The sequence below is a fragment of the Chenopodium album genome, chromosome 27 (genome assembly GCF_948465745.1).
Source record: "Chenopodium album chromosome 27, dcCheAlbu1.1, whole genome shotgun sequence".
Classification (NCBI taxonomy): Eukaryota; Viridiplantae; Streptophyta; class Magnoliopsida; order Caryophyllales; family Amaranthaceae; genus Chenopodium; species Chenopodium album.
Window position 1 is genome coordinate 6,261,263 of NC_137860.1, and position 72,089 is coordinate 6,333,351.

The following is a 72,089-nucleotide window of genomic DNA, read 5'->3' on the forward strand; positions in this document are numbered from 1 at the left end:
GGAAACACGAGAAGGGAAAAGAAAAGGCAAAACTAAGGTAAACATGCATAGAAAAGGCTCAAACAAGTGCAAATGAAGGGAGAATCCTTAGAGAAAAAGGATAAAAGAGTGGCATAAATGCCACTCATCAATTGGGCTACTAAACTTAAAAGAGGATTATGATTTAGACTAAAATCTTAATAGTTTCAGCTTTCTAATAATGAAAATTTTATTACTTTTACATCAAAATAATCCATACTATAAAATCGAAATAAAAATATTTGTATAAATAATAAATAAACATATTATAATTAAGTTGAAAATATGGGGGATTATACTCACCCTCCACCATTACATCAATGTAGTTCTAAGAGAAAGATATCACCGCAATCTTCACATTGCTTTGCCATAACAAAGCTAGGCCTCCACTTCGCTTCCTTCCCTCCCCATTATAGTCCACTTCCAGCAAACAATCAAACCTCATTTGAGGATTTTATGTTAAGACCAACCGCCCAAAGCATTCACTACAAAGGGACTCCCTAACCCTCTGTAGTTCCATGTAACACCCCAGAAATTCCTTTCCTTTAAAATACACTTTACTCTTTTTTAAAATACGATTTAGGAATATCTAAGACATTACCGCCACCGTGAAAACGGCTAAGGCAACAATCAAAGATACACAGCGGAAGACTTAAATTAAAACCATTCAAAATGAGTCAACTTAAAAGTCTACCAAACAAAAATAAAGTTAAAACCAAAGTCAATGAAGTCAAATAAAATCAACCTACAACTTGGAACTATTGAAGGCCCTTATCAAAACCAATTAAATTACGAAAACCTTTGCGTTAGTCTCATAAGCATAACATAATATAATATTTGAAAGCAGTAAACCACATCTCAATTAATAGAAACTAGCATGATTCGCTCTTCACTCACGCCCCATCATGAATATGCTTCAACACCTGAAAAGATTATCTCCACTTGCCCCCACTACTCTCCATTAAAATGGATCATCGTAGGGCCAAGATAAAGACATAGCCAGACACAAACAACACACACAATCAGCAAAGCTGAGTACATAAGCATATTTAAACACACTAACATGCAACTCCTACCACCACACATACTTGCCTCATTGCACCTGTTTACAAGCACATACAACAAACAACAAGACTCTTTAACTGGACACTAGATAATTCATTTAGCGTTGATTACGCATCCAACGGGTTTCCAACTAAACCTACCTCAATAAATTGAGGCCCACTGACACGGGAGCTAACCGTGCCAGCATCACCTATGCCACACATTGGTGGCGGAATTCCAGCGTATAATAATAAAAGGGAATATACAGCGTCCTGTACTCCATTAGAAGTTATGATCAAATATAAATTCACATAACTCCCCCCCATATGTTCATACTCAAGGTATATACGTTCCAAGAGTTTTGGTGCGTAATCTCTTTCACTTTACGTTATTTACATATTATTAGACTTGGTGATGACTCTCAAAGCATAACAATTCAATCATCAATAATTATGCAATCAACAATCATACCAATTTAATTCTTGAATATTTAGTGACCACATATAATTTAATGTTGAACCCTTTTTAAATCTACCTCAGTGTCAAAGACACCTTAAACGCATAAAGCGCCAACAATCCTATCCCTCGGTGTTAAAAACACCTTAAGTGCACAAGGGCACCAACATACTATTTATTCCTTGTGTACATAGACACTTATATAGCTCCTTCCTCATGCTTAATGCATCAATAAAAATTTTATGGACTATAATAAAATTCCTTTTCAATATTCTAAACATAATTAAACAATTAGTTTAATTAAACATGCTCTCTATCATGCCATAAATAAATATGTAGTCCATATACTCATGCCAAAAATATAATTTCCAATCCATAGATTATCACAAATAAATTCATGCTTCATAATTCAATCACTAATACCAATAATTCACAACTCAATACATAAACCTTAGCATGATACTACTTGTAATTGATTGAAACCAAACCTAGCATGATTCTACATCATCAAAATATGCTAAGTACGCGAACGTACCTCAATTAAGCCCATAAAGTGGCCGAAAATACTACAACAATTCCCGAATCAAGTCTCCTACAATAAGGGACAATAATACTAAATTAATTACTCTTGTATACATAATTTTCAGCAACTTAAACTCACTTTAAACTATTTAGAATAATCTGAAAATTATTTAAAAACCCCTAATTAAACTCCTTTTTAATAGGTTATCACACCCTTTTATTAAAATCACAATTATACTACTTTAAATAAAATTCCAGCATTTTAAACTAATCAAAAACCCCTTTAAAACTTCATCAAAATATATTTTCATACTTAAATTATCCATAGAAAAATTAAATTATCTCTTACCCTTTAAACTCAAGGATAAAATTAAAAAAAAACTTCGTTAAAAATCAAAAACTGCCCGAAAATCATACTTAGAGGCTGAATTTGGCCACGAGAGGGTGGTGATCACTACTTTTTTGTCAAAATCGGATGAGTTTAGAACCTGATCGGGATTAAAACGAGATTAATATTAACGAACGGGAATCTATAAATTAAAACACGAATTTATGTGTTCAAAATAATCTGGAATTAAGTTAAACTAATTAGTAGTTATAATCACCAAAATTTCCAAAATATCATTACTATAAAAGCCCTAAATCAATTGTTCATAAAAACCCTAAAAATCAAGTCTTTAATAATTTTAAAACCCTAACTTATAATTTTATGAAATCTGAAAATAAAACACTTTATTATTTAAAATTTACAATCTTTAATCATCAAAACATAATTATGATACTAATCAAACATACTTTGAATAATTAAAACCAAAACCCATAAATAAAATCATCAAAATAGCTAGAATGAAAAGAGGAGAGAAAAAGGAAGAAAATAAGACTAACCTTTTTGTGTGGGAAATTTTGGAGATCTAGTAGATATATATAGTGTAGGGTAATTAGTGTAGGTTTGGGCTTCATATAGTCATGGACTTTAAATGTTGAAATAGGTGGCCCAAAAGTAAAAATAGGGTGATTGGGTTCATAAGAAAGATGGGCTATATTTGGATTAAATACTTGTTGACCCAAATATAAATACTTGATTAATCAATAATCCAATAATTAAAATAGTTTGACCCAAAATATACTTCATAAATAAATAAATAAAATATAAAATACGTTAAAAATACGGGGTATTACATTCCATGACAAAATGTACCTCATTGCTCCCAGAGAGTCCTATAAGTGGGTCCTGCCACATTATCGTCATGCATTACAGAAATCGGTTTGTTGGTGTCAAAAGGTTCCACATCCATCCTATTTATACCATCATCCACCTCACCCTCTTTCATACGGCTTTTCCCTTGGTCACCTATCTTCAACTTTTTAACTATATTACTAGACATATCACCAACTTCTATTTCCATCATCATAGACTCCTTCCTTTTCCCACTACTTACAACTTCACTTTTTGCATTTTCACCTACTGCAGGCTTCTTCGTGGCTCTATTTTTAACCACTATTTTATTTCTTTTTGTTTTTTTTTTTTCATTTGTAGCTCCCCCAATATTTAACTGAGTTGGCTAGAATGTTTGGTCTAGAGAAACTCTATCTACACATAGTCCAAAAGAACCTTCATTTATCAAGTTTGAAGATCCATCACTACTCCCCTCTATATTCTCTTCACCAACCTTGCTAGAAGCACCTCATGAACACCATTATAGTCATTGACATTCACATCTTCTAATTAGTGGGCTACATTCTGTATGTCCTTTTGTAACTGTTTTGAGATACCGATCTTTATCGCCATGTCCCATCATACCGCAGACATAACTGAACATAGGTAGTTTTTCATATGCAATTCTGAAAAACTCCTTAACCCCTCCACGCATTTTCAACTCCATTCCTTACTTCAACGGCTTTCGCAGGTCTATCATTACTTTGATGCATAATGACTTATATTATTAACTCCTTCTCCCTAAGACTTGTCCAATTTTACAAAGGCACGACCTAATTTGTTTCCAATAATGTTCTTCTCCAAGACATGCCGTAAGAGCATGCTAAGCTGATGACATGACGCATAGCTATAAAATTATTTTACGTGGCCAGCCAGCCACACAGAATTCACGACATAATTTTTTTTTTTGAAAACCGTCGTGGGAAACTTATATTAAATCAAGGTCCGCCAAAGTTTGTAGGCTTTGGGGAAAAGAGTTTGTACAAATGAATTCACCACTTTCACCCGTATCCCACTTGGCCATAAGATGAGCAACTGTGTTTCCCACCCGACGAACATGAGCACACTCAAAAGAACTAAAAGCATTACATATACGAGATATATCCTCATAGAAATGGAAAATAGGTGCCACTCCCTCCTGTTTCAATCTGATTGCCTTCGTAACGCTCAAAGAATCGCACTCCAACATAACTCTGTCATAGCCCATCCTGCTGGCAAGCTCAATCCCATATCTGGATGCTGCTGCTTCTGCATACTCAGGAGACCAATTGAAGCTCGTTGTCTAGGCTGCTGCAATCAGGAGCCTCCCCTGTTCGTCCCTGACCACTGCCCCCAAACAAATACAAGAACCTCTAGGCACATGCGCGTCGACGTTCACCTTAACCCAGCCACGCTTAGGACACACCCAGCGTACATTAGAGTAGCTAGGCGAAGCAGGCACACATCCCCCCACCCTTGCATTATAAGTAATATACTCCTCACACCATTTCACGAAGCCAACAGCCACACTCACCGCATCCACCGCACCATCCCCATTAAAAATAGCTTTATTCCTACAATGCCACGCCACCCACGCAAGACATAAGAATTTCATAAGTTGAGATCCTACAATTTTGCTTACCAACCAGCTAAAGAGAGCCTGAAAAGATGAAGAAGGCCCTTCGTTTATGCTGCCAGATACTCTGAGCGTGAGTACAATGAAACAAAGCATGATTTATCGTCTCTCTTGCGGCTCCACAAATAGAACATAAGCTTGATGGACGAATGTGGCGAGCATATAATACATCCATCACCCAAAGAGATCCTTTGCAATTCACGACATAATTAAAATTGTTTTTCATCGCAAAGAATATACCTCGACACACACTCTAGTCCTAAGTAAAACACAAGCAAATGAAACAATCTCTTGAATCCATCCCAATTCCAAAACAAAAGTGAGAAACCTAAAAACATCAAAACCAAGCATGGAACCCATACCAAACCCAGAACAAGAAGCTGCTGCAACAATCTCATCAATGGCGTCCCACCAAAACTCCATTAACACTTTCATGGAGATCACCTCCTCCACTCTCGAAGAAGCCCAATTCTTCCTCGAAAGCCACAACTTCGACGTCGACGCCGCCGTCTCCACCTTCTTCGAGTCCTCCTCCGCCCCTCCTCCCGCCGCCACCGACGACGCTGGTGCTGCTGATGCCGATTTCGTCCCACCTTCTTCTCCCTCCGCTTCGCTCTCTCCTTCTCCTTCTCGCTCTCGCTCGCATTCTCCTCCCGCCGGAGCTCGATCGCAGTACAGTCTCCGATCTCGGAGAACTTCCGATAACAACGATGGTAACAATGCAAGAAGTTCTGATTCCAGGACTCGTCGTCGTGTTGGAGGTGTTCGTACTTTTGCTGATCTGAATCGGAATTCGGGTGCTGATGGTTCTGATAGTGATTCTGATGGTGATCGTCCTGCTCAATTCTTTACTGGTGGTCAGAAAAGGTACGCCCTAATTGATTTTGAATTGATTGATTTGATTGTTAGGGTTTTAATTTTGTTACTCTCTCTAGTTTGAATGTGATTAATTGGGGATGGAGGGAGTAAGTATTTGATTTACGATGAAGAATGATGAAAATTGAAGGTCTATTATAATAATTTTGATGAATCTTGAATGAATTGTTGCAATATAATTGTGTCAATTTACTCAAGTAAGACTGTTTTGCAACTTAATTGTCAAGTTTATAGAAGTTCTTTGAATTTTTGTACACATTTTGATGGTATTGTGGGTTATATCGATGCGATTTTAGGATACATTGAGAAATGTTTTGTAGATTCTCAAAGAGTTTGGAAGACCGATAATTCTATTCTGATTAGCCTCTTGTTGATAAGATTTCTGTGTGAGTATAGTCTTCAATTCGAGCCGTGATTTTGTTTAAGTTAAATTTGTCTTACCTAATGCCAAGCTTGAAATATAGCTTGCTACGGAGTAACTAATTGTGTTTAGGTATACGATATACATTTGGAATTTTGGATACAGGGTTAATCATAGAGAGCCAGTTGAATCTTTGGATTTATGGCTTTATGCTAACCCAAGTGTCATTTTGTTACCCCTGTATTTCGTGGGGATAGATGGTCAAAACTGTTACTTTTTTAATTAGAATTTACAAGTTCTTTAATGGATAATGTTTATAATAAGACTATTTCATGTTTGATGAAAAGGTCATGAAACTTGGTATTTTCCTGTCTGACACAAGTATACCATATGGAACAGTGTATGCTGTTTTTATTTGAACTTCAGATCTCTTTCATGGAGTTGTGCACTTGTGCTTTTGCCTCCGTTCCCCTTTCATTCATTCACTTGTTAAATGGTGCTTTATGCATGATGCAAGTTTAGAACTTAAATTGATTATGTTTAGACAACAACACGACCTAGTACTCCAATTCTTCTAAAGAAGGTCCCATTCTAGATGGGCAAGGGAGATGGTGTATGAAAATTCACCCCTAAGATAACGAAGTGGCTGACCATCCTAATATGTTATTTTCATGTCTCTAAACACAGGTAGTTTAATGGACCCCTTTGTCTTGGTCCACTGTAACCCAAAAGTCAAAGAACATTGATTTGTTTGACTCATTGGCCTTTTTATGCTTTGGTAAATTCAGATTGTCACGGGCTTGTCCTGTTTGATGTGTGTTATACTGTTGTGTCAATGCTGGAGAGAGGTCATTATTCTTTATTGGAATATAATGGTTTCAGATTCTTTCACTTATGGTGCAAAATCTTTGTTTGACATAAAATTGTTCATTTTCTAGTGTAAGATCAAATAAAAGCATACAGCCATACAGGGCTAGGCTGTGTTGGAATGAAGTTACTAGCTCATGTAAATTTCAGATTCTTGGTTAAGATCTAAATCTGTATGCTTCCCCTGCAGTGGCATGGTCGTGCAAGATCCTTCCAAGGATATTAATGCTGAAGCGATTTTTGAGCAAGCTAGACGTGTGGGAAGTATCGAGGCACCAGTTGATGTTCAACAACCATCTTCAAGCTCAAGAAGCTTTACTGGAACAGCTAGGTTGCTCTCAGGAGAGACGGTGTCATCTTCTCCTTCCGAGCAGGCTCCTGAAACTATCACTCATACTATCACCTTATGGCGTAATGGTTTCACAGTGGATGATGGGCCTTTGAGGAGATTTGATGATGTAGAAAATGCTCCATTTTTGCAGGTAACCTCCAAATTTTGTCTGTATTTTACAATGGTCATCGGATGATTTGATTCCTTTTTTGTTTCCTACTTTTTTTTTTCTTTTGTTTTTTTTTTTACTATTTATTTGACGGATGAAGAGCTGTGTTATTTTTTCTTGGCATTCATCATCAATCTTTTTATTCTGTTAGATGAGTGTGAGGGATTTCTATAGGTCAATAGGGTTTCAGTGTCATTAAAAAATTATAACAAATTTGGTCCCAGCAATTAATATGTAAGAGACTAGCAGACTACAATAGGTTAGCGGAAAATATGTATGTTTATGCCGAAACCTTTGAAAACACCATTTAGGGGAAGGTCCTAAATATATTTTGTTGTAAATAGAAGGTTTAATATTATCTGAATGGGTAAACATGTACTACCTTTGTGTGAGTTTAGTTGTCACGTCTTATATCTATATAACTTGCAATAATTTGACTTTCAAGTATGCCGATGCTTAACTTCAATCATCAATATCATTAATTATGATTAAGTAAAACTTATATAATGTTGATATTATGATAATATAGATTGAGATGAATCTAACAAGATCACGAATTCCTGACTATACTTTAACTTACATTTCAAATTTTCAATCACTAAAGATGGTCAAACACTAATACGGAGTGCGCGAATAATGGCAAATGTTAAATTGTTGTGAGTTAAATGGAATTATGGAATGGAGGAAGTATTTATATAGAAGGCATAGTCTTTCACTAGACTTCACTACATGACACATGACAGTTGACACTTGGTGATGATTTGTCATCTGACAAGCATGATTTGGCATAAGTTTGATTTGTAATATATTCTTTTCATAAATTTTATGTGGAAGTGAACTTAAAAATTATGGAATCTGACCAAGACTCTCATTTTACGTGTTGCATATGTTGTGCTTCAATCATTAAGACAATCGATCTCCCATCAGGGATTTTTTTTTCTTTTTTATTTTTTTTAAATATTAAATTTTTACAAGTGCGATGTAATTATAAGAGGAAAAGGACAAAACACACTCAATTATTACACCCACAACAGATTTAATGCCACAATTTCTTCTTATAAGTTGTCGACTTGTTGGTTGGGACTGAAATTTGTTTTTTGAACCTAGAAAACCATTATTAACTTATAAATGTTTTATACACACCTCTCCTTCATATGCTAACAGCTTGGTATGGGAAAGACAATGTTTCCAGTATTATAGTATGATTGTTTTATTTTTAATTCAGTTGATGGTTTTTTGTGAGTGATTTTGTTGTAAGTATCTATCTTGAAGTTAATAATTTGGCATTGTGTATGCTTGCTTATGTAAAAAAATAATAATAAAAATAAATAAATCTTGTGCAGAGCATCACAAATTCTGAGTGCCCGAAAGAACTAGAGCCAGCAGACAGGAAGACTGCAGTCCATTGTAATCTTGTGAGGAGGAATGAGAACTGCCCTGTATGTTTTTTCGTTCACTTGCATTATTCTTTTGGCCATATTGATTTTGTGTTGTAAAGTTCAATAACTTATACTTCATGCAGGAACCACAAAAACAAAAAGTTTCATTCCAGGGCGTTGGAAGAACGTTGGGTACTAGCCACTCGACCCCGTCTGACTCTTCTGCTGCTGTAACTGCTCGCAGCTCTGCTCCCCCCCCTGTGATGGGCCTAGTCGTGGATGATAAACTACCATCAACCTCTATCCAGCTTAGGTTAGCTGATGGGACTCGTATGGTCTCACGTTTCAATTATCATCACACTATAAGAGATATCCATGCCTTCATTGATGCATCAAGGCCAGCTAGAACAGGAGTTTATACATTGCAGATGATGGGGTTTCCTCCCAGGCAACTAACTGATCTTGAGCAGACTATAGAGCAGGCTGGTCTTGCAAACTCTGTTGTCATCCAGAAATTCTAGCCGAACTTTACTTGATACTGGATTAGTTGCCTTGGCTTCTTTGTCTGCTGCTACATTGGCTAAGAGGCCAGAAGTCTACTCGTTTAGCAAAAAATAACAAATGATTGCTATGGCTGTAAATTTCATGGAGCACATTGCATCATAGTTTTCATCATAGTTTTTCAACATAACTGGTTGCAATTTTTTTTTACGGCATATCATTTCTGAATTGCTATTCGATGGAGCACATGGCATGGTTGTGTCTTGTGTAAGATCCTTCCAAGGATAACCAGAGTCGCCAGCCCGCCACTTCTGCCTCCTTTCCACCCACCACCCCCATCAGATTGAATTCTCATGTCTATTCTCCACAGCCTCCAAGACCACCACTTTCTAGTCGCCACCTACACAGCCCTACCAAAACCTTTACCCCCTCTACCCATTTACCACCACCACCTCCCTCAACCACGCACGGACAGTTTTGACCGCCTAATCACCAAATCCACATCTCTGCCATTTGGTATTTCTTTGGTTGTTGCGTAGGTGTGTAGATCATGTAAGGTCAGCGGTGCCAATTGAGATGGGGTTGACTCGTTGAGGTGTGGTGTTGGTTTGGTTGGGTGTTTCATGTTTGTATGGTGGATTGGAGAGGGGAGAAGAAGAGGGCTAACAAGGGTTTGAATGTTTGATCACTATGTAAGGTCTTGTAAGTTGAAATGCAGGAGCGTTGAGGTGTCAAAGAGCATATACTGGATACTTGGGGAAGTTTTTGGGGTTATAATTGATTAGTATTAACCTTACATTCTATCAATTGTCCACTTAAATAATTCCTTCTACCATAATTATTCAGCTTATGTTAATTACTGTGCTCACCTTCGTTCTATTTTACTTTTCAAAATTTTCATTTTATGCTATCCAAATTTTGTCATGTTGTAATAGCATCGTTAACTCAAATTTTGTCAAAATTTTCAGTTTATGCTATCCAAATTTTTGTTAACTCATTAGAAGTTTTCCTAATTACCCTGTTAAAACATTGTATTTTGGCAGCAATCAGAGTCTACGTATACAAGCATTAATTGTCTTTTAGTCACCAAACATTATGCGTTCTTATTTTTTGCTTATTGACAAAGGATTACCAATACAATGCGTTCTAATGTTTAGCCTAGTCAATTGATTATCTTACCCCGCCCCAAAAAAACGGCCCATTTGAGTTGATTACGCAGGTATTAAGAAAGTTAAATAAAAAGAAGTAAAAGTTTATTGAACAGATATATTTACACGGGGTTTGTAAAAAAATAGAGAGAGAAAGTAATAAAAATAAATAGAAAATCAAATTTTTATATGGAAAAGCTAATTTTGCGCAAATATTGTTGCAAATTGGTGGGTGTTTTAATACAAATGGGTCATTCCTTTTTGGGACTGAAATTAGGCCAAATGGGTTGTTCTTTCGGAAATGAAGGTAGTATTAAAAAAAAATAATAATAATAAGTTGAACCCCACAGCAATAATTTGTATAAACATTCGCCCAAATTCAAAAATCCCAATTACCAATATATAACTTTGCCGTTGAATGGTCATATTTCCAGCAATAAATTGATCCAAAAATTATATTAGGGTTTAATTGCACAATTGAGAACTATTAGGGCTTAATCGCTTTATCTAAAAATAAAGAGTACAATTTTTTGGTTTTCTACTTTGTATGCCAACATTTACATCCTACCATAAGAGTTCAAGAAAGTCACCAGAATTTACAAACTTCAGTATCAATTAGAACATGAACATATGGAAGCAAGAACAGATATTCTTCAATAATAAGAGTACTGCGAAACTCAAACAATGTCCTACCAAAATTTTCACCTAGTACTCAACATCACTACATCTATTAGCCGCAAATGCACAAATCAATTACAAAGGCTCAAGGGACACCAGAAAGAACTACACTAAAAAAAATCCACTTCGCCTACTATAACAACAGGGGGGTCAATTTCAATACGAGATGCCTTCCCCTGTGCCACCAACTGAGGTAAAGTATTTGCTTCTTTGGCAGCAATTCCTGGTGCTGTCCACAAGGTAACATGAGGCCATTCGTTCTTGGATTCAATCTTTTCACCATCCACTGAGCCAATGTGTGCCTCCAAGGCAGCCATATTATCAGACATCAGTAAAGCAGTCAACTTGACATCTACTTTTCGGTTGAGGAATTGACCAAAGTTAGCCACTGCTATGACACCTTGACTTCTCTTATGAGCAAGAGTAACATGAGCCTTCTGGAGGTTGACTTCCAAATTCTTGTCACTAAAAAAAGGTTCAACCTTGGAGTTGTAATCAGCAATCTGCAGATGAGGCAAAAACAAATTGCAAAAATCAATATAAAAGTACAAGATAAAGCCAGAAATGAGTTTCCAAATATTGATGAAATATTAGGGTCATATACATGATGACTACAAATTCAGAAAAATACAAGTAAGCCCCTCCAATTTAGGCAGATAGGTAAATAAGGACACTCCCTACCTTTGAATTACCGCTAACCACTTTTGGTACCAAAATTATGGAGGATCAACAGGTTTGGGTTATAAAGTTGCTGGTTATACGGTCAAGGACATGAAAATATTATCTAAAAAATTTAACAATCAATGAACTGAATCCATTGTAAGATGGGAACATGTCAGTAGCATCTTCAAAAAAACATTAGATTCCCAAAATTAAATGCAGAAAACAGGATCAACTATACCGAAGAAAGGAGGTTGACAGATTCGTGAGACAGGACTAACAGTATGAGCACCAAGAATCAAATCTTAGAAATGTTGTCATAGGTAATACAAGAGCAAATTCCAGCGTGGGTTCTGAAATAAACTCCACATCAATTAACTACCCATAAAGCTTTAGTAGGAATAAAGGGAGGAAACAAAAAGGCGTAGTCCCATGACATCTTTCTCATTGGATTTAAGTTCCTCAATACTGATTCAAGGACTTTATAGAAAAGGCAAATATGTTTGAAACGGCTGTAAGAAACCTAACTAGTCAATAGATAGCAAATGTAATAATTGAAGTTGAGATTAATATGCAATGCAAGCATCAGATCCATAATAAATATTGAATAATTTGAAAACACTTACATAACTGAGAAGATGACGTATTTCAGTAACAGGCAAACTGACACCAGCATAGACAATTGCTCCAAGCCTTCTCTTTTCAGAACTAGGAGTTATATAATCACCTTTTGCAATTGTTTTTAATTGCTCCAACACACTGTTCACAGCACTCTCGAATGGAACCTGTAAAATTCAAATACAGTCCTCAGCCAATTTGGAATTTGTACATGCAAATAATAGTGACCACAGAAATTAATCTTCAACTGCAATTCAGCACCTAATATTTCAGAATATTCTGCTGTTATTTGAAAAAAAAAAAATCTTAATCAAATGACATAATAATTTATTCCAGACTTAAAGTATATATATCATGAATGTTTCCGTTCATAGAATTTGCGAAAAAAGAGGCAATGTCAGCCTTACTAGAGAGTGAGGGACTACTGGAAAATACTATATAGTGAGTTGTTAATCTTACAGTTACTAACCTTTGTAATCATCAAAACACACTGACTCGAACCCCTCCACCTTTGTGGTCATCAAAAGTTCAAAACACACTCACTCGAACCCCTCCACGCACCCACTGCATGGTCCAAACCCTGAACCAAACCCCACCGCACCCCATCTTTGAAACGGTAAAACCCCACCCCTTCATCCCAACTTCCCACCATGAAACCTCACTGTATGCCCTCATCCCCCCCCCCCCCCCCCCAACACACACACACACACACCCACAAAGATATAATTTTGTTTGTTAACAATTTCAGGAACCACTATACTTTGACTCAAAAATTCTCTAACAGCACTCTACAGGTATTTATAATATATTATAACTATTCCCTCAGTTTCTCTCAATTACAACTCTTTAGAATAGTTGTTTAAACAGCATGTTATGCACTAATCTATGTCCTTCAACAGGTGATATCAAAATTCAGTGGCCTAATTTATCAATCAATACTTCAGTAAAAGGCAATGTAAACCCAGAGAGAAGCCTAGAATGATGAAAACTTAAGATGATGTTAATAATAATTATAATTTCTTAAAACAAATAGCAACCAATAATAAAAGAAAAAGTTTACCTGAATAGAGTTAAGGTATTCAGAATTGCACAATAAAGTCTCTCGCATATGCCTTTCCCAATTTGCCCAATCTTTTGCATAGGAGCCTTTAGTCGAGTCCATTCTGCATTTTAATAACAGCTCAAAATCTAAGACATCTCAACTAAAAAGGGAAAAACTAAATAGAGCTTTATGAGTTCAAGAGACCAATTAATCGCTTTTCTTTCATTTATTTTTTCATAAATGAAGTCTGTAGCAAAAAGTTCAATTTCCGTTATTCGATGACATAGAGCATTTAATCCCTTACTAAAGTGTAAAGAAACTGTCAAAGAACAAAAATTTCATTTAAATATGATCACAAAAATCCTATTTACCGATAAGATTTTGTACTTACAAAAATCATAATTCAAATAAGACATCACATGGCAAGCCATGGTCTGATTTGAATATTGCGAGCACAAAACAATATAACATATCATATCAAACACAAACCTTTTATGCCGCTTTGTATGTAGCTTGTATAGGTTGATCCCTTCCTCCAGCACGGATTTCACAGGATCAGGTAGAGAAGCCCTAAGTAATAAAAAATTCACAAATAGTCATATACTATGCCCCTAAAAAAATTCATACCATAAAACAAATCAACAGACAACACCAGCTTCATGAATGTTATACACTTATACCATTAAAAATTCATATTGGTTTGTGTTAAATGGAGCATTTGTTGATAGCCTTATTTATTTTGAGTTGTGAGAGGTTAGGAAGCCAACAAGATTCCAACTAAGTTCACCTTTGATATGGGGATTTGCCTAGGAATTTGATGAGGCCTCAAGAAAGGTTGTTTCATGCTTGAAAATGCGGTGACATGGGTATGCAGCACTGGAAGACAAGTAAATCTTTTAGAATATCCTTCGCACAAAAAATCTTAGCTTGAACTTTCTTCATACTTTTTTAGTCAGTGTGTTTCTTTTCTGAAGTTTTTAACTCCGTAATTTGTAAATTCAATCGTTTATAGAAGCTTTTGGTTCTTGAATATTTAAAGGAAAACAAGTCAACCCTTTTGATTAACTAGGAGTTAAAAAGTAAGTTTATATTTTCAAATTAAGCCATGACCTGTTAATGTGAGGCAGTAACTGGTTGTATAGGTTAATAAACACATCATAATAACATTGGTTTCTTTTAAAAAATTTTGCAACGAATGCACCGAGGCCTGTAGTAGTGTGTGTTCACTTATGCAAGGAGGAAGCAGGGCAAGGGCAGTAAATTCAATTGAAAAGTGAGGGGCTGAGGTGTCAAGTTCTGTTAGAAAAGTTTGTTATGGGGAATCTTTCTGTTAGAGGGATGTAAGGGAAAACTAGTTGTATTTAAATGGCCTCTGCTGTAAGCCTGTAATAATCATCAAAAGAATATTATTTAGCATTTGCTTAGTGGGAGAGCTCTTTTCCTCTTGAACAAAAGGAGCTCTCTAATTATCCTCAACCTTACTCTAATTACCTCTCGAACCTTGATCAATTCAATACAAATTATCCTCAACCTTACTCTAATTGCTGTCATTACAGAAATCCTTGCTTTAGTTCATCCAATTCCTAGCATTTTTTTAATTAAAATTATTATTTTAATTAAATAATTTTTTTAAAAATACCCTCCCCACCACACACAGCCCCCACACTGCCAGACCACAACAAACCCCACCTAAAGGCCGACCATTAGTTTTCAAAAAAAAAAAAAAAAAAAAAAAAGGCCGACCATTACAGACCACACCCCTGCGGCCCTGCCTGCTGCCCGAGACCAACCCAAGCCCACGGACCCACCCTAAAATCCATCCCAGTCACCCCGAAACCCACTTGAACACTACGCATGTAACCCTAACCACTGAAATCCATCCTTAACCACCGAAACCCACCCTGAATCAACCCAACACACACCCGAAAAAGCCCCTCACCTTGAATCTCGTAGCAAAAAGAAAAAAGGAGAAGGGGCAACAATAGGAGGGGAAGAGAGAAAGGGATCAGTTGGGGAGGGGTATTTATTTAGTTTTTTATAAAAATTAATTATTTGGTTTTTTAAAAAAAAAAAGCCAAAATCATAATTAGAGCTTAGCAAAGCTATCCATATATCTATTCAAAAAAAAAAAGCTATCCATATATCTGAAAAAATCCGATCGAAAATTATGGATATCATATTCGAAATCAATTTAGGATCGGATAGTGAAATTATCAAAATCGAATAATCTGATATTGAAGAAACTAGGAATCAGATATCGGATATCTGTTCCAAAATGTGAATAGTAGTCATAAAAAATTGAAAAACCCAAACGAATATCACTCATTTACTCCTTTAACAGGTGTTGCGCATTCGCGCCCTTTACTCCTACTGACATACTGTATCTCACATTCACTCTCCTATTCTCCTTTCTATCTCATCTATTCTCTCTCTTCACTCCTATTTTCAAATTATTCAGTCTCTTTATTTCTCTCTATTGTCTCTCTTCTATAGATCTATTTTTCCCCCTTCTCATTCTTTTGCAGAGTGTTAGGTTAAAATTTTCATCCACAAAAGTAAGAAACAAGAGAGGGAAGTAGAGAGGTTTGAAATGATAAGTATACCAAATCTTCTAAAATGAGATATATGGTTGTGTTTACCACCAAATGAAGTTGTAAATTTAGAATCACCAACATCACATCATTTAAAAAGGTTTTTTAAACTGAGATACATGCTGGCATCATCTCCTTGGATGTTGTAGACCCTTCCTGTCCCCCTTCATCATTGCTGCAACCATCTTAACAGCAAGCACAGGGGCATCACTTATTCCAATTGTATATCTTGGGGGACTCCTGGGTCTCTGATCTCTAGTTTATATTACCTTCATCATTTCACAATAGATGCACTGTTTACTTCTTTAGTAATGTTTTCGATCAAACAACACAAGTACCCTAATCTCACTTAAATTTATAAAACAATTTTTAAAACATCAAACAACCCCTCATTAAGTCTTACTAACAGTTAATTACTCCCATTTAATTTACGCAGTTAAAGTGTACCGTGAAGCAGCAGTAAAATTAGAATGATGCACATGGGGCACATTAATACTTGTCCAATCTCATCTATTCCAATTCATTGGATTATGAGCATATAAAAACATTGAAACTATTGTGTAACGGAGGTAGTACAATTAATAGGAACATTTTCCTCTCATCTTTAAACACATACAAAGAGAATATCCAAGTAAAATGAGCTTTAAGTTAGGCAATCAAGGACAGTCTATTCCTTATTGCAGGAGTCCAGAGATGTTATATGACTAAAAATTCCCTGACCTCCCTAAGCCCAGGGAAGGCGAAAACCCAGATGTCATTGTTGGTCTCATCCTAGATAGACAGTATCATTTACTAGTAGCTTATATGGTGAGGTAGAGAAGAGAGCAGTGGCGTATGCCCAGTTACAAGTCAGACTTAAAAAGGCCTCTGCATATGTTAAAGAAGAACCAGAGCACAAAAGAACATCTAGAACTCTCTTTTTGCAAACATAGAGATTTCTGAGTTCGGAAAGAAAAAATAGTAATAAACAAAAATTTTCCATTTTAGGATGACACAAACCTTTCAGCTTTGAGCAAAGGCATCTTCACAACTGAACCAAAGCGTTCAATTAATTCAGCTTCAAACTCTTTACGGCTCTAGGGAGAAAAGATCAAAATAGTAAAATAATTAGGAAATTCTCAAAGTAGCTACACTGGAATCAAATAATTTAGTAACTCCATGCCAATCAGATTATCCTAGTTTGCTGCATATTGGTATTTGGGGAAGGTGGATGGAAGGAGATCATAGATACAGTGACAAATGTTTAAACAAATACGTAATGTAAATTTTGGATAGTCAAATTGACAAATGTAAATGCATGAACTTGAAGATCATTTCAAGACAAATGACACTATCATACCTTGCCCTCATATAGGTGGTAAAACATAAGCAGTACATAACCTGCATTTGGAGATGCCTTGTCAAGGTTTCCCTGCCCCACATAGAAAACAAGAAATAATCTTTAGTATAAGTTAATGTAATAAATAACCTCATCCAAATAAGATTGAAAAAAAGCAATACCGGATGGTTTACTCGTTGAAGCACGCGTAGCATAAAAATAGATAATGCATCCAAACAAAAAGGATTTGAATCAGTGCCTGCACAACAGGAAACCCACCGTAAAGTTACATCAATCCAGGAAAATGGTAAACAGAGAAACTTTACTGTAGTATGTCATAAACTAACGCCATAAATAAAAGTATAAAACATATAATAAAGTCAAGGAAGAAGACTTATGAAAGTACAGGACCAACAGCAAACATGAGGGAACAAAAAGAGTTATAACTCACACTTCATAAATATACACTTATAAAAGAGCTTCTGAAGGAATGATATATCCACTCAGCGTACCAAGCCATGGTTCTCACAACTTGAGACAACTCATAATGAACACTTAAAGCAGAGTCGGTTTAAATTTCAAAGAGAAAGTGGTGAAAGCAATATAGCTCTCCCACTTGTGACTTTGTGAGAGCACGTACCAGAGACTATGCATTCACATAAAAATTTAAGAAGACAATTGTGGAGTGTAATGGACATTTTCTTTTCAGCGTCATGAATCACAAAGTTTATGTTGAATAGCTAACAGGCATATTCTACTTAAGTATTGTGCTTCGGGATTCACGACTTGGTGTTTTGTACCTATTGTTTCGAATTTTCACAGAAGTAGCTAATGTCAAATCCTCAGATCAAAATAGGTTTATAAATAGTCGTGTCTATACAACATGCAACAATTGTATCAGATAGGGTGAAATATATATGTTGTGGAGGTTCACTCAGATCACAAGCAATGGATATGCAGCCTATGTTGGACTTGAATTGTAGTGGGGATCAAAACTAATTAACAAGGTTGGATAAGGATTCTGCAGGATTGACAGAAGCCCAATACAGCCATACATATTATTTGGCAGAGACCTAGCATCATTATTCCACCTTTATATTTCAAAATCTTGTTTTCTCCTTCTATTACATAGTGCTCTCATTATAATTCTTTAAAGTTACAGTAGACAGATTAGAAAGAGATGAAGTCAAAGATACCTTCAGAATCAGGTACAACTGGAATGGCAGATGCCCTGCTTTTTCGGCACATTTCCTCAATCTGCAATATAGGAGCAACATTCAAATCCACTCAAGCAATTCTAATCATCAAAAATCCATTCATCTAGTACAATGGACGGCATTTGAATTCAGTACATTGACAACACAGGTAATACACATGCCCACTTGAAAAAAAATTCTGGACGACAAACAAAATTACTAAAACAAGAGATTAACAACAATAGGAAGAGACCAAAAAGACCAGCAACATCCAAGCAATGCACACACGCACATATTCGGTGGTAAAATACAAGTAATCCACACACACACAAACACATAGGTATAACATTTTATATTTATGTTTCTACAACAAGTCACAAGTCCGCTTACGAATTACTTTAGATTCTAAGGAAGTATGAACAGCTCAAAGGTAACTTGTGAGAAAGCTCAAACGTTATCTCATAACAACAAGATAATACAAGTTTTATGATAAAGTTTAAATATCAAAAATCAATTAAACCCTTAATTTTTGAAAGTTCAACCCTTAAAAGTAAGTGGGTGTAAGAAAAAGATTGATAAAGTAAGAGAAACTTCGAGAGTGAGTGGAAAGGTGTAAACAGCATTGAGTTAGAGAGGTAAGGTAGCAAAAGGGTTTTTCCTATAATGGAATAAATTAAAAGTGAATTGAACATTTGAACTTTTGAAGCGCCCAAAACAGAAAGAAAAGTTGAACTTTAGGGAACAGAGGGAGTAGTAAATTACAAATATTTAACAAAAAAAATTATGAAAGAAAAAAGAGATGCCATCCTCACAGACAATGGACACTATCCATAAAACTTGTGCTTACCTGGTTCCATACTTCCTCATTTGGTGCATTTTTGTCAGCAAGCATAATGCAATCAGACTTCCTTTTGCACTCTTCAGCAACTTTCTGCCAGTATCGTCCTGCAAATACACTACACATTCACCAACTATACTAATACAACCAAAATCATAAAGACTTAAGAGGGCAATGAAATTGACATATCAATATTGAACTCGATGGCATAACATATTTATGCTAATGGATGCAACAGATAGTTAGAATATTATGCCTTTCGTAAGATCACCCATCAAACTTTGGACATGACGATCCTCTCCGAAAGCGCTCGGATCATTTAGCAGCTCCCTGCAAAGTGCAGACTTAGCACAGCCTGGTATTCCTGCAAGAAAACATCAAGTAAAAACAAAAATGAGAAAAGCAACATTAGTCATCACTGAAAAGATCATGGAAGAAATTAACACCTATTAGAAAGCAATGTAGAATATAATTTTGACAATATTCACATTACTGAAAAACTATAATTCACCTAATCAGAATAAATATATGAATCCCAGCATATCTTAAACTGGTAAAAAAAAATGTCAAACAATTGCTTGATATTATGGGATTAATTGGGTAATTGGTTAGATGAGTTCTCTTTCCAGCAGACTAGAAAGGATAACAATTAGAAGGGTAGCATGTTTGGTTATCCATTGAGTTTTGTGGCTACATAGAATGATATGTTTTATCAAAGAATAAATACTGGTTGGAACTTTACATGAATTGTAGGATGTGAATCTTGTGATAGTAAATCTTAATTCTACTAATTGTTACTACAGTAAGATGTAACGAAGGAATTGATGCTCTTCCACATAAATTTATGAAAGGACATTGTACTACAATCATACAATACTTTTCTTTCACTCCTAAACCTTAATCACTTTTCTATATCGTAGTAAATGGTAAGTATATTGTGGGGCATAAGCCACTAATTACTTTGTGTAGAGAAGAGGTAGAAACCTGGAAAGAACACTATAAGGCCTTCTTTTCTTACAGCTTCTTTAATAGGAGATGGTGAAATAGGTTCTATCTCACGCTCTCTTTCAAGGTCACCCTCTTCATCCATGTCACCAGCAATGGCCAAGAAATCTTCAGATCTTACCAAATTTCCAGCTGCACCTATGAGTGTTTGATTTGCAGGGCTCCTTTTCGCATATTGTTCAAGAAAAGATTCAGCCTCACTCAGGTAAACATTAGACTTCAGCTGCTTGTGACCACACTTCCGCCTTATATAGACAGCCCTTTCAAGATAGCACCGCCTTACATATCAAATACAGCCACAAAAACAGAAACAATAATAATATTTCCAGTAATGGCAGTACTACCATTCATCCAACATCTTGCTTAGTTCCTTTTGCTTTGCTGCAGAGGTGCCCCAGATTTTCATTTGTCTGCCATACAAATATTTCTTATCAAGAAAGGCAATAGTTCACCATAAAAGCTAGTCATTATATCATACCTTTGATAGATAAAAAAGATCACAAACTCACAGTTCTACTGCTTTTCCATTACATGTATTAGACATTAAACTCCTAGATCATAAGGCAGACAAGACACCACCATTACCCATTAAGACCAAACAAATATCCATCATTCAGAACACTAGCCTTCTCTCAAGCCATAATTACCAAATAGCTATAAAAACATGTCTTATAAAGCAATTTCTACAGCCATCTAATGTGACCTTCAAAAGGAAAACTAAGAAAAATACCCATCCAAAGGCCATGCAGAGAGACCAAAACATATTCCTATCACATGGATGAGGCCAAAAAGAGCCAGCAAGTAGGTGGCACACAGTGATCACTCATACATGGTAGGATATGGCAGATCAATTTTTAATGGCAACATTATCATCGGTAAATATTTTGATGCTCCGAGAATTGTGACCATTCATGACTTGGGGGAGAAGTTGTACATTTCAGCCACCCATACTCTTCCAGTGACAAGATACATTATGCAAATGATGGTTTTGGTGGTTGTTTAATTAGTATACTAGTTCTTCGACAGTCTGACCAACCCCATCCCCCCCCCCCCCCCCTCCACAAAAAAAATGGGCTATTTTAGAATATATCGGAATTGAAAATACCTTATCCATGAGGCTCTTAAAAATTCTCTACAAGACTCAACTAACAAGTACAAAACTAGGTCAATTGACAAGCAAACATCTTAAAGAGAAATAATATGTCTCACCACCTTAGAGAGAATGGTTCAGCTATTACCCTGATAGTTTTGTTTTAGATGGAGGAGCTTTAAAGGAAAGAGCATAGAGGAAAGATATGGTAGCACAAAGACAGAAAATGACCACAATGGGAAAAAAATCTTCTAAATAGATGCTCAAGTCAGCCTTGGTCTTTTCAAGAAACTAAATTTCAACTAATGGTAACCTTGACGATTCAACCAAGACTAGAGGTAAGGTGTCAAACTGTCATAGCTAAAATTAATGTCTTGAGGTTCTAAGCCATAGTATCTTATCATCTCTCTTTTTATCCTCAAGTCTCATAGAAACAATATTGAAAAGTAACTAACCTCAAATAATATGCCTTGTAAGCAGCAGGACCATCTTTGAAAAGGATTGATAAACCATTTCGGATCAAGAAAGTTCGCAACTGCAACAGACAATAAACAAAGAAAGGTCACACAAAAACCAGAGACCAATCATTTGATGATCAAAGGACATCAATATACCATAATTAAAACCGAGCCTCTTCATAACATTTAAATGTTGATGCAAACTTGCAAAGTATGAGGTGAATAAACAACACCCACAACATCAAACTTCCAGGTGTACATGCATGCAAAAGAAGCCTAACCAATCAAGAATATTCACCTACCTTGTATGTGAGAAATTTCAATTTAACCATTAAGTTAGCATCCTCGTCAGCTAGTGAATCTACTTCAGATGCATCACTACTAACATTCACATTGTTGTCGTCACTCATTTCTTTCCCATTGTCAGCAGCTCTATGCTTGCTTCCTTTAAATAAGTTTATGTCAACAAAAAAACCTGAAAACCAAATTATTTTCAGACCTTCCAATAGAGATGCTCAATTCAATAGTACAAATCTTAAATGGTGAACATTTTATTCTTGATAAATTAAGATATGAATATAAATGATACAAGTAGGGTGACAAAAAATTAGTACAATCTAGTGATATACTAGTATAGTGACCGTGTGAAGCAGGGTTCACAAATTATATGGAGTTTTTATTTTTTTTTTTTGAACAAAATTATTATTAAATTGATGAATAATCTAAAATAAATTAATTTTTGTAATTCACCGGTTCAAATAACTTGTTTTGACTTTTTTTATTACTATTCATTAATTCATGTATTTCACTTTGACCATCTTTTTTACAAATACATGAAAACAAATTTTAGTATATAAGGTAATGTTTGATTTAATTCAATGTTTATTCTCTTATATCCATTTTGATCTCCTATTCACTTTCCTTTCATTCCCAAAAGTACAACTATTATTAAATTCTTATTTCTAGGTTAATTGGAAAAAGTGAATAAGTTTAAAAAAAATGTACTCCATAGATAAAGTATGAGAAATGATGAAAATTGTAGTATCTTCATATCCTCCATGTAATTGTACATAAAATTTGAAATATAGTTACAAAGAAAATTGATTAAAAGTTGAACTATATATAGTTTGCATTACTATTGAATAGTAAGTGTCCCACCAAAAAAAAAACATAATTCTACAAATATTAGAAGATACTTTTCCAGTTTGCCCTATTGCAAACAATTGGGTCAAATTTTAAAAAATTTTACCGTGAATTCTCGTTAATACATAAGAGATAATATAGTCAAGTGGGGTCTTGTTGAATTCGTCTCACTATATATTTTAATAATATCAAGTTTTTATAATTTATATTTTTTATGCATATAGAAATGGAGTTAAATACGTTTTAAGACGCATTTTGGAGACCGTAAAAAAGTCAAATGGGGCCAAAAAAAAATAGGGACAGGGAGTAATTAGTTACGGGGTATGTATTTCAAAACTGTTTAACTGCATTAGTTACTGACTGTTTAGTATTCACAAGCATGTGTTTCTTTATACCTCTACCCAAAATACAAAACCAAACAACAATAAAAACCTATCAAATCAATAATACATTCAAATTCAAAACAGATAAAAACTTACCTCTATATAATGGCCATAAGCCAGGATTGCACCTGAAGACAAAAACATCCTTTATGTTAAGACATACAATGCATCGCACGCAGTGCCATAAGATAACATACAAAAAAGTTAAGAATAAATACCTCATTTCTTTCTGGTATCGCTTAAACACAGAATCACTGTGAACATGAATGACCATCTTGAAATGTATATTGTCACTTGAGATGGTACCAGCTTTGTGAAAGTTATAGTAACATTTGAAGGTTGCACGGAATTTTTTTTCTCTCATAAGACGGATCATTTCCTGTAAGCAGTAAATGGAATGGCAGACAAGCACATTAAGTGATAAATTACTCAGGCTATTCAAGCACTATAATATGGGGGAAAAGGAAACTGGAAGATAGAACCAACAACATAGAAGAACCAAGACAGACAGAGTAACAGACAACCAAGGGAAATGAAGAAGAAGCAATCAACAACTTGATATATGACCGGCAGAAAGCACTCAATTAATTGATTAAGTGCCACAAAACTAAATCCACAGTTTAAGTATCCCAGGTGAGACTAATACAAACGACAATAAACAAATCTATCAAAAGAATACATTGCAAATTATCATGTCAAACCTGCAGCTTTCTAGTTGAATAATCAGCTGGATGAGCTTGCAAAAACTTTGTGAGAACAGATCTATCAGCATTCTTGGAATGATCACCACCTTCATCTTTTCCCAGCCAATCAACAAAACTGGGGCAAAAGGTGGAACCAACTTCATCCAGAAGAGCTCTGATTTGCTGCACAACAGTTTCCAAGACCAACGAATCAGCGTATAAAGAAAAAGACCAATTGCAACAAGCTTCACAACGAATAAGTCACATCACCTGCTTCTCATCAGATCTATTCTTAGCACAAATTTCCCTTAATGTTGGTCCTAAATCCAGCTTGGCTGCGAATCGGGGAAAAAAATCATTAAGACTTAAACTAAAAGTCTAAAACTTCACCTAAAACACTTGATATTCCCATAAGAAAGAAAATATATGCAAAAAAGAAAACATCGAGCAAATGGGTAAACAGGATAGTACTCAAATTTCAACCATAGCTTATGAAAAAATATTTCACATGCATGATAAAAAATTGGGATCAAATTACTTTCTTTTTTTTTTCTATCAAACAATACAATATAAGTCTCTCTTATTCAGAGGAAAAGTAAGCATCTGGCTTATTAAATTTGTTTCTATTGTGTGGGCAGTCTGGGCACTACACTCTCTTTCAACTATCAATAGATCTAACTCAAGTACTCAACAATATAGCACAAGTATGATAATTCAGCCGCCCAAAAAAAAAGGAGAGAGAGTGAGAGAGAGAGAACTCCTACAATCACGTGAGTGGAAAGGTCTAAAAACGGTGAGGTGTGCAATTAAGATGGTAATATGCGTGTGCCAATACTAATATAAAGTAGAAGTGGGTACATCATACAAAAACACCTCAAGATGAAAAATAGGTACATCAGCAAAACAAATAATACCCCTTAATTTCAAATGTCTCCTCTAATATCAGCTTATTAAGAGTCAAATTACCAACTTTAAACCACATGCTTTCAAACCCAATCCTTGCAATTCTATTGGCGTCTAGGGCATCAACATATCCAATAGAGGAAAACAACATAACTTTCTCTTATATCCCGTGCATTAGCAAGGGTACACTCTAGTTTCCCTCAAATCTCTAGATATTCCCTTCGCTCTTCTCTATAATTCAATTTGAGCCAAATCCAGCACTAGATAGACACACAGCTTAATTGAGCCAAATTCAGCATTTGACAAGAATTACACATCCTCAAACAGGCCATGAAGCTAATTGGGTAAAACCACGGCACAGGGCTTGCCTAGTAAATTCCTAACAAAATTTATATCCAATACTGCAACATTTAGCGAACAGAAAGCAACACGTGAAGCATAGTTTTAACTCTATTTAACTGCATAACATGAAAATTCCCAGCTTTGCAAATGCCACAAGAAGCTATGTGCCACAAACAAAATTCATTACAACATCAGCTTCAATGTTTACATATCTGTGGTATTCATTAAAAAAAAAAAAAAAAAAAAAAAAAAAAAAAAAAAAGGGGGAAAAGAAAAGAGAGAGAGAGAAAAAAAAGGGGAAAAAAAAAGGAGGAGAAGAAAGCTTCCATGTGCAAAAGAACAGTGAGTCAGTAACAGAACTATAACTTCAACTCACAAATACAAAGTTTAGTGCAGCAGATCATACCCCCTTCTACTGGTGGAGGAGAACAGTCCCTCAAAACCTCATGCAAATGTTTTGAGCTATCCGGGCTTACAATACGAGCAACTAGGCCTTCAAGAATTTCACCTTGCACCTCTGTATGATCCTTTGTTCCTAAACAAAGAAAGACATAAAATCAACTACCATTCTATTACTCATTCTTCATCACAGAAAATGGGCAATGAAGCAATGCACAAGTCCATCCCCCACATGATACCAGCGACCACTACTCAAGATTATGACCCCAATCAAACTAATCCTACCCTTTTTTTTTTACAAACAATGTATCCACAAATAAGATCACTATCATAACTGTTTACAAGCCCCCCCCCCCCCCCCCCCCCCCGCGCACGCACATATTTCTACTGTCTAAAGCCTTTTTTTTACAAACAATGTATCCACAAATAAAGATCACTATCATAACTGTTTGCCCCCCCTCCCCCCCCCCCCCCACACACACACACACACGCACATTTCTACTGTTAATCTAAAGCCTTCTACATAAGTAGTTATCACATGCAGTTTTATGCTTTCTAGTTACAAAAAAATTTAGAAAAATAGCCAAATAATGTACCACCTCCTTTCTTTACACCTTTAATTTTAGTCTGATTCTTAAAAGTACACATACTTGTGTTTAATTCTATTTTTGGCAAACCTCATTATCTGCCTTACCATCCTTATCCCCCACAATATTTATTATACCTTTCCACCCACTCTTACTTTTAATACCATTTTCTTACACCCACCCAACTTAATATTGACTAAGATAAGATAGGCAGTATTTCTTTATTTTATTATTTTATTAGCCACCTGGTATAGAGATATCTGCTACTTCGTCCAATGCCTTGCACACAGATGTTGCAGTTCCTTCTTCACATAAAGCATCAAATGCCGCAAAAAACGATGTCACTGACTTCCTGCAGATACATTTTCATCATGAAAAATGAAATAAGAATAAAGCTACCTATTACAAAGTCCAGGATAATAATATACTATCTTCACTAATTTTTCAAACAATCTGTATTGTAGATAAAGAGAAAGCGGAGGAAATTTTAAGGCGAATATAACTACTAACTTCGAAGAAAAGAGGCCCTATACATCAATTGTGATGAAATAGATCACTGTGTAGTGCAGCTACAGGGGTCGGTGGCGGAAGGCGCGCACTTCATTAAAGTGAGGCACAATTAAGAAAAATTATTTGGTGTATATAAGGGTGTTGTGCCCCGATTTTAACCTGACTTGTCTAGACCAATAAAGGCGGCAAGGCGCTCAACACCTAAAGCCTTAGCTTCAGTGCCTAGGCACAAGGATACATGTCTATACAACAATAACAACAACAACAAACAAACAAACAAACAAACAAACAAACAACAAGCCTTAGCAAAATGATTAGAAGTCATCTAACATAAATCATCATAAAGAACCGTCCACAAAATATGGAATAGAGAAGATAAAGAGACAATATTAAAAAGTTGACGAAAAAACAGAAAAAAATAAAATAAAATAAAATTGTCAGTGCAATGTGAACTGAAAATCAAAAAGAGATCACAAGAAAAAAAAAATAATGAGAAAGTTTTATAAATGAGGGTTAAGAGGAGATAAAAGAGAGGAACAACAAGCAAGTAAGAGATAGGAAAATAAATAGAGTTTGCAACACACATTAGGTAAAAAGGAAAAAAAAAAAAAAAGTATATAACTAAGAGTCATGAGATGTCCTAAGCGTAGATATTCTTCCTCCATTCCTCAATCCCAAAAGGCACATATTACACTCAATTACCCTCCTCCAAGTATTTTTAGGTCCTCCCCTACCTCTTTCATGATCACATCACTTTGCCACTCTTGAAGCTTCCTTACACTTCTATAATTATGACATAAAATCCTGTAATATAACAGGTTCATATTATAGGCAAGCAAGAAGCAACTGACTTGCAGTGACACATAAAGTACAATGATGCCTGAACAAATTTAAAAAACCAAGGTGCTTTGTCATTTCAAACCTAACAACGGAAAAAAGCAGTAACTCTTACTACATCACTAGGCTTTTGAGTGCTAGGAATTAACTTGAGAACAGTAAGATAATAAGCTAGAAAGAGATAGAAATGGCAGCCAAGGGATAGATTGTATTATCAAACAGAGTATTCAATAATACAGGGCCTTCTTTCGAGAGGAAGGTGCTCTCCCAAACAACTTTCCTTAACAATTTTCTGCATACATTCCCGCCTCACCCCCATCTCCTATTAATACCAAAAATTAACCAGCAAACTCTAGAAGCTGCTAGCAAAGGGAATCAAAATAACAAACTCAATAACTAACTTAATCATAAATTACTACTTTACCCTCCCCCAAAATTGATTTCTTAACAACTTCCCTCTCATCAATTGTTAGTATTCTTGGGCCTTCTTGCCTAAGTCTAATGGATACCAGGCTTGGGATGATCCCTTGCATTGAGCTTACTGCAACCATGAGAGCCAATGAGCCATCCCCGTAGCCCCCAAAAGAGGTTACACAACTGAGATCATGAATTCATGACCACATCCATCAGTTAAAAGGATTTGGTTTATAAAAATGAGAGTAAAAATAAATCTGCAAGGAATTGATTTCTAAGGGAAGGGCATATTAGTCTTAGCCTATTAGTAATGACTTGAGGAATAAGTTAGAGTTAGTTATGAGACTTATTCTATAAATAGGCCTTAGTAGGAGGAATAATAATCATCCAGAAAATTATTGTTAAGCTTTGCTTAGTTTTGGAGAGTTTCTTTCCTCTCGAATGAAAGGTGTATTGATTGAACTTTGCTAATCATCAATACAAACCATCCTTCTTCTTCCTCTTAATTCCTCTGTTATTCTCTGAGTATTGTTACAGGATACTTAATTCCTAGCAAATGGTATCAGATTCAGCCTCTGAAATTCTGTTTTCAGCCAAAAACCCAATATATATATATATATATATATATATATATATATATAATGGAGGTCGCTCGCCGGAGCTTTGATTTGGTCCCATTCACTTGAGCAATTCTCCGAAAGGATGGAGGAATCCACGACGAAAATTGTTGATAACCTTCAAAGAAATCTGGAGAAGATATTTGAAGAAGCATTTTCTCGAATTAGAGTGGAGCTAAGTCTGATTCGGGAAGGGCTCGAGGAGGAAGAAAATGAACTTAGTGATGAGAAGCAGTCAACCACCACTGACCTTCCAAGCGGTGATGTAGAAATCAAGATGGAGGAGACAGCCGATTTGGAGATGAGCAACTATGAACAATACTTTTGCTCTGCTGCCGACGGCCTATTTGGTGGTTGTTGCAGTGGTGCGGATGTGGTGATGTCAGTTGGAGGACTGGAGAGATCGGAAGTTTGGTTTAAGGATGCTAAGACAAGTAGATCCGGACATTCTCTTAGTGAATTCGTGTTTGGTAGCGGTGGTGGTGGTGATTTTTTGGGTGGCCCTGACAAAATTGACGGTGAAATTGGTTGCGGAGTTGAGGGTTTTGCAAGGAAACTAAAATATGGGGGAAGGCTTGGTGATTTCGGGGATGGGTTTACAGGTGAAGGTCCAAGGGAAATTGTCGGCGAGCTGGGTGGTGGATATTTTGGGCGAGCCGGTGGTTTTCACAGTGATTTTGAGGGAGTTATGGCTGGAGAACTCGAGCAAGGTGTCTTCGTGAGGGGCGGGTCTGAAGCAAGTGGCTCTGGAGGTGATCCCGGCTGTTGGTTTGCCAGAGATGACGGTGGCGAAGGGTATGAGACCGACGGTGACATAAGCAGCGTTGGTCGTGGTGGAATCGCCGGTACGATCGATCCTTCCCCCTCGATGATTGTAGGACGGGATGGTGATTTTTCTAGTGGTTTTACTGGTGGTGGGATAACTGTGCTCTTTTGTCGGCGGTGAGATTGATGATGAGAGGTTTCATGGGAGGTGGTTTAACGGTTGTTTCCAGAAGAGAAATTACTGGAAGCCTTGATGATTCATGTGCTAGCTTGGAGAGGAAGATAGTAGAAGGTACTAGTAAGGGTAACTTGGTAAAAAAGCAAATTGATGACATGGGTACTCTGCTAGGTCACGTGCTACTTAAACTAAGAAGCTAGCAGATTGCAATCCAACCCAAATCAAAACAGTGGGCTACTAAGTTGTATTGGATCTGCTTACCTACAAAGCCTTTTTTCCTTACAAGGGAAGACACAAATATTGGGATATGGACTTATTGGCTTAAGGCCCATTTTTTCTTCCCCAACAATCATAGCCCAATCTGCCCTTTACCATGCCAATTCTAGTGTACATGGCAGCGCACTCTCAGTCACTGTTGCCTAGGTCGAGAATCGTAGTCGAGGTCGAGAATCCAGTTCCGATTTTAAACCACCTTGAGGACAAGGTGAAAGTTTGAGCGGCGGGTAATGCAAGGAATCGATTTCTAAGGGAAGGGCATATTAGTCTTAGCCTATTAGTAGTGACTTGAGGAATAAGTTAGAGTTAGTTATGAGACTTATTCTATAAATAGGCCTTAGTAGGAGGAATAATAATCATCCAGAAAATTATTGTTAAGCTTTGCTTAGTTTTGGAGAGTTCCTTTCCTCTCAAATGAAAGGTGTATTGATTGAACTTTGCTAATCATCAATACAAACTATCCTTCTTCTTCCTCTTAATTCTGTTATTCTCTGAGTATTGTTACTGGATACTTAATTCCTAGCAAAATCACTTACCCTGACCAAGATAACTATCATCCATTCAAAGAAAATGGATCCCTCCTCCCTCCACACACCTAAACTCCCCTCAAAATTTCCTATTTCATAAATAGTGCAAATGTTCCAAAAACAAAGAAATACAGGCAGAAACTTTCATCTGTTATACAAAAGATACAGGCAGAAACTTTCATCTGAAGACTGTTACAACAAGCTATCAATAAAAAAGATCAAACTGGAAACAACTTTATTAAATACCTTGTAGAGAACAGCCAAACATGGTTTGTTGGAAGCCGCCATTTCCGACAAAAAGCAATTATTTCAGGGGTAGAATAAAATTTGGGTTTACCAAGTCCCAATTCTGTAACAGCTGTCACAACAACTGCAAAGCAACATAAAGTGAGGTGTCGGGGGCTGCATTACTGTGAATTGGCATCAAGGTGTCTTAATAGAGTACTTACTAAATAATTCTTTTTTTTTTCTTAAGCAAGGACTGATTAAATGTTTTGATCATTAATGATTAATCAATACAAAATGCTACAGCACTTTTACTATCTAGTTTAAGAAACAGCCCTTTTGGATCAGAAACTTTCAATTGTCTTCCAATTTCCTATGACCACACCAGATAGATGCACAATTACTATTTAAATTAAGAAAGCATCCCTTTTCTACGCAAGCACCCACAAAGTACAGAAAACGTAGACAATTGGTATCTCACCATAATCTTCTCGAGGACGCTGACCATGATCACCCAAGACCGCGGTTACCAATTCCATTGAAATGCACATGTGATTCCTCTGACAGACCACAAAATGAAAACAAAATGTAACATAATCTAGCTTCAAAAGATAAGATAGTAACCACTGATACTGTATACTAAATAAATTGTAAACTAAGCTTATCAGTTGTCTTCCTGTCATTTACGGATGACATCAAGGTAATTCAATTTAAAAGTTTTCACAAACCATTTATAGATAGCAGGCTCACCTCAAGAAAATCATTGAATTCTGCTTGTTTTTTACTTGCTTGACTGCCCCAAGCCTCACGAAACGTCCTAGCTAGAACAAAAACACCAACTGCAGTGTATCTGCACCATGGAAAGACCTTTGTATAAGGAATTAAAACAGCCAACTGAGGGATATGATTACTGTAAAGTAGGGTCTGCACTAACAATAGGTACAAAGCATAAGAAATTGATGATATTATTCAAGGCTTACAGTTGTCAGACTTCAATTTAATTCAAGATCGGATATTTATATACTCTGCAACAGATAATCTCACAGACAGGAACTGATAGTAAAATATAAAGTAAAACTATAGAATAGAAGCATGGAGGAAAATATCAGATATTATATAAAACAAAAAAGGAGACATATTGATAACACAAGGAAACATGAAACCATACATATTTCCAAAGCTGTTCTTTGCATATGCTCCACCTTCATGCCCAGCATACATAAAAAGGGACCCAGAGTGTTTAAGGGATACCTGCATTTGATCGAAAAATCAACTTATAGAGGTCAAAACACTAAATAACTCAATGACTACATTTTGTACTGTAAGAAAATCAATAGCATTTATAATAATTAGTTGATAAAGTAAAAATTTATCCCTTACTTCCATGGTGGCAAGGCCATTGGAAACCATTTCAATCATCCTCGTTCTAATCTGTATACAAGTAAAGCAAAAAAACAAACAAATAGTTAGCAGTAGGTATGCAAATTGTGCCTGCAACATAGCAAACAGACAGAAATACATATTTACACATTATTTTATGCAAACCTTGCTATAACAAATAGCTTAAAATGAAGTGGGAAAACTGACCTACAAGTATACACACAACAAACCAATATGGATACCACAAGTGACAGGGTCTGATACTCTGATTGGACCATATATTGGTGCAAAGCTTGCTATAACAAATAACTTAAAATGAAGCGGGAAAACTGACCTACAGGTATACACACAACAAACCAATATGGATACCACAAGTGACAAGGTCTGATACTGATTGGGCCATATATGGGTCAAACTCTTTACAAGGGAAATTCATGAAAAAATATAAAAAAATAGCTACACAAATATATTAATTAAATATTTTTAATCAAAGCAATGATATAAATTATGTTCCCCTAGCTTTTTCCTGATATCAATTTTTATCAGCTTTTTGAAACACAGATAAGTGCAACCTGACATTAAACTACAAAAGGGTATTGCTAAAAGCCTAAAAGAAGGAAACTCTATGAAATAGAAGCGGATAAACTTACACAACATATTGATGATTAGACAAACCATGATTATCTCAACATAATAGGAGATAACCAAACTTTTTAAAGCCGCTATTTTGGTAAAAAGAAATTGATCGTAGTTGCCTATAACTCAAGCCTTCAAAGCACAACATGATCCGAGAGATTTTTTAAGAGAAAGTAATATTCAATGGCTGAATATAGCTTATAGTTTAAGCAGAGCAAGATAAGACTACTTCCTCCTCTTAATTGTCTTCTACCAAACCAATTAAAATGCTAGTTTAATCATCAAAGTTCAACTGTTAGGCAGAATTCCTAAAGCATTATTTAGTAAATGTGAGCCTTCCTCTTTATTGCTGGGAATTGGCATCCAAGAAATATATACCTAGATTTACCACTACCAATTTAAATGTGGATTAGCACACAAGACACACAAAATAGTGTCCATAATCCATATGGAAGGCAGACTTCTGCACCAAGTCTAAAATTTAGTAAAAGTTGTGGCTGGTACAGTGCCTAAAGGAATGAAAGCCCCTCAGTATTCTTACATTTGGCATAAAACTAGCATTGTAGAAGCATGGAAAATCCCAACTTTAAATTAAACCAGTAATAGTCATCAGAAATAAAAATAATCAGATATTTCGTAACATCATATTGGGTAAGGAACAATCCACTCAAACAGAATTCACAAGAAATACTTAAAAAACTGTACCTCCTGATCAGACTTCTCATTTTCAAATTTCGGATAGAAGGTAGCTCTAATTTGGGCAAGTGAACTAGTGGAGCTGTCAACAGTAAAATTCTCAAATATTTTCCCACTGAACAATGTGCTCATAGAAGCATTATTCTTCTCACTTAAAGCTGATTTAACTTCCTTTGCCTTGATTTCATTTACAACTTCATTTTCAGGGGCAGTTGAAACACCACTCAAAGTTCCATAAGATTTGGGTTTCCAAAGCACCTTCTGTCCAGGCATTGCACTCTGATGTCGGACCGATGCAACAGGAGTTATAGGAGCATTTGTCTTCCCACTTTGTTCTGGTATGTTAAGCCCACTGAAATCATCAACAACAGCTTCTATCTCTAAGGTTGATGACGATGATCCACCAGGAGCTGACTTTACTTTCCACTTTTCCTCCTTACCTCTTCCCTACACAAATTCAAATACAAAAACAACACCAACCATCCAAGTATGAAAACATAACATAAAGATCTTTATCTAGAACAAGGAACCCTAAAAAATTCACACAAAATTTCTCTTTATTTAAAGAAATATTTTCAGTAATTACATCCATATCAGCCAGCAGTTATGATAACAAGATATAGAAAGACAAAGTTGCTCTCACTTCTAAAAATGATTAAGCATTTCATTTTCAGACTCAAACCTATTTGGACTAGTCCATTTCATCTTCCTACCATCTCCAGCTCAATCCAGCATGCACCAATGGAAATAGGTGGGAGAAAGAAGACCTATGAAGAGCAAAAATCACGCCATTCTAACACAAATACTGAGGATTTACAAAATTAGCCACAATATCTTCCCAAAAAACAGGGGAATTTTTGTGATGATCCCAAGTTGAAACAAAACCAATCCAGACTTTGCATTTCTACCATTAATCCCTCATTTCTAGGTTTCTCTTTACAACTCTACTATCTCTCCTCTGCAGAATCATCAGCATTTTCATATTATTCATTTATTCTTCACACTACTTTTCAATTCCCTCACTCAAAACCCCAACCATTACGTCCATTACTCAAACTTGATAGCCTTTCCCCAATTATAATCGCAATCTCTCATCAAAACCACCCCAACATAACTATACCCGATAAATTGCATTCATGCTCCAAGTAATATTCTTGACATGTCCGTTCCAAATGCCCTACTTACTTCAAACTACATTACTCCAAAATTCCCATACATCCAAAAAATGGGACAAAGCCCCAAATTCAATCAATTTCAAGATTTCAAATTAAGAGTGTGGAAATGTGGCTGGAGAAATTAAGTAACACTTTGCAAGATAAGTTTCATGTAAGCAGCTATCTATCTCCTCTCCCTACAAAATGCATATTGAAATTGGGATATAATATTGGTTTCTTTTAAGAAATAATTTAGTAGTTTCGGATAAATTTTAATTAGTCATGAATTTGTGATAATTGTGCACTATGTTTATACAAAACTGATATCGAATTCTATATTTACCAAAGGAATTGTTTGAATTAAATGTTTAACCAAACTGTTTAAAAAAAAAAAAAAAAAAAAAAAAAAAAAAAAAAAAAAAAAAAATGTTTAACCAAACTAACAAAACGCATATCTTGCAAGATGAAATTGGTTACCTTAAATGAGGATTATCACAATTAAGAATGAACTAAATGTATCACATATTCACATTAATTACCATTCAAATATATCTCCAAATTAACAAATAGTATTAAATAGATTCAACCCTATAATGATTTTTGCAATTGCTGCTAATATACAAAGTCAAAAGATTACTACGAACAGTACCAATTACCCACGGTGTACTCTCCAACCACGAACCGATGCCGATATTGTTCAAACATCCCAACAGGAATCAAATGATACACAGTTTACATACTCATCAATCACGATGTTAATCAAAACAGTGTCTGTGAAACATTTCGTCAAACAGGTGGCGTGCAGTCCCCAAATAACCACATTCAACATACATATTCATAATATCATTTGCCGCAAATAATTTAATCACTATTTAAATTTTAAATGTATAAAGTCTTAAACACTGAATCATACGAAAATTAAAAATTAAAACCAAAATTATTTGAAATTATACTGCAACATTTAATTATACTAAACTATTCAACAAAAATGGAGATAAATTATACAAAACATCCAGATTAAACATTACAAGAACTTCATCACGAATAAAATCAAAAACCTAATTGTCAAAAAAAAAAAAAAAATCATAAAAAATTGTAAGAAAAAGAAAAAATTGAAGTTACCTTTTTCCGCGGCATAGTTGAATTACAGGCACAAAGATGATGAAGATGATGATTGCTTAGAGGAGAGAGAAAACGAGGAGAATACGGAAGGAAGAAGAAGGTTCTGGAAGTTGAGGAAAGAGATGGAAGAATTAGCCTCTGCAACATTCAACAGCACAAAATAAACTGCAATTTTTCAGAAATTCGAATATTAAAGAAAATTCATTGGGTAATTTGGGTAATTTCGTTGGGGTTATAAGTGGTTTTGGGGGGTGATAAGGATGGACTATGATCTCCTACTAATTAGCTCCTTGATTCTATCCATGATTATTGCTGTATACAATTTCCACATTATTCTCTCTTAATTTCCTCCCTTTTCCTAGCCTTGTAATCTTTTGTTACCTTTCTTAGTTGCTAATCACTAGCATTGTAATAGTATATATATCGGTCACATATGTCAATAAAATATTATCACTTCTTCTCTATTCCTAATATGGTATCAGATTCTTGATCCTAAATTCCTAATTTCTTTTCTTTCAAAAAAAAAAAAAAAAAAAAAAAATAATGACCTCTTCAACTTGGCTTCTTGATAGTGGTGCATCACATCACGTCACAAACGATCTCAACAACTTGAGTCTTCATACTCCATATGATGGTACAGACGATCTAATTATCGGCGATGGTACAGGGCTACACATTTCTCATATTGGTTCTACTACTCTCTCTCATTACTCCTCTACTATTAAACTCTCTAAAATTCTTTATGTTCCCACAATAGCTCGTAATATCATATCCATCTCTCAGTTATGTATTGATAACAATGCCTCGATAGAATTCTTACCTACATGTTTCTAGGTGAAGGATTTAAACACAGGTGCATCTCTTTTACAAGGTCCAATTAAATCGGGTGTCTATGAGTTCAAATCATCTTACCCACAAGTCTTCTCAAGCACAAAAGCAACCTCCTTAGATTGGCATCATCGTCTAGGACACCCATCATTCAAAGTATTCCGACAACTTATATCTTCAAATAAGTTAAATGTTCCTAGTATTTCTACCCTTGATTGCAACTCATGTTCCTGCAATAAAAGTCATCAGTTACCATTTCACACTTCTTCTATCACCTCCACTGCTCCACTTCAATATGTTTATACCGATCTATGGACCTCTCCAATATACTCTCATGATGGTTATAAATATTACTTAATATTTGTGGATCACTATTCTAAATACATATGGTTTTATCCATTGAAACAAAAGTCGGATACTAAAACCATATTTATCCGCTTTAAAGCCCTTGTTGAGAAATATTTTCAACTTCCTCTTATTACTTTATATTCTGACAATGGTGGGGAATATGAGGCCTTACGAGACTATCTAGCTATTGATGGAATTTCTCGTCTCACAACACCTCCCCACACCCCTCAACATAATGGTTTATCGGAACGACGTCATAAACATATTGTTGAAACCGCACTCTCCCTTTTAGCCCATGCCTCTATGCCATTAGAGTATTGGACAAATGCTTGTTCAACAGCAGTATATCTCATAAATCGCCTTCCAACCCCAACATTGAAAAATGATTCTCCATACCTAAAATTATTTGGGAAACTACCAAACTATGAAAAATTAAGAAGCTTTGGTTGTTTATGCTATCCATGGTTAAAACCTTATGCTAACCATAAACTTGAACCAAAATCAACTCCATGTGTTTTTGTGGGATATTCCTCTACTCAAAGTGCATACTACTGTCTTGATCCAAAATCAAACAACATTTACACATCTAGGCATGTTCATTTTGTTGAAAATAAATTTCCTTATTCTACCCTCTCAAAACCCACGCCACCCACTCAAGTGTTACTAGATGAGTGGTGTCCAATTTCTATACCTATTATTGCTAATTCTATGCCAGCTACACCTCAAACACATGTCCCACCTAATACACCCTCACACTCTTCGTCGACTCAAACACAATCCCCACGCATTACCCCTACATCTTCTCCTTCAACTCATTCACATAGTAGTAGTGACAATATATCACACCCCTCATCTTTAGATTCCGCTGCACCTACTGACACCTCCCTCCAAAACACGTCAGTATCCTCTCTCTCAACTCCACAAGATCAACCATCATCACTCCAAGATGCTCAACCATCACACACCATGACAACAAGGCTTAAAAACAATATTCGAAAGCCCATTGATAAACTCAATCTAAGTGTACAGGTTGCTCCATCACATGAAACGGTACCAAAGACCATTGCTCAAGCTCTAAAAAGTCATGTGTGGAGGAAAGCCATGGATGATGAAATATCTGCACTTGTTCGAAATAAAACTTGGGATCTAGTACCTCCATCTACATCTCAAAATGTAATTGGATGTAAATGGGTATTTAGAATCAAGCGTGACAAGGAAGGGAAAATAATTCAGTATAAGGCACGTCTTGTTGCTCGAGGTTTCCATCAACGACCCGGTATTGACTATAATGAGACATTCAGTCCCGTGGTCAAACCATCTACAATACGCCTAATACTATCTCTAGCGGTGAGTCAAGGTTGGCCATTGCGTCAATTAGATATCAACAATGCTTTTCTACAAGGTACTCTCACGGACGAAGTTTACACGGCACAACCTCCCGAATATGCTGATGTTACATATCCCAATCACGTGTGCAAATTGAACAAAGCATTATACGGCCTTAAGCAAGCCCCGAGAGCTTGGTACAACGAGCTACGACAATTTTTGATCAATTCGGGGTTTAAGAATTGTGTGTCTGACTCATCATTATTCACATTGCATTCAAATGGATCAATCATTTATCTATTGGTCTATGTTGATGACATAATTGTTACAAGTAATTCTTCTAAATTACTTGAAACATTTATCACCAATCTCTCTGCTCGTTTTTCTCTTAAAGACTTGGGAGCATTATCTTATTTTCTAGGTGTTGAAGTACTCCCCCACTCAAAAGGCTTGTTTTTAAGTCAAAAAAAATATATCACTGACATTTTGTGCAGGGCCAATATGGAAGATGCTAAACCAGTTGCAACTCCTCAAGCAACACATCCTCCTTTGACACAAACCGGCACCGCTCTCAAGGATCCCACTGAATATCGGGCCCTTATTGGCAGCCTACAATACCTTGGCCTAACACGACTAGATGTGGCTTTCACCGTGAATAAACTAGCACAATACATGCAACGCCCAACCGAAGATCATATGCAGGCATTGCGCCGCTTACTTCGATATTTGAGTGGTACGCTACATTTGGGTCTGGTTATCCACAAAGACTCTCCTCCTATAATTCATGCCTTTTCGGATGCAGATTGGGCTCGTGATAAGGATGATTACATTTCTACCACTGCCTATATTATTTATCTTGGCAAGAATCCTATCTCATGGTCATCTAAGAAGCAAAGAACGAGGGCTCGCTCATCAACTGAGGCTGAGTACAGAGCTGTAGCTAGTGCAACAGCTGAGGTATTATGGCTACAAAACTTATTTCATGAATTAGGCCTTTCATTTACTACGACTCCAGTGATTTATTGTGATAATGCCGGAGCAACTTATGTTAGTGCAAATCCAGTTTTCCATTCCAAAATGAAACATCTTGCCTTAGACTACCATTTTGTGCGAGAAAATGTTCAAGCCGGAAAGCTACGAGTTTCATACATTTCAACACAAGATCAGCTAGCAGATGTTCTTACGAAGCCTCTACCACGTACGCAATTCAGTGCCTTGGTTAACAAAATTGGTCTCTCATTATATGGTCGACCATTTTGAGGGGGCATGATAAGGATGGACTATGATCTCCTACTAATTAGCTCCTTGATTCTATCCATGATTATTGTTGTATACAATTTCCACATTATTCTCTCTTAATTTCCTCCCTTTTCCTAGCCTTGTAATCTTTTGTTACCTTAGTTGCTAATCACTAGCATTGTAATAGTATATATATCGGTCACATATGTCAATAAAATATTATCACTTCTTCTCTATTCCTAATAGGGGGCGGAATTAGGTGGCGGATCGGAGCTGGGGAGTGTTCGGACTCGGGATGGTGGGGAGGCGGCAGCAGCGAGTAGCAGCTAGGGTGAGGTGGCTAGAGTAGGTGAAAAACTGGAAAAAATTAGGGCGTTGAGATGGTTGGGTGGTCGGAGAAGGTGGCTGATTGCGAGGGGCGGGGATGCCCGGAGAAGGGTGGTGCGGCGAGTGGTTTGGTGGTGGTTCGGTGGTGGAAACGTTGGAGGGTGGTTTGGTGGTGGTGGTGTGGTGGTGGGATTAGTGGGTCTCATTCCCTTTGATTTTAAAACAAACAACACCCCAAATTTTAGGGATTTTCATTCCATTCCTTATCTTTCCCTTTGTTCATTCCATTCCGATTACCCCATGTGAACCAAACGGCCCCTAAATATCAACTGAGTATTTTATTTTCATATAATCGGCAGCAGCTACGTAGAAGAGAAAGAGACACGAGGAAAGACCGAAAGAGGTCGTTTAGGGCAATTTTGTAATTTTGAAGACACTATCCCCAAATTACCCTTCTCAAGTTTCAAAATTACCTAAGAATTGTTTTTTTTTTTTAAAAAAAAAGATGTATCACAACTACCCAATAATAACCGCTTCCTTTCTTTCACATAAATTTACATATTCAACTATTCTCACTCCCCATAAAATATAAAACCACTCTTGAATCGATTATTTTTTCATCTAATTGCGTGTATCTCTTAACTTGTACCTGGTGCAAATTAATTCCATTTCAAAGAAGGGGTGGAGGAGATTCGAATTAATCCCAAGAATATGTTTTATTTAATTGATAACCAATAGTTGCATAATCTATATTAGAAGAACCCTAAATTGACTATAATGACATTTAAATAAAGGATAGAATGAAAGTAAAGTAGATATTGTGAAATTGCCATTCGAAATTGTTGAAAGAATTACTGTTCATAAGGAAATAGAGAGAAAGAGAGGAAAATATTTTACCTAAGAAGTTGTTTCAATGGAGGAGAAGAAGGCGAGAAGCCACTTCAACAGAGGAAGACAGAGTGTTCTTCAATGGAGGTCAGAGAAATCGGAGTGCGCTTCAATGGAGGAGAGAAATGGTGCAGCGTGGAGTGAAAAGGAGTTTATAAATTAGTGAGTAGATAAATAATACTTCGTATTTCGTCAAAAATAATTCTGCTTCTATTTCAAAACAAGCTAAGAGAATTCGTGTATAATTTTTGGAGTTTGGGTTGAGAGTTTATATGAATTTGTGAATTAGTTTTGGTTCAAAAATTAGTAAAGTGTGTTGTAATATGTAGTGATTTGATATCGAGTAGATTGATATGTTTGATATCAAAACATAATCTCTTCTATTTACAGGGGTATGAAGTCTTTAATGATGTGAGATTTGATTTTTGGACTGTTTTTGAATTAACTTTAACCACAATAAAAACAATTTATTTATTACCTTCTATGCGGATATTTGTAGTGGAAAATTAAATGAATTATATTGAAATCAAGGAAAGTAAAAAATAATCATGTGAAAAATTATGATAGCACCATGTGTGCAAATTAACAAACAAATAAAATGAGGAAAGTGATCATACAAATCAATATATACCAAAAAAAATTAAAAGAAATTAATGGGTCATGGTATAAAAAGTATACCAAAACAATAAAATTATAAGAATTTTGTAACACCCCAATAATTCTCTCTTTAAACCTCTGAGGACCCTGAACAATATTCAAGAGAATTACTGGCATGCTACCGCCACGTGTTCAAACGTTAAGGCTTTATCAGAAAATAGCAGCGGAAAAACTAAATCAGTTATAAATAAGTTTCAAAACCAACGAATGAAACCAAATTAAGTCATACAACTTGGAACCATTAAGGCCCTTATTCAAAACCCAATAAAAGTAGTAAGTGATTAAATTTAGTGTTCAAATAAATTCAAACCCAAAAGAAATAGTGTCGAATAAAATCGAATTAAAATAAATTCAAACTTACAAAAGAAATAAAATGCAAACAACCAACTCTCTACTCAAGATCCCACAACCCTGATGAATGCTGCATGTGTAAGAACCTGTGGTAATTCTGCTCCCCAATATTACAAGTGTAAAAATTGGATCGTCACAGGGTCATTGAAAGGCGAAGTCCATGACCAAAGAAAGACACACAAAGCACGCAATCAGCAAAGCTGAGTACATACAAGCTGCAAAATAAATTAAGAAATCCATAACATGCTACTAATAATCAATCATCTTGCATCATTAAATTATAGACTCAACACACGACTCAACTATTTATATTACTAAGACTCCATTAATTAATATTAGGTAAATCATTATTTTTATTCATTGGATTACGCAATAGACAAGGTTGTCCAACCCATGCTCCATTTGGAACATCAATAAAAGAAAAACCCCATGCCTCCTTTCGGAAACATCAATAAACATCCAACGACCACGGGCGCGACTCCGTGACCGTAGTTAGTATGAGATCTCACCTAACTCCTAGTTTTGAAAAATATTTGAAATAAGAGACTCGTAGATCAGACGGCCTCGAGAAAAGTACACGGCTAATACCCCATGTACCCCAACCCCTGATTGTCATTACTCCAGAAGTGCACCAATCCAGAGTTTTATTGCTCATCCATCTTGCACTTTACGTGATTTACAGGTTTAGACTTGGTGATGACTCATATGCATAACAATACAATCAATCCAATATCAATTCAATCAAGTAAAACAACTTTTCAATTTCAATTCTTGATTTATTAGTGGCAAGCAACATTTATTAATTATTCCTTTACTACTTCGGTGTATAAACACCTTGAGTGCATAAGGCACCCCAAAACCTCAACCTCGTCTTAGAAGACTTAAATTCTTCCTTTACTCATCCTGCTTGCATAATCATGAATGAGTAATAAATTAATCATTACACCAATCATATACCTTTGCCTCTAAGCGCACCTTGCATAATTAGAGCACAAATAATACTTGCAATATAAAATAGTGCACGTCATACGAAATTCACAATGTATAACCAAACAATTTAACTCAGTCATCCCTACACATGATACTAAGTTCTCGATCCGTCGTCCTTAAACATGCACCTAAAAGAAGGTTTCGTAACTTGTACGTACCTTTAAATAAACGAATTGGTATGCCACTTTACTATCTAGAAATCACCTTCAATAAACTCCTCTCCTAAACCAAACAATAACATCTCAATCAATACCCAATCAATCAAATTTACAGCAATACTAACTTACTTTAAAACCTTCAAAATCCAAATCAAACAACACTTTAAAACCTTCCCTTTTGTTAAAATTAAAGGCTAATATATAGTTCTTTAAATTTTTCTTCATAAAAACCTTAGAATACACTCTTATACATGAAATTACAGCAAGTTCAAAGTCCAATAAAAATCTGAAAATTATATAACACCCCTGAAAATCTTTCTTTTAATAGGTAATCACACCCTTTTATTAAAATCACAATTATACTACTTTAAATAAAATTCCAGCATTTTAAACTAATCGAAAACCACTTCAAAACTTCATCAAAATACATCTTTATACTTAAGTTATCCATAGAAAAATCAAATTATCTCTTACCCTTTAAACTCAAGGATAAAATTTTAAAAAAAACTTCGTTAAAAACCAAAAACTGCCCGAAAATCATATTTAGAGGCTGAATTTGGCCACGAGAGGGTGGTGCTCACCACCAAAGGTAGAGAGATTCTTAAAACGTTGTTTTCACATGGAAAACACTACTTTTTTGTCAAAATCGGATGAGTTTAGAACCTGATCGGGATTAAAATGGGATTAATATTAACAAACAGAAATCTAAAAATTAAAACACGAATATATGTGTTCAAAATAATCTGGAATTAAGTTAAACTAATCAGTAGTTATAATCACCAAAATTTCAAAACATCATTACTATAAAAGCCCTAAATCAATTGTTCATAAAAACCCTAAAATCATGATTTTCAATAAATTGAAACCCTAGGTTTATAATTCATAAAATATGAAATTTATAATATAAATATAATCTGAATTTATAATCTTTATACCATTAAAATATAATTTGATACTAAAAATATAATCTTTATACTAAAATCAAAACCCAAAACAATTAAATTAACATTAAGCAAAATAATGAAACAAAGGAGGATGAAAATAAGACTAACCTTTTTGTGTGGGAAATTTTTGGAGATTCATGGGGTATTTATAGGAGAGAATTATTGTAGGGTAAAAAGAAAGATTGGGTCTCATAAAAATAATGGGTCGATTAAGTAAACAAATGGGTTAGGCCTGTGTGATTAGACATAAATTGTAGAATAAAGGTGCATAAAATAATCTGTTCAAATAATTTTCGACCCAAATTAATAATTTGAAACTTTTGAAATTAAATTATGATAAATAACAAATAAATATTATAAATAAAATAAATTTTCATTTTTAAAATATTTAAAAATACGGGGGATTACAAATTTTCTACTTTGATGACTGATGGATTTTAGTCAAATTTCTTTGATATAGAAATTTTTTTTATTCATTTCACCAAACTTTATTTTGGTAGGGTGAAATAATTTTCATCAACATCAGTTTCATACGATTAGCAAGAGTTTTTGATATGATTTTGTAAATCACCAAATTTTATTAGAGTAAAACTAACAGTTGATTTAATGGCAATATAAATGTACAATTAAGTGCACCTTATGTTGTTACGGCGCAAATAGGTGAGTTGTGTTGGTTCATAGTCTTTCCCATAAGCCAAAGTACATCAATCATGGTTTTGATCGATCCTTTAAGTGATCCTTTGATCCTATTCACTTTGACCATCTTTAATTTACCAATATGAAATAATTTATATCTATATGTGCTATACTAAAAAGGTCTACAAAATATTACATTCACTATCCCACCCTCCTTTGAAATAGAAAATTCAAAGAGAATAACATTAAAAAGGGATTAATAAGAGGCACACGCTACACGTGTACAATATAAAATTTTTATATGCTATAATTAAAAAGCACATATAGCATTATAGATTTTGAGGATTGAAGCTAATAATTTTGAAGAGAATTGTTTAGAGGGGGTTAAAAAAAAAATAAAAAAAAAAAAACACTTGTCAAATACTGGGATAACATGCATATCTTAGCAGTTAGCAAATATGCCTGATGAGATTTTTTTTTTTTTTGAAAAGAATAATCTGTTGTTATTGTGGAACAGTAGTTATGATAGATCGGTTTTTTTTTATTTAATTTTTTTTTTTGAAAAGAATGGAGCAGTTTTATGAAACCAATGATAGAGTAATTAGAGTAGTTTTCTTGCCTCAAAAAAAATGTTATTACGGTTTTGCCCTTTCATGAATTACGAATACCTCTTAAACACATCCATTTTTGCGACTCTAATATTCATCATTCATTTGCATAAGTATTAGGCTTTGCTTTGGTGGTATAATGTGGTGTTTGAAACAGTTATAATTTGTTTCAGCGGTATGCTAAGAATAAGAATTCAGAAGTGCTTGTATGACGAGAAATATGAGAAGGAAGGAGAAGGGAGAAGAAGAGGCAACTGCTGCTTGGTGGCTGGGCGGTGTGGCCGACGGTGGTGCTGCGGCGGCTGCAGAGCTGCTTTGATTTTTTTTTTTTGGACATTTTGTGAGAAACTACCTTTTTATAACAATTTTTTTTGCGAGAAACTACCTTATAAAAAATTTGTTGTAAAAAACTACCTCATAAAAGGGTTTTGTTGTAAGACACTACCCTTTGTCGGAATGTGAGAGTTGACTTTAAGATTCCGGTGTTGCCATGTCACGTGACTTTTTATCCTCCTTTTCCCCCATTTTTTCCCCTTATTTTCCCTCTTCTCTGTTCCTTATATTACCTAGATCCCTAATTTTTTCCCCCCTTTTCTTCGTGCTTCCTCTCAGTTCAATCAATTCTCCCTCTCTTGTACTGAAATTCGGTTATAATTGCTAAATTTATGTTGTCATTGTTGTTTCCGATCAAACCCCTCTTTCAACTGTTGGTTTATATGTTAGAATTTGGGTGTTCTTCAAGTTAGGGTATAACGCTTTGAATTTGTTTAAAATGCAGGTTGCAATGGCTTTAACCCCAAATTCGAAATGCAAATGTGGAATCTCCATAGCAAGGTTCGCTACTTGGTCCCTCCACTAGTTCCAAGCTTGCGTTTACTAGGGTCTTTAGCCATTGAAAACACTAAAAAAGGACAATTTTTTGTTAGAAATGGAAGAAGATGAACAGTAACAACCATGTACTTGAAAATGAAATAACGAAAAAATAACTTAACACTTTAAGTAATATTTTAGGTTGAAATCAATTTGCACTCGGAATGCCATTAATTTTGCTTCAAAGCTTCTGCAATGTAGTCTAATCAGTGTGGTTGTGTTTAATGAAGGGAGAGAGAAAGCAAATTAAGTCTACAATGATTTTAATCGAAAGAGAAAAGGGAAAATTAGGGAAAAAAATGGGGGGAAAAGGAGGATAAAAAAGTCATGTGACAAGCACGTGACATGGTCAACGCCGGAATCTTAAAGTCAACTCTCACATTCCGACCAAGGGTAGTATCTTACAACAATAACCCTTTTATAAGGTAGTTTTTTACAACAAATTTTTTATAAGGTAGTTTCCTGCAAAAAAATTGCTTTAAAACGTAGTTTCTCATAAAATGTCATTTTTTTTTCTATTTTGTTGACCGTGAAATAAGAGGAAGCAAAAGTGAAATAATATTTGGGTTTTTTTTTTTTTTTTTTTTGTTAAATATGGGCTTAGTTATTCTCTAATTCTAATAAGACTAGGGTGTTGTTTGGTTGATGTGGGAACTTATTTCCCATAGGTAATTGCATTTCATTGGAATTAAATTCCCACATTCAATTTCCTCGGAATTGCATAAATTTGTTTGGTTGTCATAAAGGAAATTGCAATTTCTGAGAATTTTGAGTTACCAAAAGGCCCCTGGTAATTTAATTCCCACATTTTGTAGGAATTGGAAATCATGAATTTGCACTTCCTACCTATTCCAATTTTTATAGCCAACCAAACACACCCCCAATTTCTAAATTCTCATGATTTTCGATTCCCCCATTTTAATTTTTTTGTTCAACCAAACAAGGCCTAGGATTGTAGAATTGGGTTTAAAGTGGGCATTTATACTCTTATAAAATTTGCTATTGAAAAAAAAATGAAAAATAGGCCTTTAAACAGTAGTGTAGACACCCATTTGTGTCTCCCCAAAACCAAACCCAGTGATGAATGCCTTTCACGTCGAACCATAATCGAATGAGGTGAAAGTGGTTGAAAGTCAAGTGTTACGGTTAGTTTTTATTAAAAATCTTTCTTTCTGTTTTCGAAAACCCATTCTATTTTGTAAAAACGTCCATTTCAGTTTATTTTGGTCCATAATTAAGGTCCAATAATGGTGTAGTTGGATGGGGTTTGAAAAGACCTTTACAATGATATATTATAAGCCCAATTCCGATGAATAATGAGGAAGTTATGGCCAAAATACTAAACTGGGCCCAAACCGGATTTTACCTACGACCCAATGATCATGTGGAGGGTCCAAAGGTTTAATCCTATTCCTAAACTAATTAGGATTGATTAGAATCTTCTATAAGTTTCTAAAATATCTTAATTATCCTTTTTTGAAAAAATAAGATCATAGAATTTGATTTGAATATAAACTTTCCTTTTTTAAAACTTTCCTAATTCTATTCGGATTTAAAGATGTTCAAAGATAGTCAGATATTATTTTCGTGTCTCATATTTTTTATCCAAATTTTATATGGTTGGATAGATATTGAAATTATCTTTCCAATGATATATTATAATATTAAATCCGAGCTATAACGAAAAAGATATGAAAGATATACGAAACTCTATCCGAAACTGACACCCTTTCACTATTTCGGACATATCTTTTTATCTACAAAAGATTTTAATCTGATTCTAATTGCATTAGAAAGTAGTTTTCAATATCTTTCCATCGACATATTATATGACTTATTTGGACTTCTAGATCAAAAGATATGATTAAAACAAAATCCGCAAAAAACTATCTTGTCGCGAAACGACAGGATTGTCGCCTCGCGACAGACTCTGTCGCCTGGCGACAAGATAAATCTTTGGCGACAAGGTCGGTTTGTTAGCGACAGAGTGGAGTTTTATTCCTTATCAAATTCTATGATTTTCCGGACTATTTTCATTATAAATAGGGTCCGAATCCCTGTTTTCAGAATCATCAATTCTCATCAACTCTCATCAAGAATTACTTAATTCTTAATTTCTCCCTCTCTTTTTCTAAACTAGCTTTTTACAAAATACAATTCCGCATTCACAAGATCTTGAATCACCTATCCAAGTTCGAAGTTGCCTTCGCCCTAGACGTACAAGGTTTAATATTTTCTGAGGGTTTGGTCTAAAACTAGTCAAAACTTTATTTAATTTGATTTCAATTTAATTCTTTAATTGTTCTTTATTATTTTCATTGAAGTTTACTAACTTGTGTATTTTGTTATTAGAAAGAGGTACGAGGCTTCAAAGTAAGTAGATTAGCTTACTCCCTATTTTATTCACAATGTAGAAAGCATGTTTATTATTGTTTTATGATTCCTAGTATCTGTTAGGATGTATTTAATGCTTTCTAGTATCATGTTAGGATGTTATTTTATGCTTTCTAGTATCATGTTTAGGGTGCCTTTACTCTTTTTTAATATCATGTTAGTACCATGTTAGGTTTAAAGCTTTGATCTTTATTGTTTAGTGACATGCTAGGATTTGTTATTAATCTTGTTAGTATCCTGCCTAGGATCTTGCTATTATTGTTAAGCTTTATTATGCCTTATCATGTTATTGTCATTATCGTTATTATATTATTTATTATCATGTTGCTTGATTATATTTAATTTGTTATTGCTTGATCACACCTTTTATGATTGTTAAAGAGAATTTGTACTTGAAATCACGCTTAATAAGATAATTAATAATTTGGTTTAGGCTAATGTGATTTTAACTCAAGTGATCGCCAATAATAGATTTATTTGTGCATTAATATTCAACCAACATAGATAAACAGGTTAGGTTCAATATAATGTTTGTATGTTATTCGAAAAGCGCACATGAATACGAACAGAATAAAGTAGAGGCTTATTTTATAGGGCGGGTCCTTTCTTTTGTAGAATGGATTCGTACCCTCATCCCCGGACCCTGTTTGGTTCAAGACCTTATGGAGTTGATGGTCCTTTTGGATTGTCTTTTGGGTTTACAAGTTCCTAAAACTTATTGGCGACTCTTTTGCTCTATTTTCTTTCCCTTTGGAACGCCACCGTACTTTAGTGTATGATCACAGTGGGGTTCAAGTTTGGGATCATGATGCTTGAAATATTCCCTACAAGTAGGTTGGCTTGAAGTTTTATTAACATTGATCAAAATATGGGTATTGAAATAATATTGCTATTCAAATATGTAAAACATTAGCTTTATTTTAATAAATCATTCTGAAATGTTTAAATAAGTATACAATTATTATAAAATAATCGTATAAAAAATAAAGAAATTTATAAATATATTTTACTTGAAAATATGAGAGATTACAGAATTATAATTGTTCGATAATCAAAGTATTATGTGAGATTTTACAGCTGGTTTATCTATGAACGTAGCACTTTTAGCAATAGTTTTGTATTCCTTTGTGCTGATGCAAGTGTCCATTTAAGGTTGGAAAAATACACTTTAATAATCCCAACTATTAGCGGTTTACCTAGAATAATCCCAACTAAGGATGATTTTCTAAGAATACCAACTTTGCCTCTTATTTTCTTCTAGTAGACCCAACCGGTCAACTACGAGTCAATAGCATGTTGTAACAAGTCATATGCCACGTGTCAACACACGATTGGTCCAAAATAAAAAAAAAAAAAAACATAAAATAATTATAATAAAAAAATTAGAAAAAAATAGAAAGTTAAAAAAAATCTGAAATTAAAAAAAATCAAATAATAAAAAAAAATCAGAAAATAACAACAACAAAAAAAAAGACACTTAGAAAAATTTTAAAAAATTAGTAAAAAAAAAAAAAATTCAGAAAATTAGAAAAAGAATCAGAAAATTTAAAGAAACAAAAAAACCCAAAACCCACCAGCCACCCTCTCTCCCTCCCCTTTCCCCGCCGGCGGCCAACCCCCTAAACATTCCAAAATGGCCGGCCGACACCCTCCCAGCTTGGAAAACACTCGGCCGGCCCAAAATCACCCCCTCATCATTATTCCCGATCCCCATAACCACCATCTCCTCTTCCCCGACCCTCGAAACAACTCCACCTCCTTTCCCCAACCGTAAAAATCGGCCATTTTGGCGGTAGGGTAAAGGAAGATGGGTTGTTTTGATGGCCGGCGAAGTGGGAGGGGGTGGTTTTGGGGGTCGGGGAATAGCGAGGGGCCGGGTAGTTTCGGAGGGTGGTTTTGGGCCGGCCGAGTGTTTTTCGAGATGGGTGGGTGTCGGCTAGCCATTTGGGGATATTTTGGGGGTTGGCTGCCAATGGGGAAAAGGGAGGGAGGGTGGCTGGCTAGGGTTACAAGGTGGTGGGAGGGTGGCTGGTAGGGTTTTGGGATTTTTCTTTATTATTTTTTTTTTCTAATTTTCTAAGTTTTTAAACTTTTTGTTTTTTTTATCATCATTTTCTGATTTTTTAAATTTTTTTGTTTTTTTTAATGAAATTTCTAATTGTATTTTTATTTTCTGATTTATTTTTTGTTATTAAATTTTTTTTCCTAATTTTCTATATTTTTTATTTTTTTTATTTTAAAAAAAAATTTCTATATTTTTTTTCATTTTCTGGTTTGTTTTCAATATTTGATTTTTTTTATTAATTTTTTTTTAATTTTCTGTTTTTTTTTTTAATTTTTAGATTTTAATTTCTAATTTTTTAAATTCTAAACTAATCACGTATTGACATGTGGCATTTATAAAATTTTTTTAAAAAAATTACCTTTTCAACAGGTTTCTGGTCATTGGGATCGCTAGAAGAAAATAAGAGGCAAAGTTGCACCTGTTAGAAAATAATCCTTAGTTGGGATTATTCTAGGTACATCGCCAATAATTGGGATTATTAAAGTGTATCTTTCCTTTAAGGTTCGGCTTAGAGTTCATTTACCAAGCTTTTTGTATTATGGTTATCTTGCACTCTGCTCATACTCTCATTTGCATCCAGTCTCAGTGTTGTATCAGAAAATATTCTTGAACTCGAATAAATTTCATAAAATGCGTTAATACGTGATTATTTTTTAATCTCTGTATAATGTACAAAACGCGCCCTAGCTTTTGATGATTTTCCTTGGCAACAAGCATTTTATAACTGATTTTGATGAGTTCTGTCGCGGATCAACTGCTTTACATTGGTTGTCAAGTGTAATCTCTCCCAAGGCAACATCATTCGACTCATACACACACCCGTACCATTTCCGAGCCAATCCTACCCTCTCACTCAAATAAGTACTAGTAAATTTTCTCATGCTCTCTCGTTCTTTACACCATATCTCTTTACCTTGTCGGCTTATTAAAAAAACTAGCCAACGAAACTGAACATCATCGCCATCTTTGTTGGTCTCTTGTCCAGCCTCTCGTCTGCTCTTTCTTGCAGAAAAAACTCCACAAGCTTTTCTATTGCTGCTGTTGTTGCCTTGTTGGCTTACATTCAATGTGACACTCCTATCACCCCCACTATTGTTCAATTAGTCTTTCCACAAGCCTTTTGTTTAAATTCATACAAAGTATATGTTATGATTTTATATCGTTGATTATTAAGATTATCTATATAAGCCAACAACAACAATATATAAGAAAAGACAATTTGGACATTTTAGGGGCTGCTGTTATCTAATCTGTTTGCCTCCCCTTCACTTATATGATAAAGATAAATAGTACAAATTTGAGTGAGAAAAATGTCAATTATGTGATTATAGAGACTATAGAAAGTAATTAGCTTTAGAAAATAGTTAAGTTGACCTTAAAGTCATCATGTGGCTCTGGGTCAATACTCAATAAAACAGAAGGCCTAATTTTTCCAACACGTTCATTTGGTGATCTGAAACAGGCAAACAACTAGCCCATGGTACAATTTTTTCAATACGTTCATTTATCAAGACTTTTGAAAACTTGATTTGACAAGTTTTTTTTTTCCCTTCTATAAATTTTAATCCATTTAATTCACTTTGCTAGTTTGCTTGATTTAATTTTTTACTTACCCAATCTTCACACATTTCTAAACATAGACCCTTGTAAAAGGACAATAGGAAGGGGAATATGGTGTAACACTCATGACTAAATAATAAGTTTTTGTATTACTAATAATTCAAATAAGAAGAAATTTTTATTTTATAGAGCTCATGTGCTATATTTCCCCTATAATTAAGCGTATTTAGCTTGAAGTAGACTTGGTGACAACAATCACTTTGAATATCTTAACTTGATCTGGGATTATGAAATCATTCATAAAATAAAAAATGGACATACTTGAGGTGACCATTGACTTGTATTGTATTTTACTCAACCCAAATATACCCTAAAAGAGGGGAAAAAAAATATTGACTTGATAAGATAAACTTAATTAGCTTATGGTAAGTTATTTAATAGGTGCTTATCCAAGCTTATTTAAGCTTATTAAAACCAACTTGAATTTATTGGCCAATACAAATTAGTTCAAGTAAAATTTTGAATAGTGTTTTATATTATTTGCAGACTAGCTGATGATTTACCTTATTTATTGGTACGAAGAGAACCCTAGAGGTATTTAATTCTACAACTTTAAACAACTAAGCTACTCAGCATATGGCAACTACACTATGATTTTGACCACAAGGAGAACAGAACATAAATTCAGAAAGTTGGCTAAATGCACACATATATACAAAAGAACTACAGAAGATATCCTGCATTTGAATTTTTCTACTTTACAACAGAAAGTTGGCTAAATGGACACATATATACAAGAAACAACATGATCAGACTCTATTTTCTTCATCGAAATCGCCTACTGAGCGATTCTCTTACAGCTGCAGATTTAGGTCCCCTAGAAAGCCCAGCTCTTTCTGAAGTTAATCTGGGTACATTAAGCAACCTCAATGGTGGTGTTGCAGCTACTTTGTTTACTTCCTTTAAAACAGATTTGACAACAGTTGCAGCTGCAACATCTGCCATTGCTGAAGCCACCTTTGAATCATGATGCATTTTCTTTGACAACTTATTCTTCTCATTTGTTGCATCTGGCGCACCAGGTGTATGCTAGCCTTGTGATCTATGCATAGTTGCAATGGCCTCTGTAGCCGTTGTTTTAGCCTTGACAGTTTCAAATTTTTGCATGTCGTAAATATGCTCTTTCTCTAGCTGCTTATCTGCAACCAACAAGAATTCATTCATTATTGTAGTCCTTGAGAAGCACACGTAGGCATTCCATAAGGGAACCAATGAGAGGGCTGTTTTTATTCTCTAACAAGCGCTTTAACTCTATAAATATGGGAATGGAATTTTGTATAAGCACCTTCTTGGCCGGTTGAGTTATTGCTCTTCCTCTGGCAGCAGCTGTGGATGCTGCATTGCCATCTCCCCCTTCATCCATTTCAGCCTCTGATGTTGTCGCACGGCTTGATGGAAGCCGTAGGTCTTTGCAAGTGAGAATAAGGAAGGCATCCTGATTATCACAAAGATCACATCGTGAATCAATCTAACACAGTAACACATATTGGCTTAGGCTATCACTTAATTCAATGAGAAGATTGGGAACTAAGAGCTAAAAGCCTAAAACACTAACTTCATCGATATCCATCTGAATAAAGAAAATATAGTGATGACTGCCCTCAATAATTTTGATCGAGTAATTGAAATCAGATTAAAATCATTGAATCTTTTTTAGATCAAGCTGCATTTCTCTTATATTTGATATCAGGAGATTTGTATTACTCCCTCCATCGCTAAATAATTAAAATATTACATCTTGGCAAGGTTTTTTTTATTTTATAATTTGACAAAAGAAAGGAGAAACAGAAAGAAATGATACTTTTTGCTTTTTGGAAGAGAACAGAGAAAGGGAAGACCCATGTACCAGCAAAGAGATGTTTAACTACAGCACAAAGAGAGAAGAGAGAACTGGTACCTGTAAGACAGACTGTCCTCTAACATCATCTATGCTGAGGATTCCATCAGATGCAGCAGCAAGGATTTCAGCACATATCTTTGCAAATGTGGCAAATAGATGCTCAGGAGCCATTTGCTTCAACAAAGAAACATATATGTGCATCCTTCTAGACCTTGTGTTCTAATCGTTACCTCTGATGGTATATGTTAAAAGGATGTGGGTCAGATAGAGAAATGGCCAGAGTTATACATGAATGCATGTCAAATAGAAATCTTACACTCCCATCTTTTGTTTGTATCGTATAAAAAACATCCATTTTGTCTGGCCCATGCATATTGTCAAGTTTCAAAATCGAAACTAAACAATGACAGTATCAACCATCAATGGAAACATTGCCCATTGTCTTCAAAGATATTAATAAATTCCTCAATTTAATAATACAAATAGGAGTACATTGAACCATAATTTCATTAAATGATTGAGAAAAGTCTTCTCTCAACTCTTGAATTTTGAGATTTGTTATTTGTCACATAAGCTTGATAGTCATTTAGAACAAATACGGCTTCTACAAAACTGTTATAGGCTAAAACAGGAGCCTTGGCTGAAAGATGAAATAGAACATCTCTCAAATAAAGCCTAGTTTGAAATGCTTATGAAACTGCCAGAATAATAAGAAAATACAAATTAATAAAATAAAACCTTTTAAAATATTTCCAAACAGAAAATCAGCAAGCTGTCAGATATTATCTGATTCATCATCAAGAGACAACAGAAACCGCAAGAAAAGTACCCCTCTCCACTTAACATAATCAGTCTGCAAATTTATAATATAGAAACTTACACTTTAATTAGGTTGCATATCAAGAGCGCAAAGAATTTTATACAATGATACCCAGTGGCGGATCCAGGATTTTGGACTAGGGGTAGCACTAAACGCATACTAGAAAAATTTAAGGGACGAAATAACCAATATACACCTACGAACTTGAAACTCAAACTAAATTTAAGATGGTATAACACATCAAGATAAAGTTTTTGCATATTTGTTGATTCTGTATAAAATGTTACCATCAAATTTCAACCATTTATACATTTTGCTATGAGTTATTATTGCGGATAAAATTATGCATGTACAACATACTAGCTATCAAAATATATATTTCGTATTACAATCAAATAAAATTAGTCAATTTATCAGGTATTACTAATTTTCTTCACGGACGAATTATCTATATATATTTCATACTATTATTGTTGTTGAACAAAATTGTATGGAAATTATTTTTATGTAATGTATTTTAAAATGAATGTCAAGAAAATGGAAAATTATTTGGAAAAGAATCTTTTGATGGAAGTCAATTTTATTTTATCTATTTGAATATAAAGGTCAAGAAAGAGGAAAATTATTTGGGGTGGAAAAAACATAATAAAGCATTGATAGGTGTTTTTTTAAAGACTTATAATAAACCAAAAAGAAAGTGTTAGTTGTCCAAATAAATAATAAAAAAAAAAAGAAAAAGAAAAAGAAAGTGTATGGGGAAGAAATCGAAATGTGACCCCAAGGCACTCAGAGGATGCTTTATTTACTTGCTTTGTACCACTGAAGCGAACTCAATTATCATGAAAAATATGCATTGTTTAATACTTATAAAGTATTAAGAAGGAAGGTTTTATTATACAATTTTTTTTTTCTTTTTCCCAGGGGTAGCACGTGCCCCCCGGGTTCCAATGTAGAACCGCCAGTGATGATACCCGTGTTAAGACCAAAAGAAAAAAAAAACCTGCAGTAATCTGGAGAGTAGTATGAATATTTGCCTTCTGACAAGTTCACAAGTGTCGCGAAGACACTTCGTAATTTTTGCTATGTAGCTGTTGATTTAGAGATATGGTCAAGTGGTAAGTACAAGAAACAATATGAAAAGTAATCAGTGTTTTGTACAGAATATTTGCATGCTTACCAGTCAACCAATGCAGTGTAACGAACACAAAAATCTGCCATAATTACAACAATGTTGTTCCTAAGTGCAGCACAATCACTTTTTTCAAGTTCCTACAACAAGTCAACAACAGATGACAGTGAGACAGAAAGATCAAATTCTTAGAATTTTTAGACATGAAAAGGCATCATGGTGTTGAATAATACCTGATTCAGTATAATTTAGCAAAATATGCTAATTTACATGAAACCTTCCAGGCAGCATAAAATAGAAAAGGCATACACTTGCATAGGGCAAATTTCTTGAGAGCTCACTCTAATATGTAGAAATTTTACTGTGATTTTACTTTGTAACTTATATTGTAATTGTTTTTACTATCATATTGCCTTCTAATATCAATGGAGTAAATATACTGAACAATTGTGCATGTCACCAGATCCCAAAACACTTTTTGCCAAACACAATCTTCTTCAACAAAATAAACAAATAAAAATAAACCGTTTTTGCAATTCTTTTTTTTTTTTTTTTAATTATTTATTTATTTATTTATTTTTTTTGGTAGTGTAATGTAAACTGTAAAACTCAACAAACCTGTACGAACAATGGGATATATCTTTTTGCAAGCTTCCCATCAGCAAGGCATATTTTTCCCATAGTAAGCCATGCCTGAATATACAAACATGGAGCCTTTTCCTTTATAAATATTGTAGAGCCTGGTAACTGATTTGACCTTGATTCATGAGATCCTGATGTAATCATGCTGTGTAAAACAGGAACAATGGTCATTAAATTCAAGGATGGACATATGATCACCAAAGAAACTACAGTGTAAACTGCGGTTGTAGCTTGTAATAGCAACCTCGAAGAGGCAGCTTCGCTTTTTTCCTTTTTAGTACTCTTAGATGGTGTGAAAAGGTTGTTCTCTTTACTAGCGCCTTTTGTTCTTCTGATAGATACATATCTACAACATGAGAAGCTTTACAAAAGAGTTGCTCAACAGATTTTATAACCAGTGCATCTGCCTCCTGAGGACTCATTGCCTTTCATTTACACAATGTTTTTAGTGCTTTGACATGAGCATTAACCTGCCATGATATTCAAAACCAGTTATATAGGTACACAAGGCAATAAAATAAGAACACCAGAATGGGTAATTAATTGTAGAGTCAGACATCTATGAAGGTTGGCAAGCACTCCGCAAAATAAGCAAAATAACTTGTAACCAATCATATAATGAGAACCGTCTTTTCTTGTGCTATCAGAAAACATTGTTTTTCTCTAAGTGATAAGCCTAATCAAATTTTAGCTGTTTGCAATGAAAAGACCTAATCAACATCTTAAGTAACGAATATCTAGATGTTTCAACCTAGATTATTTTCTGTATCCCTATGTCCCCGACTCCCTATAACCTTGTTATTCAGTTTTGGCTGTCTCTAACAAAATTAGGAAACTTAGGACTGGGATCCATGAGTATCTATACCTATCCTCATGGTAAGCACAACTGCACAAGGATCAAAACTGAAGTCATCTTGGATTAACTGACAAAATTAAAATCAAATGATTCAGGCTCCTATTTGTATTTTACGCAACTAGCAAAAAATGAATTGGGTTACAAACTTTCTGTGTAAAAACCTAACTGACACTAAACTTCCAATTCTAAACAGAAAACCTTTCACTGATTAGGGGGGGGGGGGGGGAGGTGGGGGAAAGAAAAAGAAAGTTTTTCAGGTGTACCTTAAAAAGTACTAGTTTATTTGCTAGAGACATTGGTGATAAAAAAAGCTTGGATTAGACTAGCACCAATCTTTTTTTTTTTTTTTTTTTCTTTCTTTTTGGAAAACAGCACCAATCTACTTTGTAACCTTTGACAATGTTTTATTTGATGGAAGCCAGAAAACAGACATCTACTCCCCCAAATAGCTAAAGAAATATGTGACATAAGCTATGTACCTCGGTTGAATGCATGTTGACTTGCTCTATCCGTTTTAGCAGATCATGAGCCAATTGTGCTGCAAGTTCAGGGGACAACTCTACAGAAACATTCGAGATTGTTTGCAACAATAAAACACGATCACAAGCCCAAACTGCAGAGTTTTTTACCATGCCATCAGCTGATTCGTGCATATTGTCCTTTAAAGTATGTGACTGTAATTCATCTGAGGTTACATCCCTGTCCAATATCTACCAGTGATGATAAAGAAATTCTCAGTCCACTAATTTACGAAGAAATGATGAAACTTCTGAAAGAAGAAGCCAAGCACCAGGAGGGGATGTCCAGTTGTCTACTGGCATGGAATGTGATAACCAAAGAGATTCTGATGTTTTAATGATATTCTGAAGGGCAGTAGCAATTTTGTAGCAATTTTGGGCCTCAGTTTTCCCTTCTTACCAACCAAGGCTTGCACATATCTTTTTTCACCCACGGTGTGACATCCCCATTACAAATCTCGATCAACAGATCCAAGACTCCTTTTGGGTACATTGCAGCAAGCTCTTTCTCAAAACACCTACTACTGATTGTCGATTTATTAACTGCCGGTACATCACCAAATGTTGCAGATCCAGCTCTAGAAACTCTATCTTAAACCAGCTCCATAAACAAGCTCTCACACTCTTTTTGAATATTAGTCTCACTATCAATAATCAAGCGTGGAACAGAATGAAGCCACTCTATTACCACACTTCTATCTGAAAATATCCTGAAAGCCTACCAAGCCAGTAAGAATTTCTATACAAGAATAGAATTGTACTCTACAGAAATCTAAGATGCCACCAAATACTAACATTTAGACACATAAATCACGCAAAGGGTGGATTGCATCACATGAATAGCAGAAAAGATTTTCAAAATATTGAAACACGTGGATCTTTTTTATGTTGTGTTTAATTAGATAACCTTTCGAGATTGTGAGCTCACCCTGAAGGCAGGTAACTTCGACCAACCTACATTTTTATTCTGCCATGAACAACATTTTAAGATAATCTAAGTATTCACGCACTAATAGCTCAATTCAAGCACTGCAAATTTATGTATTTTAATATAACTGTGTTTGCATAGGCATGTAATGCAGGCACTAAAAGTGTAAGTTCATCATGCCAGAAGAAACATATTTGAACCAAAATGTAAGCTAACCTCAGAAAAAGCAGAAATTGTAGCCTTCCTTATGCTGACAAGTGGGTCAGAGCATGCAATCCCCATCATTTTAAGAATGTCAGGATCCAAGGAGCTGCCTACAAGAGACATCAGTTTAGTTATTAGCAAAAGTGCAGCCTTCCTAACAACTGCTTTTTCATCCTTGCACCTCTTCTTTAAGAACTCATTCGCTTTACCCTCTACCCCATCATTGAAACCTAATGATTTCTTCAACACCACACGGTCTCTCTCATTGTCGGCTGATGTATTACCCACAATTTGAGCCAAGCTTGATAAAGCTTAGCTCAAATTCCTGCGACTGTATCAGAACAACGCAGAACCAATGCCACCAAGCACCTCGATCTCCATGAATCCTCCTCCACTTAACTGTCTGATTCAGAATCTTCTAGGACTTGTAATGACATCATGAGTTTTGGGATTAGTTCAACAGCCAAATGTCTAAGGTGAGATTTTCCTTGAGCCATCTTTATAACAAAATCAACGAACCCCACTTGATCACAAGATTCCATAGCTTTAACAATATCCAATATAGATTCTACAGCTAAGGCCCTGTCATCAGATTTCTCAGGCGCCTTTTGAGCCAAATACCTTGGCAAATTTCCTACAACTTTATTCAACGAACTCGAATCTTTTGCCATACCCAGAGGGAGCCCCAGTTACTCCTAATGAGAACAAGGTTTGTTTCTCATAATGGCATTTTGGAAATTATGTCCAACTTTTTCGTTGATGTGCTGCTCAGTAGACATAAGTGGGGACATGCATAGTTGGCAAGTGTAGCTGAGTATGTGGGAAGTGGGATGCCGTTAATATGCTGTTAGCTAAGGAAAGTTTTCCATTATTAGCAAACTCTCAATTTTCAATACGATTCTTTCTCCTCTCAGTTTTCTATCACTCTCATCCGATTCTCCCTTTTCCTCTCTTTCAGTAGCAATCTGCTGTAATCTGTTTAATTGAAGTAACAGGTTAGTGAATTTTTTTTTTTTATTTTTTTTTTTATTTTTTTTATTTTTTTTTAAAGTCGCTTCACTCCATTCGTAGTTCCGAAAATGTGGAATCATCTGCAAAATGTGGAAGTAACGATTGATTTGTAAATGAGTGCGAAATCAAAAATGGAATTGAATTGTAGTAATTGTTTACAAATCCTTCTCCTTTGTTATAATTTCTGAAAAAAGCGTTTATTTGGTTGCTCATTCAATTTGATTAATTTGGTATTATAAATCTGGAAGTGTGGAATTATCTGTGTTAATTTTCCAAAATTTGGTGCATCATATAGTTCAATTGTGTTGTGTTAATGTGTATGTGATTATGTGTTTATTAATTTGTATCATATTTATGTTGTTTTGTATGTCAAATTGGAATTGTTTGGGAAGGAATTAGAGGGTATGCCGATGGAGATTGATATTCTGGACACGGAATGGAAATGGAAGCCGATATAAGGGGCAGTGAGATTGTTGTTGTTGATCGAGGTAGCATAGTTAAGAAAAAGAGTAATGTTGATATGGAGGTTGATGTCATAGAAGAGACAGTAGGGATGGCAACGGGTCGGACTCGGAGCGGATTATGCTAAATCCGACTCCGACCCGACAGGAAGTCGGAGGTTGAATCCGACTTCAAAATCCGACCTCCGAATCCGACTTCGATGCGACCAGACTTCGAGTTTTTTATCATTATTCAATATACTTTGAGATGTTGGGCTATTTGGGCCTTTACAACCCACACCCAATGCCACCATGACCCACACAAAAAACCACTATCTATTGGAGTCGGAGTCGAATAATCCGGCAAAGTCGGACATTTGTCGGAGTCGGATTTTTTTCTCGGATTTTTTGTAGGATCCGACTCCGACCCTCCTCCGACTCGAAGTCGGATTATTTTAACGAAGTTGAACTCGAATTACTTTTTTCTTGGACTCGGAGCGGATTTTTTACCTCGGATTGGGGCAGAGTAGGGTCTGATCCGGACTGGATTGCCATCCCTAAGAGACAGTAGTTGAAGATACTGTAATTCAAGATAGCTATGGAATAGAAGAGGCAGTAGTTGAAGATAGTTGTGTATATGGTGAATTATTATGGGCAGATGACCGATTCAATTAAGAAGAAATTGATGAATTACTATGGGCAGAGTGTAACCATATCACAGATACATGGGTACGAATTCCCGTTTGCTAACTTTGTCGGTGTTAATCACCAAGGGCAATCGCTGTTGTTGGGTTGTGCTCTTGTTTCGCATTAAGATTGCGATACATTTGCGTGGGTATTTCGACAGTGGCTAGCATGCATGAACTATCGAGCTTCACAAGCCATCACAAGCCATCTTGACCGACCAAGCAGCAGCCATGCGAAGTCCCCTTGCTGAAGTCATGCCAAACCCAGTGCATCGTTGGTGCATATGGCATATCATGAGCAAGATCCCTGATAAGCTTGGCAAGTGTGCACGGTTAGTTATTTTTACATTCCTCACTCCTTATACAGATTTGTTTTTCTTGCTTTTGAATGATTTTCCATTTGCTACATATTCCTGCAATATGTTTGTGCCCCTCAATCCCCCCCTCCTCCCCTTGATTTGTTCCTGCATTGCCCTAACCTGCCCTCCTCCCCTTGATTTGACTCCGAACCGCGACGGATCTCCCTAGACCCTTAAACTCGTTACTCACATATACAAATAAGACTTACTCACATGGTTTCTTCATATTCAAACCAAGCTATATCAAACACACGATTGTCATAAAGGGTGGCTACGTATGCAGCTATGTTAGTAAATCTTATGAATCTATATTAAATACACTCTCCAGCGCAACACCAGAATTTGCATTAACAATCTCTAGTTGTACCGGTGTGCTAAATAACACCCTTCTTTCTTTGCAGCCTTAAGCTTTTGCTTAGCAACAGAAGCCTCAGAAGATGGCTCACTAACAATACATTCCAGACTACATCCTGTATTAGCACGGTCGACCATAACCCAAGCAATAAAACCATGTCCTTCAACCGAAGCAGTTTCAGCTGAAGTGACAATTACACCAGTTTTACGTGCAACAAATTCTAAGAAGCCAACACAGTCAATTGAAACATGAGCGTTGACAACAGGTGGCCTTGTACCCAAATTTCCTTGTACATTAGGACCAGGTAGACCCTTCTTTTCTTTTATAAGCTCTATGCACTTATGACTAGCTTTCCACAAAGCTCATACATCTTAATCCTATCAGAAGTAAAATCAGCCACACGAACTATGAAATGGCACATCAATTACTGATGAGTTGCACTTTCATGTGCCTGCTCCACTATATCAGCTTCCCCACCAAACAACACAAACCTAGGTTGCCCGATGCCTGCCCTCACACACACACACATACACACTATTCTTAGCGATGCCTACAAGTTCATAAGTGGGGCTTGGTAGCTAGAGGAAGTCCGTTATATGATTTAGAAGAGGCTGGAATGCAATGCAAACTTTGCATGGTTTTGAAGCCATAACCTGCAATCGGCAAGAAAAGATTTCTTGACTAAGAGAAATAAGAGAGGTAAATCAGTAGGGAAGATAAGACTTTTCTAAGGGAAAATGCAGGATCATTTTCTGCACAGAAGGCGAAACACGCTGCACACCTAAGCCAGGGGCAACAACAGAAGCTAACAAAGGAGGAACAAGAATTCGGCAAAGTGCGTGCATACAAAGCAACTTAAAAAACCTGCTGCGTACAAAGGGCAAAAATTACAAGCACAACCAATAGAACCATCCATGTTAATGCAACAAATTCATCAAAATGAAGCACTATTAAAAAAAAACAATAAAAATATTCCAATCCAAACACAAAAAACCTTCTTGTCAGCTCTAAAAAAACACAGTAGAAAAGCATGTGTATTCCCACCAGCTCCTATTTTTGCTTCGGTAGAGATATAAAATTGTTGCACCAGAAAAGACTCATGGTTAACTAAAAAAGGTTGGGTCATTTCCAAGTCAAGTGATTCTCGGGTTCAAGTCGAGTTCGGTTGAAGTCAATAATTTGCAGGTTATAATCAGGTCGATCGGGCCATACTCGGGTTCGAGTTGAGTTCGATTCAAGTAAAAAATTTGCGGGTTCTAATAGGGTCATTTCTAAGTCGGGTCGTGTTTGGGTTCATGTCTCAAATTAAATATTGGGTTAATCTTAGTTTCGGGTTGATTTTCACGTCAGGTCACAAAGGTCATATACTTCATAATAAGAATAAATGCTCCAATTTCTTCATTTATTGTAAGAGAAATAATTTAAGATAAGTTCAAATTCGAGCTAATTAGTTCAAATAAGTTTTGATAAGATATACGTAATAAGTTCATAGAAAAAAATAAACAAACAGAATCAACATAACTATATAACTATATACTTTGATCAATATTAACAATGTGGTCTACATTGAATTTAAGTTGATTTGAAATTAGATCAAGTCAATAACATGTTAGGTTTAGTTCGAAATGGGTTAAGAACAATACGGGTTGAATTTGGTTTGATTAGATCAATAACAGGTCGTGTTGATTTAGGATCAGGTTAGTAACAGATCGGGTTGGGATAGTAATAGGCCGTGTAAAATTCGAGTCGGGTTAATAACAAGTCGGTTTAGATTCGGGACGGTTAAGTAACAAGTCAGGTTAAATTAGGGGTGGGTTAGTAATGGGTTACATTCGGGTTTGACGGGTTAAACAGGTTTGGGTCAATTTCGATTCAGGTCGGGTTTGGTTCAGGTCAATAATTCACGGGTTATATTCAGGTCGTGTCATCTCCAAGTCAATTGATGTTCGGTTCGGGTCTCAAATTCTCGGATTCACTTGGGTCTAGAGTTGGTTTCGAGTCGTGTCATATTAGGTTCGGGTCACCATTTTTTCGGGTTAAAACGGATCGCTTAATGACAAGGTTTGGGTCGAGTCAGCTTTGATAGGTCTAGATACATCAATAATTTTATTAACATGTAGCATATTTATGGAATTTTGTTCTCTTCTTAGATTATCCATGAAAATCACTCTTTAGTAACTGATAACTTGGTAATAACTTCTATAAAAATATTGGAGTACTACTAACCAATTTTTTTTTTGTAATTTTTTTTTGTTGTTGTTGTAACTATTTTATGTTTTATTAAAGACTATCTGCATCTATATACTGTATTTTATAATCCTATCTTTAACGATAACACGTGCATTTGCACGTGCACATTCTAGTTATAGTAAAATTGATAGTTACCCACTCGAATTTACCTAAAAACAAATGACAGAGGCTCTAGCAAATATGAGTTTAAACAATATTACCTTAAGAAGGTGACCTCCATTGTTATACCATAATTCTCTTTAGATTCTCATTTAGTGATCTCATCTGGTTCAAGGTTACGCGTAATGAAGCCAGCTTCTGTTAAGAGATATAAAAATATGAGCAGTGAATTTTTTTCCAGAAAAAAGAACAAGCTATCTGACCAAATTCAACAACACAGCCTTTTTCAGATATATCTGCTCCTTCATCAGTGAACTTCCCCCTCTTTAAGTTCAGCATATGTCTAACAAAAGTTGACAAAATCACATATCAGATCATCACAGTGTATGAAACAGAATAGTTATTTCAACAAGTAAATAAAAACGATGGAGCATTACATCAGAGGGTGCATCGAACAATTATCATTAAATGACCATAAGAATGCAGAACCTTCTTCCTCCTAGGTCTTTTGCTGGTCGTGCCGTCGTGGTGATGTCAGGTTTATGTGGAAGCCAAAATCTATAACCACCAATCATGAAGAAGTCAGATTTTATACACGCACAAGAATCCAAAATCAGATTTGAAACAGAAACAACTCATACTACAATTTAAGCAAGTAGTTAAGACAATGATTTGGTGACCAACTTCAGAATGCTATAATTGTCATTTGTACAAAAAATAGAAAAATGCCCACATACCATTAGTCACTACTCCAATTAGACCAATTCCACATTACTCCAAGCTCTTACAGCAGCATTTTTAATTTAAGCATTAGATTCACATGATTATTAACTGACATTCAGAATGAGGTTCATTAAAAAATCAAATATGTTTAAGTTCACAAATTGAGATATTTCGTAAACATTGTTTTGCATACAACTAATCATAATAATAATGTTTGTAATTTGCAACATAATTTCAACTCAAAATCCAGCAAATTCTTCAAAATCTAAAGATAGATTGGAGCATCAATTGAAAAGATTCAAACTTTGGCCTACCTAACAACATTTTTCATAAATCATAGTTGATGATTAATAATAAACCATCAAACCTCACCCCTCACAAATAAAATTGATGATAAATATAAAAAGAAAAAGAATTATAGAACACAATTTCAGACTAAAATGAAAAGGGGGAAAACAAAAAAATTATACATTGTATCAAAAGGAGAAGAAATACCATATTTTTGTTAGAATAAAATTATACATTGTATCAAAAGGCGTTTTAATGAAACAAAACAATCAGAGTTTACACATCTTAGAATAAAATTATGAGTCAAGAAGCCACTTACTATCTTTGATGATTTGAGGAAAGGGCATTTCTCATGAAATCAAAGCCCGCTTTGTAGTTGTTGCCACTACCATCTTGAGACTCTTGGTGCTGCATATAGAATCAAAATCAGTTAGTCTAAGATTTAAGACTCAAAGATAGATATAATCCCTATAACTTAGAATGCAATCGACAAAGAAACCATTCAGCAGTAGCTTCCACCAACCATTCGGAGGGTTAAGCTCAAATAAAGGGTTTTGATGTGGCAATTTGGAAAATTTAGTTTTAAAAAACTACCACCATCTGTTTCCATCACAAGCATCATGGGCAAAGTGAATCTAGAAGACTAAAATATAAAGCACTCTAAATTATATCTAAGCAGAGAATGAGAGGTGCAACGAGACTAAAATATGTTGTTCTTGTGTTGTTATGGTGTGAAGGGACATAATAACATCTTCTTCCATCCCCACCTTCTTTAAGGTGACCCCTATTTGTAAGTGAGGTGAAACTGAGAGTCCGAGTAACATAGCCCCTCAGTTCCTTTTGAAGCACATGATCTTTCTCGGCCATTGGATTTGAGTGTACAGATTCTCATCTTCAATTGCATTGTTTTAATATAAGAGGGTATCAGTTATCCCCAGTTCAAAAGCGCATAATTAATTTTTAAAAGATGAAACCAACTGCATAATAAGATCATAAAGTTACCACCTTTAATTTGACTATTGTTATCAATTTGGTAAAATTTCTGGCATTTATGCCCCAAAATAAACTAATAAACAGTTCATCCTATTTGAAAATAGCAAATTTTAAACTTCAACCAACAAATTTAGAAACCCTTTCAATTTAAACAAAATTTAACAACTATTACTCCAATTATCTAATTAAACACAAAAGACCTCAGGAGAGGGAGAGAGAGAGAGGAAAAAAAAAAACCCTTCTTATAAAGCTACAAGATAACTCCAATAATTAACCCCCCTTTCGATTGAGAACTACAAGCAAATTAAGAACAATGAAAATGCACCAAAGCAAGATTGCTGATAATTTGCAACAAGTTACTATAGAAAATGCTCTGTTCACATACCCACACAAAAATTGCAACAGGTTACTAATTCAAACAGGATGATAAGCCAAAAATTGAATGAAAAGGGTCATATTCATCAATAAATCAGTGAAAATCAATCTACTAAACACAAGTTTTTATATAAAAAAAAAATGAAATAAATGCTAACCTGGAACTTCTCTGTTCAAATTAATTGAACAATAAACCCCGAAAGAAATACCACAACTTAAAATTTTATTGTTCAATCAAAACCCTAACAAAACTAAAAGCGAAAAAAAATGAAGAAAAAGGAATTACCTTTAGAGGACAGATCGTAAAAAGCATTCAACCTTTGAATAAATCTTCACAAGGCCATAGAATCGAACCAAATTGATTATGCGCCATTAAACTGATAAAATTTGAGCTTCAACAATTTCTCCTTTGTGGGAATGATTTTCTGAAAAGTAAAATGTATGGAACGGAGGAAAACCAGGAGGAAAAGGAGGAGTTCACCCAAAAAATGAAGTGTACCAGAGGGCATTTTAGGAAGAACACTGCAGATAAGCTACTGTAGGACTTCCCATATTAATAAGGGTTATATATATATATATATACACACACACACATAGTAGTGTCTGTGATTTTTGTTGTTTTGTTTTTCAGTCAAGACTGCCACTCAACATGTTGTGGATGACACTCTGAGTATCGCTAGTGTCTGTGATTTTTGTTGTTTTGTTTTTAAGTCAAGACTATGTAATAAGGTAGCTCATTCCCTAGCTAAACATTCCCTTACTTTGAGTGAGGAGCAGCTGTGGATGGAGGACAGCCCATCTGTTTCTTTACCCTTTGTCACCTCTGACAAAGATGCTATTTTGATATAATCTAAATGCTGCAGGTTTTGTCAAAAAAAGAGAGAGAGACAGTAGTGGTACACAGCCTTGTACATAAAACCATGAACTAGTTAGATAAAAACTCAATCTACAAAAACACACGGGAAACGTGGCCAAAATAATTCTAATGTGAGAAAGATAATAGACAATAATATTGGTTGCTACAAGGCTAAGAAGGAACAATAAAGCTACATATAAACTACATTATGCTTGACTCCATTCTACATTGATGTTGATGCCAACTTCAGCTCCTTCAATGATCACATCATCACAAACACCGGGACTAATTTGAAATCGTTTAGTCTCCTTTAAATGTTCAATGAAACTTGTTGATTGACAACTCAAATCTATTTCAATCTGCAAAGAGCAATTGTGTGGAACAGCAACCACATGTCTCCAAAGATCGACATCAAAATTCATGCATGGCAATTCTAATGGATTATCTTCAAGCCTCTCAAAAAGAACATTCCGATAATATAATTTCTCATAAGGTGTTTTACACCCATATTTATCATACAAAGCAACCAGACTCCCATGTATTTTGCAAAAATCATCAGAAGAAGGTTTACCTTTGAAAAAGAAATGAACCTTTAGTGTAGCCTTCAATGCATGAGAAATGACTGTGTAATGAATAGCAGCAAAACTACGCTCATGCCTACCTTTAACAACCCCACACAAGAGGCGATTAAACCAAGCTTTCTTATGTTTATCAAGTTGAACACTCGAGGGCACAAACCCTTTGATTGACACACGACCATCAACATCCTCAAGGTCAACAGACATCGAAAATGTATCCGCAGGTATCAGAGTGTCATCAGGGCCTTTTAGAGGTAACAAATTGCTGCCAGGTGGCAAAACATAGGGATCATTCTTATCTCTTTTGAAAAGACATTTACGACCCCGAGAGCCATCAAAAGTAACCATCCCATAAAGACTCAATTGTTCATCGTTTAGGCGACCGATAAAGATTGAAAATACCTCTACTGCATGAGGTGCCTGAACACAACAGGAGCAACATTACACAGGGAACTAAAAAAGCAAATTGTAGACAAGTTGATGATAACAATATTATATATATATATATATATATATATATATATATATATATATATATATATATACATGTAAGTAAAAATTTAGAACATGCGAGTTAAAATTTAGAACATGTGACTCAAATTAAAATTCTGAACATATGAGTAATAATTTAGAACATTTGTGTAAGTAACATGTTTAGAACATCTGATTTAAGAATTAAAACAAGTGATTAAAAATTTATAAAATTTGCTTTATGAAATTTTAAACATATGAGTAAAATTTAGAACATCTGATTTAAGATTATGAACATGTGAATAAAAATTTACAACATATTGATATAGAATATAGAAAGTATGACTAAAGAATTTAGAACATACGTGTAAAAAATAGAACATACACTTTAAAATCTTGAACATATAATTAAAAATCTTAGAACACGTTTTAAAATTTAGAACATATAAATTAAAATTTTGGAACATGTTATTAAAATTTATGACATCAAACTTAACTAATTTATGGTTTAGAACATGTGAGTACTAAATTAGAACATTTGATTTAATTTAGAACACCTAAGAAAAAGTTTAGAAAATTAGATTTAAAATTTAGAACATACGAGTAAAAATTTTGAATATAAAGAGTGTTTTCACATAAGAAAAATTCTCATATAAGAAAAATTCTCACGAGAGCCTCCCCCTATATATATATATATATATGCCTGAACACAAAAGGAGCAACATTACACAGGGAACTAAAAAACCAAATTGTAGACAAGTTGATGATAACAATATATATATATATATATATATATATATATATATATATATATATATATATATACATACCCAAAAATGGAAGTGAATCCCCCATTGTACTTCATCTTTTTTGGCAGCCGGTCGACTCAGCAGAAATGGTTCCTCCCAATCAACAATCACTTCAGCATTTACACAATTTAGACCAGTAATAATTTTATGATCCCATTCGTTGCAAGTTTCAACCTTATAGCTTCCTTGGACAATTAGCACCTTGGTAGCACGATTCCATAACTCTACTTGGATAGTGAGGGATGAATATGCAGGCACAGCAACCACAGATCTAGACAGGGTAATAGGAGATCCCAGCGTCACCAATTCAGAATCATTAGAATCCTCAGTAATCTCATAAAGCATAATGCAATTAAATTTACTCTCAGAATAATAAAGATGATAACTTGCTGAAACGGTCCCATAAACCTCAAGTTGGTCTAGTTTATCCTCTTGTAGCTTGTTGTTCCCACTTCCCTCCACTTGTTGGTTAAAGAGTCGAACCTCGACAGGGGCAAAAACAGCAAAAGTAAGTGCGAGGTACTCCACCTCAGCTGAACAACTAGTGCCACGAACTATAATCTTCTTGAATTGTTCAAACGGATGATTTTGTTGTTTCGCGGTATCAACTGTCTTAAACAAAGGAGCACTCTCACATATGATGGTTTCACCTGTAACCTTGTCGCGAATATCAAAACCGATCATAGGTTTCTCCATTGACATAATATCATCGGGTCCTGTGACGCTTAAGGTACCACCAACATCCAAAGGGATTATCTCTGGCTCATCATATTCTTCATCACGGTCATAAATATCACATCTGTTATGACTTGTAATATCATAGACATAAATTTTACCAAAAATCTCCCACGAACCCTTGCTGCTGCACGTGTTATTGTTTCGGAGATTCACAGATAAAACCTCAACCACTGGTTCACATCTAACATCCACACGATGCCGTTTATACCAATCATCATCCATTATAGAAAACACCGAATCCGTCATTCTCTCAGAAAATGCATCCGTGGAAATTATCGTCTTATCCTCTTCCATGTCGAACAATTCAGCCATAAAAAACGATACAAAACAAAGTGGCACCTAAAGATAATAACAGCAAAATAATTACTTTTAACATTAAAATTAGTCTAATTTATTAAAGTGGTTCAAAAAGTGCAACAATTAAGCAACCGAAGAATTCAATAACCCTAACCCTAAATTGGCGATATTGACAATCAAATTAACGATAATGTAAAACTAAAACCTCTTAATTGTGCAATTGATATACGATGATTTTAAAAATCAATAATAAAAATCTTACCTGAGAATCTACTTCAATAGAGGTGAGAAAGCTTAGAAGGCGCTTCAATGGAAGGAAGAGATACAGAGGCACATACACTGGTAGTGAAAAACTTTCTCAACTGCTATTTGTCGCTCCCATTTTACCAGGTAACGCTCCCTTTTTGACTTGAATGGACCACTATGCCCTTTATACAATTTGGGTTATAAAAAGGACATTGTTCCCCATTTGGACACAATACATGAAACGGTCCCCTTACTTCACGACATTGTTGTCCCGAGCTTCCCAAAATCGGTCCCCACGACCTTGCAACCAAATCGGTCCCCACGACCACCTAAATTTTCTATTTTCAAAAATCGTTAAATTTGCCGACGGGTTTTGGGTCATGGACGGCGAGTGGAACATACGTACGCCGGAGAATGCGTCGGATCATTCTGTAAGTTTTTTTTTATTTTCGGTAATTAGGACATCCGCCTAAAATTTCCGGATGTCCTAGGTACATCCGCCTAAAATTTCCGGATGTACCTAGGGACATCCGGAAATTTTAGGCGGATGTCCCTATAATTTTTTTTTTTTTTTTTTTATTTTTTAAGTACGTTTATTAAGTTTTTTTTTATGTATTTTTTTTTCGTGGTCTTGTGATTATTGTTGTGATTTAGTATTTGATAATTAATGTAATTTTGTTGTATTAATATGATTATTAGTAATATGTTTATTTTTTGTTTCATTATTATTATTATTATTATTATTATTATTATTAGTAATATGTTGATATTATTGTTGTTGTTGATATTATTATTGTTGTTGTTGCTGTTATTTTTATTGTTGTTGTTGTTGATATTGTTATTATTAATTAGTAGAAATATAATTTTAATATTAATATTAATATTATTAATATTGTTATTATTAATTAGTAGAAATATAATTTTAATATTAATATTAATATTAATATTATTAATATTATTATTATTATTGTTGTTATTGTTATTATTATTATTATTTATTTATTAATTAACGTTATGGTCTTATAAATTGTTTTGTAGTTGTTGTTATAATTTTTTATTATCATTAATATGGTTATTGTTTTGTATTTGTTGTTATTATTATTAGTATTGTTATTAGTATTGTTATTATTATTATTATTATTATTATTATTATTATTATTATTATTATTAGTATTGTTTTTATTATTTTTATTATTTTAATTATAATAATTATTATTATTATTATTATTGTTTTTATTATTATTATTTTGACATAAAGCATGTTTTGTTTAATTTGTATAGGATATGGAATCTGAGGAAGGCGGTGACGGTGTGAATTATAGTGGGAATTTTGTCACCGATACATTTTTTCCTACATTTGACGATGCTGTTACATGGGCTGATGGTGTTTCCATAAAATTGGGATTTATATTGGTGAAATCGTCTTATAACAAAACCAGATATGGTCGGCCGTATCGGTATTTGCGATGTGATCGGTCACGAAGGAGCAAGCCGAGAGATTTGGAGAACGCGATACGGAAGGACACCAAAACCAAAGCTAATGGTTGTCCATTCT

General features: G+C 35.0%; 3 protein-coding genes, 1 long non-coding RNA gene and 1 pseudogene across 5 annotated transcripts; 1 reads left to right on the plus strand and 4 right to left on the minus strand.

Moving 5' to 3' along the window:
- The first annotated feature begins 4,995 nt into the window (after positions 1 to 4,995).
- LOC145619896 (plant UBX domain-containing protein 4-like) lies at positions 4,996 to 9,570 on the plus strand. The gene is made up of 4 exons (XM_081674583.1): positions 4,996 to 5,738; positions 7,166 to 7,457; positions 8,819 to 8,914; positions 8,998 to 9,570. The coding sequence occupies exons 1-4, from the start codon at positions 5,221 to 5,223 to the stop codon at positions 9,373 to 9,375; spliced, it is 1,284 nt and encodes a 427-aa protein (XP_081530709.1). The 5' UTR covers positions 4,996 to 5,220; the 3' UTR covers positions 9,376 to 9,570.
- Positions 9,571 to 10,990: 1,420 nt separating this feature from the next.
- On the minus strand, positions 10,991 to 36,170 carry LOC145619083 (tRNA ligase 1-like). Its single transcript, XM_081673683.1, has 27 exons — positions 35,775 to 36,170; positions 33,508 to 33,945; positions 32,167 to 32,217; positions 31,955 to 32,037; positions 31,537 to 31,636; positions 31,268 to 31,346; positions 30,808 to 30,931; positions 26,683 to 26,789; positions 25,858 to 25,986; positions 24,477 to 24,541; positions 24,225 to 24,389; positions 23,742 to 23,902; positions 23,620 to 23,651; positions 22,300 to 22,472; positions 21,995 to 22,074; positions 20,794 to 20,859; positions 20,429 to 20,709; positions 19,701 to 19,808; positions 19,454 to 19,551; positions 18,607 to 18,667; positions 17,593 to 17,669; positions 17,432 to 17,503; positions 17,092 to 17,168; positions 13,991 to 14,071; positions 13,520 to 13,622; positions 12,468 to 12,626; positions 10,991 to 11,684 (listed from the first exon to the last, which is right to left on the minus strand). The coding sequence occupies exons 1-27, from the start codon at positions 35,919 to 35,921 to the stop codon at positions 11,292 to 11,294; spliced, it is 3,510 nt and encodes a 1,169-aa protein (XP_081529809.1). The 5' UTR covers positions 35,922 to 36,170; the 3' UTR covers positions 10,991 to 11,291.
- A 16,447-nt stretch (positions 36,171 to 52,617) lies between these two features.
- LOC145620755 (condensin-2 complex subunit CAP-D3-like) lies at positions 52,618 to 64,013 on the minus strand (annotated as a pseudogene). Its single transcript, XR_014108295.1, has 10 exons — positions 58,973 to 64,013; positions 57,790 to 58,546; positions 56,431 to 56,924; positions 55,861 to 55,952; positions 55,684 to 55,771; positions 54,602 to 54,716; positions 54,384 to 54,503; positions 53,921 to 54,102; positions 53,309 to 53,458; positions 52,618 to 53,162 (listed from the first exon to the last, which is right to left on the minus strand). The product of XR_014108295.1 is annotated as a condensin-2 complex subunit CAP-D3-like (transcript).
- Positions 64,014 to 64,241: 228 nt separating this feature from the next.
- LOC145620756 (uncharacterized) lies at positions 64,242 to 65,721 on the minus strand. Its single transcript, XR_014108296.1, has 3 exons — positions 65,491 to 65,721; positions 64,598 to 64,718; positions 64,242 to 64,503 (listed from the first exon to the last, which is right to left on the minus strand). It is a non-coding gene; the product is annotated as an uncharacterized LOC145620756 (long non-coding RNA).
- A 1,709-nt stretch (positions 65,722 to 67,430) lies between these two features.
- On the minus strand, positions 67,431 to 70,639 carry LOC145620754 (uncharacterized). Its single transcript, XM_081675461.1, has 3 exons — positions 70,551 to 70,639; positions 69,275 to 70,330; positions 67,431 to 68,393 (listed from the first exon to the last, which is right to left on the minus strand). Exons 2-3 carry the CDS (start codon positions 70,301 to 70,303, stop codon positions 67,602 to 67,604), a joined length of 1,821 nt encoding a protein of 606 aa, XP_081531587.1. The 5' UTR covers positions 70,304 to 70,330; positions 70,551 to 70,639; the 3' UTR covers positions 67,431 to 67,601.
- Between the last annotated feature and the right edge of the window lie 1,450 nt (positions 70,640 to 72,089).

What these genes read in the sequence shown, in the direction of transcription:
- LOC145619896 (XM_081674583.1), top strand. Translation starts at nt 5,221, where the DNA reads ATGGAACCCATACCAAACCCAGAACAAGAAGCTGCTGCAACAATCTCA. An exon ending in TTTACTGGTGGTCAGAAAAG is followed by an intron (nt 5,739 to 7,165) that starts GTACGCCCTAAT and finishes CTTCCCCTGCAG; the next exon opens with TGGCATGGTCGTGCAAGATC. An exon ending in AAAATGCTCCATTTTTGCAG is followed by an intron (nt 7,458 to 8,818) that starts GTAACCTCCAAA and finishes AATCTTGTGCAG; the next exon opens with AGCATCACAAATTCTGAGTG.
- LOC145619083 (XM_081673683.1), bottom strand. Translation starts at nt 35,921, where the DNA reads ATGTTGCAGAGGCTAATTCTTCCATCTCTTTCCTCAACTTCCAGAACC. An exon ending in CATACAAAGCGGCATAAAAG is followed by an intron (nt 13,623 to 13,990) that starts GTTTGTGTTTGA and finishes ATTAAAATGCAG; the next exon opens with AATGGACTCGACTAAAGGCT. An exon ending in AATACCTTAACTCTATTCAG is followed by an intron (nt 12,627 to 13,519) that starts GTAAACTTTTTC and finishes TGAATTTTACAG; the next exon opens with GTTCCATTCGAGAGTGCTGT.
- LOC145620754 (XM_081675461.1), bottom strand. Translation starts at nt 70,303, where the DNA reads ATGGCTGAATTGTTCGACATGGAAGAGGATAAGACGATAATTTCCACG. An exon ending in GGATTCACTTCCATTTTTGG is followed by an intron (nt 68,394 to 69,274) that starts GTATGTATATAT and finishes TGTTGTGTTCAG; the next exon opens with GCACCTCATGCAGTAGAGGT.